This window comes from Urocitellus parryii, chromosome 3, assembly GCF_045843805.1.
Source record: "Urocitellus parryii isolate mUroPar1 chromosome 3, mUroPar1.hap1, whole genome shotgun sequence".
Classification (NCBI taxonomy): domain Eukaryota; kingdom Metazoa; phylum Chordata; class Mammalia; order Rodentia; family Sciuridae; genus Urocitellus; species Urocitellus parryii.
This window is the reverse complement of record NC_135533.1, coordinates 208,508,787-208,571,755: the sequence shown is the minus strand read 5'-3', so window position 1 is coordinate 208,571,755 and position 62,969 is coordinate 208,508,787. Positions and strand designations below refer to the sequence as shown.

At 39.7% G+C, this 62,969-nt stretch overlaps 4 protein-coding genes and 2 pseudogenes across 4 annotated transcripts; all 6 read right to left on the bottom strand.

The window, feature by feature from the left end:
* Positions 1 to 2,811: 2,811 nt before the first annotated feature.
* LOC144253873 (olfactory receptor 7A10-like) lies at positions 2,812 to 3,738 on the bottom strand. Its single transcript, XM_077796530.1, has one exon. The coding sequence runs from the start codon at positions 3,736 to 3,738 to the stop codon at positions 2,812 to 2,814; it is 927 nt and encodes a 308-aa protein (XP_077652656.1).
* A 10,859-nt stretch (positions 3,739 to 14,597) lies between these two features.
* Positions 14,598 to 15,524, bottom strand: LOC144253872 (olfactory receptor 7A17-like). The gene has a single exon (XM_077796529.1). It carries the CDS (start codon positions 15,522 to 15,524, stop codon positions 14,598 to 14,600), a length of 927 nt encoding a protein of 308 aa, XP_077652655.1.
* Positions 15,525 to 26,002: 10,478 nt separating this feature from the next.
* Positions 26,003 to 26,932, bottom strand: LOC113178425 (olfactory receptor 7A17-like). The gene has a single exon (XM_026382747.2). It carries the CDS (start codon positions 26,930 to 26,932, stop codon positions 26,003 to 26,005), a length of 930 nt encoding a protein of 309 aa, XP_026238532.2.
* A 7,582-nt stretch (positions 26,933 to 34,514) lies between these two features.
* LOC144253871 (olfactory receptor 7A10-like) lies at positions 34,515 to 35,440 on the bottom strand (annotated as a pseudogene).
* Positions 35,441 to 47,771: 12,331 nt separating this feature from the next.
* LOC144253870 (olfactory receptor 7A10-like) lies at positions 47,772 to 48,701 on the bottom strand. The gene has a single exon (XM_077796528.1). The coding sequence runs from the start codon at positions 48,699 to 48,701 to the stop codon at positions 47,772 to 47,774; it is 930 nt and encodes a 309-aa protein (XP_077652654.1).
* Positions 48,702 to 56,318: 7,617 nt separating this feature from the next.
* On the bottom strand, positions 56,319 to 57,228 carry LOC144253869 (olfactory receptor 7A5-like; annotated as a pseudogene).
* Between the last annotated feature and the right edge of the window lie 5,741 nt (positions 57,229 to 62,969).

The window sequence follows — 62,969 nt, the reverse complement described above, 5'->3', positions numbered from 1 at the left end:
GCCCCAGGGTGTGCACTCAGGGAGACAGGAGCAATCACAGCCTACAGCTTCCTCTATCTGCTCATTAGGCACATGTCCTTCTTTTTATGTCAACCTCTGAGCACCTGATTTCCCTGCAGGACTCTGGTCTATAATAAGGAAATGGAGAGTTTTCATAGATTCCCCTGAGATCAGAGTGGAGTGCTGTTAATCTGTCCCTTTTTACCACCATTGCAAGAGCCTCACATCCCAATGTCCCACCATCCATCACCACATCCACCCTTTGTGTTCCACTTTTCTTCCCATGTCTAAAACTAAGAAATCTACATTGGTTAGGTATCTTTTGTCCTCCAAACACTGACTCACATTGGGGACACAGACTCTGGTATCTCCAGAAGTTTTCTATTCCATCTTTAACCAGAGGAGTGAGCTATTTTTGTTTGTTTGTTTGCTTGTTTGTGAAATGTGAAAACATAAGACAGCACCTCCTGCTCAAATCCCACTTTTCTGGTGATACCAGAAATTTCATGCTGGTATTGAACTTATATTTCTATAATGAGGGACCAAATAGTGGTTCTTGATTTCAGATGTGAGAATGAGTTTGAAGAGATAAAAACTTAGAATGATAGAAACTAAATACCCTGCTATGTTATTAATGAGGTTGCCTGAAGGGAGGAACTCAGGAGTCTGGCAAGATCTCAGAAGAGTGTGGACTTCCCATGTGTGTGCAGTAGGAGAGGTTCTTAAGTAGTAAAAGCCACAGTGTAAATCACACTTCCATCTGTACCGTCTCCCCTAGTCTCTACACAGCAGAGAGTGAGAGCAATGAAACGTCAGATGCCAACATTTCTTATTGTCCCAAATGTGTTTAGTTCAATATCCAACACTTTTACCCCAATCAAAAAGCAAACTTCACCACAGTCTTCTGTACATTTTATGTCTGGATTAACAGGAAGCCACAGCACATTATCAACAAGTCGGTGTTCTCTTCATTTACCTGCTCTTGTTTGAAGATTATACACAGAGTAATTTTAAGCACAGGATGCACCATGACAGCAATGACAGCTTACAGTCACATGGGAGAAAGTGAACAGCAATCACAGGTTCAAGGGGAAAGGGAAACACATCAAAATGTGAACAGTTTATAAACGGCTTCCTCAGATGTCCATCACTTTTTTAAATTTATAATTTTAATTGAACTTTTCATTGGAGAAAATTGTAGTTTAATGTGCAGTAGTAAATACTGACAGGAAAAGATCCAAGGCCCCTTTTGTGAGCTTCCACCATGGTAACATAAGCAAAATATCACAGCCAGGTATTTACACTGATAACAAGGAAATGAATTTACAGCAAGAAGAATCGTCCATGGCCATATTTATTGTAGCATCATTCACAATAGCTACAGTGTGAAGTCACCTAAGTGCCCATCACCTGATGAGAGGAGGAAAGAAACGTGGCATATATAAAACTTGAACATACTCAGCCACATGTAAGGATGAAATCCTGTTAATTGGGGCCATGTGGATGGACCTGGAGGATATTGTGCTAAGTGAAGAAGGCAGATACCAAAAGACAAGTACTTCATGGTGTCTCAAGAGGTGGTTAGAAAAAAAAGTAAAATGTCACCCTGAACAAAGGATAGACATTACTAGATTTTGGGAAGGGGTTGGAGAGGGTGGATAAGGGAGGCTGGATTTGATCAGTGCACACTGTGGGCAGATGTGGAAATGTCATGCTGAACCTCACATTTACAATAATTTCTGATCATCAAAAAAATACACAATAGCTCCCATCAGTCAAGGGGTCGCGAGATTTGCCCTGTTAAAACCCATCTACTCCCCTCCCTTCTCAGTGCCTGGACCTTAAAACCATTAAACTATTGACCACTTATATATTGCTAGCATTTCCAAAGTGTTGTCTAGCACATAGAAATATATGCCTGGGAAAATGGTGAAATAGTTACCTCTGGGGACCAGTTTGCCCATGACTATGTTAGGCACTGTGGACACCATGCTGAAAAAGAAACAGGATTCAAAAAGTAGAGAATAAAACCTAATGACCAGCTAACACCATGGTATGTTAAAGGCTACCTTATGAAGACTGGAAATTCTGGAAGTCTTACAGGAAATAAATCATGAACACACAATTGAAGATCCATTCTCTGTTGGGCATGGTGGTGCATGCTTGTAATCCCAGTGACTCAGGAGGCTGAGGCAGGAGGAATAAAGATGAAGGTCAGCCTCAGCAATTTATTGAGGACCTAAGTACTTAGCAAGACACTATATCAAACAAAACCCAAAAATGTCCATGGATATAGCTCAGTAGTTAAGCAACCTTTGGTCCAATCCATAGTACTACAAATATTTTTTTTCTCATACTTGCTTCCACACATAGTCATGAAAATAGCCTCAGTTGATAAATATTATTTTCACATGTGAATACAAATTAGTACTCTTTTTAGCAAAATATACAATGAAGTAACATGGTGTATGTCATTTGAGATAAAAATTATTCCTAAAATTTTATCTTATAGAACTAATGAGAATTTTCAAGTGTTTCTCATCCAAAGATGGGAATGATTTAGGGAAAGTTCAGAAATGACAAATGAAAAGGATTGAATTTCATAGAGATCACAACGCGCAATATAAATAATGACTCAGTGAAATTGTATGAGGAACTCGAAATCAAAGAAATGGAAATGCAGGAATAAAGGAGAAGGAGCAAGTTCTGTTTCCAGGTTCTGATCCAGAAAATCAATTCTGAGCTCTGAGGCTCTGTGGCACTGAGCCCTGCAATCACAGGCACTTATTCAGTTTTAGTAGAATTGACACTTTAATCTTTCTCACAGAGTCTTCTCAGAGCACTCTTGATGTCCTTGTTCCTCAGACTGTAGATGAAGGGGTTCAGCATGGGGGTGACCACAGTGTACATCACAGAAGCAGTTGCAATGGAGTGTGAGTTTTGGGTCACAGCAGAACTGAGGTAAATACCTAGGCTTGTGCCATAAAATAAGGATACCACAGAGAGGTGAGATGCACAGGTGGAGAAGGCTTTGTACTTGCCCTGAGCTGATGAGATTGCACAGATGGAGGACACTATCTTGCAGTAAGAGTAAAGGATGCCAGTGAGAGGGCCACCTCCCAGGAAGACAGCCGTAATATATATCACCAGGTCATTAAGGAAGGTGTCAGAGCAGGCAAGCTGAATTACCTGGTTAAGTTCACAGAAAAAATGTGGGATTTCCAAGTCTTTGCAGAAGGACAGCTGCAACACCATTAAGCTTTGCAAAATTGCATGTAAAAAACTCCCAACCCAGGACACCAGAACTAGCATTACACAGAGCTGGCGATTCATGATGACCATGTAGTGCAGGGGTTGGCAGATGGCCACATACCGGTCATAGGCCATCACAGTCAACAGAAACATGTCTAACTCAGCAAAGATAACAAAAAAGTGAATCTGGGTGATGCAGCCTGCATAGGAAATGGCCTTGCTCTGTGTCTGGATGTTCACCAGCATCTTAGGGATGGTGGTGGAGGTGAAGCAGATGTCCACAAAAGACAGGTTGGAGAGGAAGAAGTACATGGGCGTGTGCAGGTGGGAGTCTGAGATGACAGCCAGGATGATGAGCAGGTTCCCCAGCACAGTGACCAGGTACATGAACAGAAAAAGCCCAAAGAGGAGGGGCTGCAGTTCTGGGTCCTCTTCCAGTCCCAGAAGAAGGAATTCTAAACGTAGAGTATCATTCCCTGGTTCCATATGAATGTGACTACCAGAAATGAGAAAAAGAGCATAACTAATTTTCCCATGGACAGGTATTACATCATTGAGGTGAGACAATAAATATTTTACTGAAAAGAAAGTAAATTTTACATATGGGTATGTAGCTCAGTGGAGGAGTGCTTACCTAACATGATCAAGATCCAGGATTCCATCATTATCCCCACAAACAGGAAAAAAAAAAACACAATGGAATGGAAAGTAATTAACTTCTATAGAACGTGCATGTGTCTGTCATGTCCCCCTAAAGGATGCTGTGCCATCTCTGTTGATGAGTTCCTCTTTCACTCCCAGTGTTTCACTCAGAAGTCATGTATTTCAAAATTCTAAAGGGAAAATTAATAGTGCATTTGAGAAGTATAAAAAGAGCACTCCTGATGTGCACTCTGGTTGTTCCTGTAACTTGGATACAGTGAACCGTGCATCAGTAAACATGGAAGGACAGATATCTCCTACTACACACATTTCATTTCCTCTGACTATATTCCCAATATTGTGATTCCTACATCATGCGATAACAGCATTTTAATTTTTATAGAACCTACGTTCAAAATGGTTTCATTAATTTACATTCCAAGAACTCTGGATAAGGAGTTTTTTTTTCCTCTACATACTCACTGGCCCTTATTATCTTTGAATATTTAATAATAGACCTTCTAACTGGAATAACTTGTCTTATTTCTGCCATGGCTCTCAGCACCGGTCACCCTGACAAGGCTCTGAGTGTCGACACCACAGCTGAGATGATCTTTTCACTACAGAATGTGACTGGGCACCTGCAGAGCCCACTGGAACACTTTCCATGAACAAATGAGCAGACCCACTTAAGAATGCTGCTCCTATTCCCTGTGTTTAAAAAGGAGCATGAAAATCAGTGCAGTCAACACAAGGAGAAAGAGAAATAGAGAAGAATGGGCACTGAGAGAGAAGGAGAGAGAAGGCAAAGAGGTGGATGGAACATGAAGAGGTGAGATCAAAGAGCGAGCTGACGTGGACCCAGGGGATCAGGACCTTGCAAGCCCAGGTGTCTCTTTTCCAGGAGGAAAAGAATTCCTTGGTCCTGGCAGCGTTCCAAACTCTGTGACCCTCGCTGGGTGCCCAGCACAAAACATAACAATAAAACTATGTTTTCTAAAAGACCAAAGTTGTGACTCTTTTTTTGACCTAGTTTTTAGATGTTTTATTAATGCTTTGCAGTGATACATAAGTTGGGGACTATTTTTGAAAGTATTTTTATCTATAGGTGGACACAATACCTGTATTCTATTTACTTATTTTTTGTTGTTGTTGTGCTGAGGATCCAATACCTTTCCCCACACATGCTAGGAAAGCGCTCTGCCCCTGAGCCCCAGCCCCAGCCCTATTGGGGTCATTCTGACACAATCTCACGTGCAGGGAATCTGTTTTGATCCCCTTCAGTCCCCAGTACTTTCCCTCCTTCCCCTCCTCCTTCCCACTCTTCCTCTTCCTCATGTCAAGGTGTCTGACAGTCCATACACATTAGAAAAAAATGACCAAATTCAAAAATCAACAATTGACAACAGGAGATATCCAAAGTACCTACAGCAAAGTGGGGAACTTTTAATAGGAAACAGCAGATCTGTCTTCCTGGTGGTTGTTCCTTTCACCTGACCTATTGACTTTTCCCTAGATTCTCAGCAGATACAGCAGGGCTCTTTCTCCCTGTTTTAAAATTCTCATAGCATCATTGTGCCTGTTCACTGAGTCTATAGGTGTGAGTGCTGTGCCATGATCAAATCAGATAAGGAGCTTTCAATCTCCTTTATCAATGACCAGTGCATTGATTCCATTTTTTTGTATGTAACATCAATTCCTGGTTGATCTTGTTTTTTTTTTAATTTTCTTTAAGTGTTATTTTATTAGACACCTAATAACTGTATAACTTTATTGGGTATACTGTGATGTTTTGATACATGAATATATTTTATAGTGATCAGATCAGGGTACTAGGAATAAAATGTAAAAATAAGTTGCTAGACTCTTAGAAATAAAAGATTGGGAAGTCAGTTATAATGTTATGATTTATCTAAAGAAAAATAAATTCAAATTTACTTGTGGACGATGGACATGATCTTTAGTGAAATGATGAAGAGGAACACCTTACAACAGCTGGCCAAATGTGACAAGGCTTCGGGAGATACACCTGTTTCAAAGTGGGGAAAAGCAAGAGGCACAGAGACATAAGAGAGATATGAAAATAATTTGGAAATATGTAGAAAAGTTGACTTATCAGTGCAGAAGAACTTTCACTGGCATTTTCAATAAAGTGGGGATTCACAAGAAAAGAAATATCACATTGTTGAGTCAGATCCTTCAGAATGAAGTGCCCTGGTAGGAGCCCAATAACAAACACTCATCTGTTGGATGATATTAAAGTCTGTAGACTTTCAGACACTCCCCCCAGATACATCTCCACATGGGTGCTGTGCTCATGTTAAAGAACAAGTACAACATCAAAATCAGTGGAAAACATTCTGTTTGAAAGAATAAAATGCCAAAATAAAAGAGAAAGAAAAAAATGGGAAGGAATACCCTCCAACTGAAAGCAAAGAGTTTAAAAATCTGAAATAGAGAAGTCTAAATCACTCCAATGCATTTACTTGACAGGCTATGAAATAATTATAATATAAAACTCTTTAGCATTCCTATTTTTCACCAATTAAGTAAATTTACTTTTCATGTGGATAATACCAAGAGAGGAAGAAGATTCTGTGATATATCTATATGAAGAATTTCTGATGCAGAGTTTTTTTTTACAAAAAAAATGCTAAAACTGGATCTTTCTCACAAATATTAAAACTGTGCTGAAATATGCTCCACTGTAATTTTTTTAAAAGGATCTCCCCCGAGTGTACATCCCTCTGCTGTTCATTCTGGATTGATCCATTCCCTTTCCTTGCAAAGGTACTCAGGCTTACATTTACTTTGATTTGAACCTTCACACCACTCATCCATCTTCTAAATGAGATTCTGTAACCATAAGTTCATGGTCAACAATGACCCAGTGTTGCTGATTTATGGACACTTTTAGTATCTTATAAATCCATCAATAAATTAATTAAGCTAGCAAAGGACACCACCATGTCTGGGCTGCAGGAAAGGCTAGTTGGGCTCTCAGGGAACCTCAGGTAAAAGCTCTGGCTTCCATTCTCTTCAGTCCTCTCCTGCAGTGTTTGCTGTGTTCCAAGACTCACCTTGGTGGCATCTCTGGTGGGAAGGTCGTCATGAACATGCCCCAGTTCTTCCCTGGATGTTGAAGGTGCAGTGCGAGGCTCTGACCCCTGACAAGAGAACAGATATGGGTCCAGCTTTGGTCCTCAAGTCAGATTTGAAGACCTTGAAGAATGAATTATGTCCCATGGGCATGTGCTCAGAGCAGGAGCAATCACAGCCTACAGCTTTCTCTATCTTCTCACTAAGCACGTGTCCTTCTTTATTCTGCAACCACTAAGCACCTGAATTCCCTGCAGGACTCTGGTCTATAATCAGGAAAGGAAGAGTTTGCATAGATTCCCCTGAGAGCAGAGTAAAGTCAGGTGCATATTACCATGAATCTACAGGCCCCATCTTATCAAAGTACAGACCTCCTACCACCATATCCCTCCTGTGAGTTATAGTTTTCTTCTACATGTGAAACTAAGCAACCTGCCCGGGTTAGTTATCTTGTATCCTCAAAACACTGACTCATGTTGGGGACAAAGTCACTAGTGTCTCCAGAAATTTTCTGTATCCTTCTTTAACAGACAAGTGAGCTGTTTGCATAAAATGTGAATCCATAAGGTAACACCTCCTGTATTCATCACACTTTGCCAACAATACATGCAATGTCATGCATCTGAAAAAAACACGTTTCTAATGAGGCTCTTACTTTAGGATGTGAGTATGAGTTTGAAGAGATAAGAATCTCTTCAGGCTCCATGACTTGAACTCCCTTCTCATTTCATGCTCATTCAAAGTAGGCTCTTTTCAGATCTCTTCTCTCAAATTTCAAAATGAAACATGATTTTGTATGTACATGTAGATTTGTGTGAGTGGATGACTCAACTCTTAAGAAAATCACAAATCCACAGGCACACATGTCGTATTCGTATTCACACCTGGTACCTTGACCACTTTCTGTGAACCCACAATGTATTTCCACAAACTTCATTTATTCCTCACAACATTGTTCTGAGGTTATGCTTATTTACCGGGATTAACTCCAGATAAAGGGCACCGGGGATGTGTTAAGTTTCTGATATTAAATTTTTAATGGTGCCATTTTAGTGTCACAAATTTTAGGGCACCATGTGATGTTTACATACTTTTATACACTGGGTAATGACCAGATCAAGGTGACCATATTTAGCTCCTTAAGATTCATCATTTCTTTGTGGTGAACACATTCCAGACTGGTCAAAAAAAGGAAAGTGAAATAGGGGAAGGAGAGGGAAGGGAAAGGAGAGGTACTGGGGACTAAGTTCTATCAAATTATATTCCATGCTTTATGATTATGGCAAAATGAATCCCAAAATTATGTATAATTATGAAGCATTAATTGCAAAGAATATTGGATTCCATCATTTTTGAAATATGCAGGACCTTATCATGACTGTACTGTGTGACAGAACATCAGAACCCATTCCTCCTACCTGACTACAACTTAGTACCCTGGGGCCAACCTTCTTCTGTCCCTCCTGCTCCCTTACCCTTTCCAGCCTCTGGGAACCAGCATTCTGCTCTGCGCTCCTGTGAGAGCAACTTCTGTACCTTCTACATGTGAGTGAGGTCCTGCCGTACTTGTCTCTCTGTGCTTGGCTTGTTGCCCTTCACATGGTGACCTCCAGTTCTCTCCATAGGATCAAGGATGCCGATTTTATAACAATTATACATAAAAACAGTTAACGCTTATTGAACACGTACTTCAATTGAGCTCATGAGGGGAACTGTTCATAGTAAAGTTTTATATCTTTTTTTTTTTTAAGAGAGAGTGAGAGAGGAGAGAGAGAGAGAATTTTTAATATTTATTTTTTAGTTATTGGCGGACACAACATCTTTGTTTGTATGTGGTGCTGAGGATCGAACCCGGGCCGCACGCATGCCAGGCGAGCGCGCTACCGCTTGAGCCACATCTCCAGCCCAAGTTTTATATCTTTTTTATGAATAACTAGGAAAGAGGAGGTCAAAGTCTCCAGGGCAGAGGTCATTAGGAGGAGATGGAAGCATTAATTATCTTCATTTTATCAGTATTTAATACACAGAAGAATTAAAGTATTACACTGCACCCATACCTACATGAAATTATTACATCTTAATTACACGTGTTTCTGACATTGTTTAAGAAAATAGAATTGTTGACAATCCTGACAAAATCATTACACACTGAAAACATGAATTGAATGAATATGCAATACTCTATTTGTACAATTGAGATAATAATTATTGAATAAAATATTTTAAATTATCCATGTCAAAAATGATAATAGAATAAATCAGACATTATTACCCTATATGCATACATGATTATATGACCTAAGTTACTATCTACATCATATAAACCCAATGAATGATAAGTCATACTCCATTTATGTATAATGAATCAAAATGCAACTGCTGTCTTGTATAATGAATTGACACAAATTTTTTTAGAAATATATTTTAAAAATTGATAAGAAAATTTAAAAACTAGGTGAAAATTTTTTGTATATTGTGTATATTTGCCTCATTATTGTAATGATTTACTACCTATATTTACCCTATAACATCAGGTTTCAAACCTCAAATATGAACAATAAGATTCACCCTAAAATAAATTAAATTTAAATTAAATAAAATTTAAAAAATCAAAATGGACATATACAGATTATTTCAAAACAACTATATATTTTGAAATGTAAGAAAAATTGGTCAATGTGTCTGAGGCAGTGACTAAAAGAATAGATAAAAATGGTTTAGGAACATGAAAATGTGCTACATTTCATGAGTACACAGAGAAAATCACATTGAAATCATCAAGGGGACTTTGAGTACCTTGCCTTGGTGTTTGCTGTAATCTTAAATCTGCAACACCCAGAGACAGAGTGATTCTTTTCTGGGGAGAATCCCAGAAGCAGGAATCTGTATCAGAAGCTCTTGTTTCTTCTGAGTTTTTTTATACTTTAGTAAAGCTTCTCTAGAGCCATCTTAACATGAGGTCTGGGACCATGGCCTACCCTCTGTGGCCTCAAGCTCATTGCCTGGTGACCATAAGGTCCTGTTACCTGGTGGAGGAGTGACCAGGAATGTCCAGAGACAGTGTGTATCAGATGGTCCAACAAACTGGCAATCTCTGAGTGGAGTTCTAAAATCTCAATTTCATATTTATGGAGAAGTGATTGTACATATCCATAGGGTGAACATGATGTTTTTAGCACATGCACACAATGTATGCTGAAAAAAAATAGCTTAAGGGAACTTTCCCTCCCCATATCATTACCTTATGATTCGAGGTCTGTCCTCCTCACTTCAGTTCTTCATAATACACATGACAAGGTCTGGGCACTGCAGCCCCCACCCACCCCACTCACTGTGGCACACCAGGACTGGGTCTTCCTATTCACCTGTATTCCTGTACCTGTTATCCAGCCTCCCTCCTCCTCCTCCTCCTCCTCCTCCTCCTCCTCCTCCTCCTCCTCCTCCCTCCTTCCCAGCCTCCAGGGCCACTATTTTGTATGTAGATTGAAGCTCCCTTGGCCTCCACATAGGAGCACATACAGTCTTTGCTTCTGTCTGGCTTCTTTCATGAAACACAATGGCCTGTCCCCTTTATTCTATTGTAAATAACAGGATTTCATTCTTCTTGAAGGCTGAAGTGCCCTCAGTTATAAATATACCATATTTAACTACTGTGAAGACTGCCCCAGGAACTTTGGATAATGCAGGTACGTCTTTGGAAGCTAATTTCATACCATCTATTTTGCATTATCAAGATCTACCTCCATGAGTCTGGATTTTTATGTTTTTCCGCCTCAAAACCTCTTAGTTAATCTGCCCATGTGTAGTTTTGTGGCTCAGACTCTTTCATCTTTCTCTTCATCCATCTCCTAATTTTCATTCTATTCAACTAAAATTCACAGAGGTCAAACTCCTTATCAGGAATTGTACTAGACATCATGGTTGCAGGCACAGACGAGATAGGGTTCAGAATTTCTAGGAATTTATACTGTGATAGGAAAACTTCAGTAAGCTGAGGATGATGGAAAGGAAAGAGGATCCAACAAAAAGGCAGGAAATCTTCAGAGTTGGTCTCATTTACATCACCTCAGAACACATCTCTGCAAGTGAGTTTCCAGGGCAAAAATGCACCCCAAGCATCACTTGTGAGGTTACGTGTTAAAGGTATAAGATTTGGTTTGTTAAAATTAAAGACAATCCCTTATTGTAGGTAACTGGGAAAGTGCCCTGTTATATTCACGCAACTGAGATTTCCTGGTGAAGGTTAAAAGGCTGATCCAATGTGGAACCTCAGGAACAGTCCTGGGGACAGGGAGGTCCTGTAGGGAGACCCCAGGGAGGAGTGGCTTTAAAACCTGTGAAAGCTGAAGTCGTCAAAGGGCTGGATGGAGGAGGCCAGGCTCTCAGGCCCTTGATGTGGTGCCCACTGCTGCTCAGGAGAGTCCTGCCAGGGCCTTCACTGGGACACCATCCACCTGACACCTCCAACTCCCTGCTCCTCAGACTGTAGACAAAGGGGCTCATCATGTGGCTGACACCAAGGCCACATCAAGGTCATGTAGACAACAAAGTGCCTGCAGAACTGAGGAAGACCTCAAGGCCAGTGCTAGAGTTTCAATCTTAAGTGTCATCCAAATGCCCTGTGTTAAAGCTTCATCCCCAGCATAGTGCTACTGAAAGGTGGTAGAAATACTAATAGGAAGGTTTAGTGGGAAATCTTAGTTCACTTGGGTATTTCCCTCAAAAGGGATTGTAGGACCTTCATCTCGTCCTTTTTCTTTTCTACTTTCAGGCCATGAGGTCAGCACCTTTCCTCTGCCACATTCTTTCCACACCTCGTCATGTGCTCATTGCAATAGGGCCAAGCCATGGGGCCAATCCAAAACAGATTGGAATCTTGAAAACTGTGAGCCAAAATAAATGTCCTCATCTTATAAATCAATTATCTCAGCTGTTGTGTTATAGTAACAGAATGCTGACTCATGTAGCCAGTGCATAATGCAAGGACATTACCAATAGTTTAGACACACATGCAACAAAGGCTTTGAACTGGTTCCTGACTGTCAAAAACCTAGAATGATAGAAACTAAATACCCTGCTATGCTATTGATGAGGTTGCCTGAACAGAGGAACTCAGGAGTCTGCCAAGATCTCAGAGGAGTGTGGACTTCCCATGTGTGTGCAGAAGGGAGGCAATAGGAGAGGTTCTTAAGTAGTAAAAGCCTCAGTGTAAATAACACGTCCATCTATATTGTCTCCCTTTGTATCTATAGAAAAGAGAGTGAGGGCAATAAAATGTCAGATACCAGCATTTCTTATTGTTTATTTCAATATCTAACATTTTGACCCCAATCAGAAAGCAAACTTCACCACAGTCTTCTGTACATCTTATGTATGGATTGACAGAAAGCCACAGCCCATTGTCAACAAGTTGGTGTTCTCTTTCATTTACCTGGTCTTGATTGAAGAAAGTGCACAGGGTAATTTTCAGCCCAGGATGCACCATGACACCAATGACAGCTTACAGTCACATGGGTCAAAGTGAACCGCAGTCACGGGTTCAAGAGGAAAGGGAAACACATCAAAATGTGAACAGTTTATTTTGATGAACATAAATTATAGTGATATTTTTAGCACATCCACACAATGTATGCTGAACAAAAAAAAAAATGTTAGGTTCAGCATGATATTTCCACACCTGCCCACAGTGTTCACTGTTCAAATCTAGCCTCCCTTAACCACCCTCTCCAACCCCTTCCCAATGTCTAGTAATCTCTATCCTATGTTCAGGGGGACATTTTACTTTATTTTAAACCTCCTCTTGAGATACCATGATGTACTTGTCTTTCAGTATCTGTCTTCTTCACGTAGCACAATATCCTCCAGGTCTATCCACATTGCTGGGAGGCTGGAGAAAGTCACCTACATTCTGATCCCCTTTGTCCACAGTCTGAACTCAACAGCTCACTCAGATGTCCATCACTTTTTATTTATAATTTTAATTGAACTTTTAATTGGAGAGAATTGTAGATTAATGGGCAGTAGTAAAAATCACAGAGAGATCCAAGGCCCCTTTCATGAGCTTCCACCATGGTAACATAAGCAAAATATCACAGCCAGGTATTTACACTGATAACAAGGAAATGAATTTACAGCAAGAAGAATCGTCCATGGCCATGTTTATTGTAGCCTCATTCACAATAGCTACGCTGTGAAGTCACCTAAGTGCCCATCCCCTGGTGAGAGGAGGAAAGAAACGTGGCATATATACAACCTAAACATACTCAGCCATATGTAAGGATGAAATACTGTTATTTGGGGCAATGTGGATAGAACTAGAGCATATTGTGCTAAGTGAAGAAGGCAGACAACAAAGACAAGTACTTCATGGTGTCTAAAGAAGAGGTTAGAAAAAAAAATGTAAAACGTCACCCTGAACATAGGATAGAGATTACTAGATATTGGGAAGGGGTTCATGAGGGTGGATAAAGGAGGCTGGATTTGATCAGTGCACACTGTGGGCAGGTATGGAAATGCCATGCTGAACCTAACATTTACAACAATTGATGATATTCAAAATAAAATACAGAATAGCTCCCATCAGTCACATGCCCTGAGTTTTGCCCTGTTACAACCCCATCTACTCCACTCCCTGCCCAGAGGCTGGACCTTCAAACCACTAATCTATTCACCATTAGTATATTGCTAGCATTTCAAAAATGTTGTCTAGCACATAGAAATATGTACCTGGGAAATAGCGAAGTGGGTACCTCTGGGGACCTCTTTTGCCCATGACTATGTTAGGCACTGTGGACACCATGATGAAAAAGAAACAGGATCCAAAAAGTTGAGAATAAAACTTAATGACCAGCTAACACCATGGTATGTTAAAGGCTACCTTAGGAAGATTGGAAGTTCCGGAAGTCATACAGGAAATAAATCATGAACATACCATTGAAGATCTATTTTCTGTCGGACATGGTGGTGCATGCTTCTAATTCCAGTGACTCAGGAGGCTGAGTCAGGAGGATCAAAGATGAAAGCCAGCCTCAAAATTTAGTGAGGCCCAAAATAATTTAGCAAGTTACTATCTCAAACAAAACCCAAAAATGTCCATAGATATGGCTCAGTGGCTAAGCACCCTTGGTTTCAATCCATAGTACTAAAAATATTTTTTTCTCAGATTTCCCTCTATAATAAAATTATGAAAACAGCCTTAGTTGATAAATATTTTCACATTTGAATATAAATTATGACTATTTTTAGCAAAATAAATAATTAAACATTATGACATATGTCATTTGAGATTAACTTATTTCTAAAATTATATCTCATGGAACAAATGAGTATTCACAAGAATTTCTCATCCAAAGATGGGAAAATTTTGAGAAAGTTCAAAAATGACAAATGAACAGGAATGAAGTTCATAGAGATCAGAATGTGCAAAAAAATAATGATTCAGGGGAATTGTATGCAGAAGTCAAAATCAAAGAAATGGAAATGCAGGAAAAAAGGAGAAGAAGAAAGTTCTGCTTCCAGCAACTGATAAAGAATCCCAGATTCTGACTCGCAGGCTCTGAGCCTTGCAATCAGGGGCACTTATTCAGAATCAAAAAAATTGAAATTTAATCTTTCTTACAGAGTCTTCTCAGAGCCCTCTTGATGTCCTTGTTCCTCAGACTGTAGATGAAGGGGTTCAGCATGGGGGTGACCACAGTGTACATCACTGAGGCTGTTGCAGTGGAGTGTGAGTTTTGGGTCACAGCAGAACTGAGGTACACACCTAGGCTTGTACAATAGAATAAGGAGACCACAGAGAGGTGAGATGCACAGGTGGAGAAGGCTTTGTACTTGCCCTGAGCTGATGAGATTGCACGGATGGAGGATACTATCTTGCAGTAAGAATAAATGATGCCAGCGATGGGGCCACCTCCCAGCAAGAAAGAAGCAATATATATCACCACCTCATTAAGAAAGGTGTCAGAGCAGGCACGCTGAATTACCTGGTTAAGTTCACAGAAAAAATGGGGGATTTCCAAGTCTGTGCAGTAGGACAGCCTAAAGATCATTAAGCTTTGCAAAATTGCATGTAAAAAACACACAACCCAGGACACCAGAAGTAGCAATCCACAGAGCCTGTGGTTCATGATGACCATGTAGTGCAACGGGTGACAGATAGCCACATACCGATCATAGGCCATCACAGTCAAAAGGAAGTCATCCAACCCACCAAAGAGTACAAAAAAGTGAATCTGGGTGATGCATCCTGCATAGGAAATGGCCTTGCTCTGTGTCTGGATATTTACCAGCATCTTGGGGATGGTGGTGGAGGTGAAGCAGATGTCCACAAAGGACAGGTTGGAGAGGAAGAAGTACATGGGCGTGTGCAGGTGGGAGTCTGAGATGGTGGCCAGGATGATGAGCAGGTTCCCCAGCACAGTGATCAGGTACATGGACAGGAAAAATCCAAAGATGAGGGGCTGAAGTTCTGGGTCCTCTGCAATTCCCAGAATAAGAAATTCTAAACGTTGACTATCATTCCCTGGTTCCATATGCATGTGACTACCAGAAATGAAAAAAAATAGCATAAAGAATTTTCCCATAGACAGGTATTACATCATTATAGAGAGACAAAACATATTTTGCTCTAAAAAAATTAATTTTAGGAATGGGTGTGTAGTTCAGTGGAGGAGTGCTTGTCTAACATGTGCAAGGCCCAGGATTCCATCATTAGCCCCACAATAAACAAAAAGAAAAAAAACAATGGAATGGAAATTAATTAACTTCTATAGAACGTGCATGTATTGTGTTTCCCTAAGGGATGCTGTGCCATCTCTAATGATGAATTCCTCTTTCACTCTCAGGGTTTTACTAGGAAGTCATGTATTTCAGAATTCTAAAGGGAAAATTAAAAGAGCCTTTAGAAGCATAAAAGGAGCACCCTTGATGTGCACTCTGGTGGTTCCTGTAATTTGGCTACAGTTAATAGTGCATCAGTAAACATGGAAGGACAGATATATCCAACTACACGCATTTCATTTCCTCTGACTATATTCCCAATACTGTGATTGCTGCATCATGTGATAACTGCATTTTAATTTTTATAGAACCTCCAAATTGTTTTTCATAATGGCTTCATTAATTTGTATTCCAAATAACTCTGGATAAGTAGTTTATTTTCCTGTACATACTCACTGGCCCTTATTATCTTTGAAATTTTTACAGTAGACCTTCTAACTGAAATAAGATATTATTCTATGACAACTTGATTAGCATTTTCCTGATAATTGACAATTGAGTATTTCTCATATGGCTATTGGCCATTTGTATGTATCTAGTACACAGTGGAATAATACTCAGGTGTTGATAAAAGATTGAATCCTGTCACTGGGGACAACCTGGATGAACCTGGGGGACATTATATGAACTGAAAATAGCCAGGTACAGGAACACTACAGCTGCAGGACATCATCCATAGGCAGATTCTGTAAAACCTGATGTCACAGAAGTGCAGCAGAGCAAGATGGTCACCAGAAGCTGAGGAGCGTGGTGGAGACAAAGGGATTTTGAGAAGCTTCTCAAGGCGAGCAAACACACAATTAGAGAAGAGGAATGACTTCTAGAGTTGTACTGCACTGTAGGGAATTATAATTAACAATAATATATTACATATTTTAAAATAGCTAGAGCAGAGGATTCAGAATGTTCCACCACAGAGAAATGATAAATGTTTCAGGTGATTAACTAATTACCCTTGTGCAATAATCACACAATTTATAAATGCATGGAAATATAAAGTTATACTAATAAAGTTGTATAATTACATGTTATTAAATACAAAGCAATAACTAAATATTAAGTACCAACCACATTCCAGGAATTGTATCAGTAATCTGTATGAGTTTTTAAAAAAAGTCTCCATTATCCAAAGAGAGGGAAAGAACATAAGCAAAAATGGTGAAAATCACTTAATATGTCCCATGGTGATGGGTACTAAGAGGAAAAAGAAAGAGTAGAGAGGTAGCTGTACTTTTACTGCAATGCAGGGAAAACCAGAAGGAAGAGAGGCATCCAAACAGAGACCACAAGGAAGGCAGGGCAGGAGCCACAAGTCATCCTCAGTGCTGTGGTCTTCACTGGGGGACAGTCATTCCTGAGGAACATGTTTGTTTTGGAAAACCAAGGCTTTATAGAAAGCCCTTGGCCAGAGAAGGATCAAGTAGAAGAGTGATGAGAAATGGTGTCAGAGAATGTTGAGGAATGAGCTGGCCTCATTGCTTTCTGAGGCTACAAGGTACAGAGAGCCCTTCATCGACATCCTAAACCTCTTATCCTCTTAAATTTCCTGCAAACACATTCTGTGAATTCAAAAGGATTTCCTCCTTATTACCACTTGAGGGTTAAGTTCTGACCTCTAGCTGCTAAGAGTCACCCTGCAATATATAAGCTCAGGTACGACTTCTCTGAGACTTCCATGAGGCACATAAACACACACACACACACACACACACACACACACACACACACACACATTCAAAAAAAAGAAGGAACACACTTCTTCCCTGTGTTTAAAAAGGAGCATGAAAATCTGTGCAGTCAACACAAGGAGAAAGAGAAATAGAGAAGGATGGGTAGTGAGAGAAAAGGACACAGAAGGCAAAGGGGTGGACAGAACATGAAGAGGTGAGGGCAGAGAGAGAGCTGACATGGACCCAGGGGAACAGGACCCTGCAAGCCCAGGTGTCTCCTCTGCAGGAGGGAAAGGCTGCCTTGGTCCTGGCAGCGTTCCAAACCCAGTGACCCTCGCTGGGTGCTCAGCTAAAACATAAACAATAAAAGTATGTTTTCTAAAAGACCAAAGCAGGGACATTGTTTTTTTTAACCTAGTTTTTAAATGTTTTCATTATTACATTGCAGTGATACATAAGGTTGGGGCTATTTTTTGAAAGTATTTTTATCTGTAGGTGAACACAATACCTGTTTTCTATTTACTTATTTTTTTGTGGTGCTGAGGATCCAACCCAGTGCCTCACACCTGCCAGGCAAGCGCTCTGCCCCTGAGCCCCAGCCCCAGCCCTGTTGGGGTCATTCTGACACAATCTCACATGCAGGGAATCTGTTTTGCTCCCCTTCAGTCCCTAGTACTTTCCCTCCTTCCCCTCCTCCCTCCCACTCTTCCTCTTCCTCATGTCAAGGTGTCTGACAGTCCATACACATTAGAAAAAATGACCAAAGGTGAAAAATCAACAATTGACAACAGGAGATATCCAAAGTACCTACAGCAAAGTGGGGAACTTTTAATAGAAAACAGCAGATCTGTCGTCCTGTGGCTGTTCCTTTCACCTGATGATTGACTTTTCTCTAGATTCACAGCAGATACGGCAGGCCTCTTTCTCCCTGTCTTAAAATTCACACAGCACGATTGTGCCTGTTCACTGAGTCTATAGGTCACAATCCAATATATGTGTGTGCTGGGCGATGATCAAATCAGGATAAGGAGCTTTGAATCTCTTTATCACTGAAGATTTCATTGATTCCATTATTTTTTTGTATGTGACATCAATTCCTGGTTGATATTGTTTTTTTCTATTTTCTGATAAGTAATATTTTGTTAGATACATAATAACTGTATAGATTTATTGTGTATTTTGTAATGTTTTGATACCCACCAGTGTACATCTCTCTGCTGTTCACTCTGGATTTTCCATTCCCCTTCCTTGCAAGGTACTCAGACTTACATTTACTGTCATTCCAACCTTCATACCTACCATCAGTCTTCTAAATGAGCTTATGCTACTGTAAGTTGATGGTCAACAATGATCTGTGTTGCTGATTTCTGGGACATTTTTAGTATCTTATAAATTCATTAATAAACTAATAAAGCTAGCAACAGACACCACCATCTCTGGGCTGCAGGCCAGGCTAGTTGGGCTCTCAGGGAAACTCAGGTGAAAGCTCTGATTCCTTCTTTTCCGCTCTCTCCTGAAGTGTCTGCTGGGTTCTCAGACTCACCTGGGTCGTGTCTCTGGTTCGAGGGTCTTCATTAACATGCATCAGTTCTTCCCTGGATGTTGAAGGTGCAGAGTGAGGCTCTGACCCCAGACAAGAAAACAGAAATGGGTCCAGCTTTGGTCCTCAGGTCAGATTTGAAGATCCTGAATAAGGAATTAAGTCCCAAGGGCATGCACTCAGGGAGAGCAGGAGCAATCACAGCCTACACCTTTCTCTATCTTCTCACTAGGCACAAGGCCTTCTTTATACTGCAACCTCTAAGCACCTGGTTTCCCTGCAGGACTCTGATCTAGACAGGAAAGGAGCAGTTCCCATGGATTCCTCAGGGAGCAGAGTGGAGTCAGGTGCATCAGCCCATATTACCATCAATCTACAGAACCCATCTTCCCAAAGTCCAAACCTCCTGTCATCATATCCCTCCTGGGCATTATAGTTTTCGTCCACGTATGAAACTAATAAACCTGCCCCAGGTAGTTATCTTATGTTCTCAAAAGACTGACTCATGTTGGAGACACAGTCTCTGGTGTCTACAGAAATTTTTTCTATCCCTATTTAACAGAGGAGTGAGCTCTTTTTTGTATAAAATGTAAATCCATAAGACAACATCTCCTGTATTCATTACACTTTGCCAATAATACACACAGTGTCATGCATCTGATAAACTCACTTGTTTCTAATGAGGGACCAAATGATGGCTCTTACCTTAGGATGTGAGTATGAGTTTGAAGAGATAAGAATCTTCAGGCGCCAAGACTTGAGCTCCCTTCTCATTTCTTGCTCATTCAAAGCTGGCTCTTGTCAGATCTCTTCTCTCAAATTTCAAAATAAAACGTGATTTTGTATGTACTTGCAGATTTCTGTGTGTGGATAACTCAACTGTTAAGAAAATCACAAATCCACAGGCACACATGTCGTATTCACACCTGGCACCATGACCACTTTCTGTGGACCCACAAAGTATTTCCACACACTTCATTTATTCCTCACAACATTGTTCTAATGTTACGCTTGTTTCCCCAGATTAACTTCAGAATAAAAGGCACTGGGGGATGTTAAATTTCTTGATATTAAATTTTTAATGGTGCCATTTTAGTGTCACATATTTTTAGGGCACCATGTGATGTTTCCATACTGGTATACACTGGGTAATGAGCAGATCAAAGTGAGCATATTTACCTAATCAAGATTTATCATTTCTTTGTGGTGAACACTCCAGACTCGTAGAGAAAAGGAAAATGAAATAGGGCAAGGAGAGCGAAGGGAAAGAAGTGGTACTGGGGTTAAGTTGGAGCAAATTGTATTCCATGCTTTATTATTATGGCAAAATGAATCCCAACATTATGTATAATTATGAAGCATGAATTGCAAAGAATATTGGATTCCATCATTTTTGAATATGCAGGACCTTATCATGACCCTACTGTGCAATAGAACAGCAGAACCCCTTCCTTTTACCTGACTACAACTTAGGACCCTGGGGCCAAACTTCTTCTGTCCCTCCTGCTCCCTTACCCTTTCCAGCCTCTGGGAAACAGAATTCTGCTCTGTGCTCCTGTGAGAGCAACTTCTTTCCCTTCTACATGTGAGTGAAGTCCTGCCATACTTGTCTCTCTGTGCCTGGCTTCACACAGTGACCTCTAGTTCTCTCCATAGGACTGAGGATGCCAATTTTATAACAATTATATATAAAGCAGTTAAACTTTATTGAACACTTTCTTCAATTGAGCACATGAGGGGAACTGTTCATAGTAATGTTTTATATCTTTTCATGAATAACTAGGAAAGAGGAGTTCAAAGCCTCCAGAGCAGAGGTCGTTAGGAGCATTAATTATCTTCATTTTATCAATACTTACTGTGCACAAATATTAAAGTATTACACTGTATTCACATCTACATGCAATTATTACATATTACTTATGTCTTTCTGAAAATGCTTAAGAAAATAGAATTTACTATCCTTACAAAAATCAGTATAGACTATATACATGAATTGAATTAATGCCATGCCCTATTTTTTAAATTAAGAAAATAATTATTGAATAAAATATTTTAAATTATGCATGTCTAAAATGATAAAATAATAGAATAAATCAGATATTATTACCATATGTTACTATGATACCTATGTTACTACTCTACATCATGTAAACCCAATGAATGAGAAGTCATACTCCATTTATATATAATGTGTCAAAATGCAGTCTACTGACATGTATAACAAATTGGACCAAATTTTTGAAAATAAATTTAAAGAATTGATAAGAAATGTTTTAAAACTAGGAAAAAACTTATTTGTATACTATGGATATTTTCCTCACTATATTTACCCTATAATATCAGGTTGCAAATCTCAAATATGAACAATAAGATGTACCCTAAAAATAAATTAAATTTAAACTAAACAAAATCCAAAAAGTCAAAGTAAACTTATACACATTAATTCAAAACAATTACAATTTTTAAAATGTAAGACAAAATGGTTAATGTGCCTGAGTCAGTGATCTAAAAGAATAAACACAAATGGCTTAGTAACATGAAAATGTGCTCAATTTCATGAGTACACAGAGAAAATCACATTAAAATCATCAAGGGGACATTAAATACTTTGCCTTGGTGTTTCCTGTAGTCCTAAATCTGCAACACCCAGAGACAGAGCAATTCTTTGTTGGGAAGAATCTCAGAAGCAGGAGTCTGTATCAGAAGATCTTATTTCCTCTGACCTTAATTTATACTTTAGTAAAGCTTCTCTAGAGCCAACTTAACATGAGGTCTGGGATGATGGCCTGCCCTCTGTGACCTCAAGCTCATTGCCTGGTTACGGTAAGATCCTGCTACCTCGTGAAGGTAGTGACCAGGAACCTCCAGGGACCATGTGTATCAGATGGTCCAACAAAGTGGCAAATGCTGAGTGAAGTTTTAAAATCTTAATTTAATATTTATGGACAAGTGATTGTACACATCCATAGGGTGAACATGATATTTTTAGCACATTCACATAATGTGTACGAACAAAATAGCTTAAAAAGACTTTCTCACCCCACATCAGTACCTTATGATTAGAGGTTTGTGCTCCTCACTTCAGATCTTCATAAAACTCATGACAAGATCTGGGCACTGCAGCCCCCACCCACCCCCACTCACAGTGGCACACCAGGACTGGGTCTTTCTATTCACCTGTGTTCCTGTACCTGTTATCCAGCCTCCCTTCTCCTCCTCCTCCTCCTGCCTCCTTCCAGCCTCCAGGGCTACTATTCTGTATGTAGATTGAGGCTCCTTTGGCCTCCACATAGGAGCACATACAGTGTTTGCTTCTGCCTGCCTTCTTTCATGGGACACAAGGGACTGTCCCCTTTATTCTTTTGTAAATGACAGGATTTCATTCTTCTTGAAGGCTGAAGGGCACTCAGTTATAAATATACCACATTTGACTACTGTGAATAGTGCCCCAGGAACATTGGGAAGTGCAGGTACGTCTTTAGAAGCTAATTTCACTGCCTCTATTTTGTTATTATCAAGATCTACCTCCATGAGTCTGGATTTTTTTTTTCTGCCTCAAAGCTAATCTGCCCATGTGTAGTTTTGTGGCTCAGACACTCTCTTTTTTCTCTTCAACCATTTCCTAATTTTCATTCTATTCAACTAAAACAGGACAAACTCCTTATCAGGAACTGTTCTAGACCTCACTGTTGCAGGCACAGATGAGATAGGGTTCAGAATTTGTAGCAATTCATAGTGAGTAAGTGGAAAACTTCAGTAAGTTGAGGATGATGGGAAGGAAAGAGGATCCAACAAAAAGGCAGGAAATCTCCAGAGTTGGTCTCATTTGCATCACCTCAGAACACGTCTCTGCAAGTGAGTTTCCAGGGCAACAAGGCCCCCTGAGCATCACTTGTGAGGTTAAGTGTTAAAGGTATAAGATTTGGGTTGTTAAAATTGAAGACAATCCCTTATTGTAGATAACCGTGAAAGTGCCCTGTTATGTTCACACAACTGAGATTTCCTGGTGAATGTTAAAAGGCTGATCCAATGTGGAACCTCAGGAACAGTCAAGAGAACAGTGAGCTCCTGAAGGGAGACCCCAGGGAGGAGTGGCTTTAAAACCTGTGAAAGCTGAAGTCATCAAAGGGCTGGATGGAGGAGGCCAGGCTCTGGGGCTCTTGATGTCTTGCCTACTGCTGCTCAGGAGAGTCCTGCCATGGCCTTCACTGGGGCACCATCCACCTGACCCCTTCAATTCCCTGCTCCTAAGAGTGTAGACAAAGGGGCTCAACATGTGGGTGACACCAAGGCCACATCAAGGTCATCTAGACCACAAAGTGCCTGCAGAACTGAGGAAGACCTCAAGGCCAGTGCTACATTTTCAATCCTAAGTGTCACCCAAAGGCCCTGTGTTAAAGCTTGGTTCCCAGCTTGGTGCTATTGGAAGGTGGAGGAAATGATAAGAGCAAGGTCTAGTAAGAAGCCTTAGTTCATTTGGAAATTACACTTGAAAGGGATTGTAGAACTTTTATCTCGTCCTTTTTTTTTTTTTTTTTTTTACTTGGAGACCATAAGGTCAGCGGCTTAGCTCTGGCACATTCTTGCCACCCCTCGACATGTTCTCATTGCAATAGGGCCAAGCCATGAGGCCAATCCAAAACACATTGGAATCTTGAAAACTGTGAGCCAAAATAAATGTTCTCTCCTTATAAATCAATTATCTCAGGTGTTGTGTTATAGTAACAGAATGCTGACTCGCATAGCCAGTGGATAATGCTAGGACATTACCCATAGTTTAGACCCACATACAGAAAAGGCTTTGAACTGGTTCCTGACTGTCAAAATTCTAGAATGATTAGAAGCTAAGCAAACTGCTATGTTATGGAAGAGGTTGCCAGAATAGGGGAATTCAGGATTCTTGCAAGTCCAGAACAGTGTGTGGTTCCTATGTTTGTTCAGAAGGGGGGCAGTAGAAGAGGTTTACTTAAGTAAAAACCATATTTTAAATGAAATATTCATCAGTACTGTCTTCTCTCATCTCTATGTAGCAGAGATCAAGATCAATGAATTGTTATATGCCAACATTTCTTTTTGTTCCAAATCTGTTTATTTCAATATCCAACATTTTTATACCAACCTGAAAAACAGACTTCACCACAGTCTTTGTACGTTTTGTGTGTGGGTTGACATTTTCATCGAGATGGTGTTCTCTTTCATTTACCAGCTCTTATTAGAAGAAAGCACATGAGGGTAATTTGAACCCTAGTATGCACCAGGACAGCAATGACAGCTTGCGATTCCATGGGAGAAAGTGAACAGCAATCATGAGTTCAGGAGAAAAGGAGAACGTATCAACTTATAAACTATTTACAAATGTCTTTCTCTGCTTTCCCTTTTTATTTATAAATCTTAATGGAACTTTTCATTTGGAGAAAGTTGTGGATTAACATGTGGTTGTAAAAAAAGAGAGAGAAATCCAAAGGCCTTTTAATCATTTTCCACCATGGTAACACTGATCAATATATCACAGGCATCTTATCAGTGATGATATTAAAGAAATGAACACACAGAGCAAGGAGAAGCACCCTCCTGGTGTCTTACTACATCATTCACACAGGCTCAGATTTGGAGTCCATCTAAGTGCCCATCACCAGAGGAGTAAAGGGAAAAAACGTGGAATATATACAACATGGAACACCATTTATCCTTGTGTAGGGATGAAATCCTGTCATTTAGGCCAATGTGGATGAAACCAGAGCACATTGTGCTAAGTGAATAAGGCAGATATCAGAAGAAAAGTACTTCATGGTCTCTGTCATATGAGAAAAATAAAAATAAAATAAAATAAATTCTAACTTGAATATACAATAGAGATTACTCTACATCAGGTTGGAGAAGGTGGATAATGGATGGCTATGTCTGATGAGTGTTCACCGTGGGCATGTGTGGAAATATCACACTGAACCTCCTTAATAGTTACAATTATTTATGCTCATCAAAATCACATACAGAACAGTTCCCAGTTGTCAAGTATCCCAAGTTTGTCCTGTTACAGCCCCATCCACCTTTCTCCCTGCCCAGTGCCTGACCCCACAGAACCATAAATTTACTCACCATTTATATATTGCTAGTATTTCAAAAGTGTTGTCTAGCACATAAAAATATGCACCTGGAAAAAATGGTGGAGTAGATACCTCTGGGAACATGACCTGTTTTGCCTATGACTATGTTAGGCACCGTGGACACCATGCTCAAAAAGAAACGCAATCCAAAAGTGAGAATAAAACCTCATGACCAGCTAATAATTTGGTAAGTTAAAGGCTACCTTATCAAAAATGGAAGTTTTGGAAATAATATAAGAAAATAATTAAAAATACAAAATTCAATATCTGTTGTCATCCATTCATGGTGCACAATTGCAATCCCAGTGATTCAGGAGTCTGAGGCAGGAGGATCACATATCAAAGCCATCCTCAGCAATATAATAAGACCCTAAGCAATGTAGTAAGACACTGTCTCAAACAAGAAACAGAAAAGGCTGTGTCTATGGCTCAGTGGTTAAACAGTCTTGGGTTCAATCCACAGTATCAAAATTTGTTTTTCTAAGATATACTTCCACAATAAATTTATGAAAATTACCTTTAGTTGTTATATGCAGTTTTTCACATGTGAATAGTAATTATGCATATTTTAAGCAAAATGAAGAATTACTTAGCATGACATTTGAGATTATTTCTAAAAATATATCTTATGGATAAGTGTGAATTTTCAAGTATTTCTCATCCAAAGTGGGAATAATTTGGGGCAAGCTGGATATGACAAGGGAAAAGGTTGGATTTCATATTGATCATGTATGCAACAGAGTGAAAGATGTAGTGGGATTCTATGTCAAAGTTGAAATCAAAAAATGGAAACTCTGTGTTAACATAGAAGGACCATGTCCTGCTTCCACATTCTGGTAAAGAGTCCCGGATTCTGGTTCTGAGGTTCTGAGCCCTGCAATCATGGACACTTATGCAGTCTCACACAATTAAAACTTTTATCTTCCTGAGTCACAGAGTCTTCTCAGAGTACTCTTGATGTCCTTGTTCCTCAGACTGTAGATGAAGGGGTTCAGCATGGGGGTGACCACAGTGTACATCATTGAAGCAGTTGCAATTGAGCGTGAGTTTGGGGTCATAGAAGAACTGAGGTACACACCTATGCTTGTGCCATAAAATAAGGAGACCACAGAGAGATGAGACACACAGGTGGAGAAGGCTTTGTACTTGCCCTGAGCTGATGAGATTGCACGGATTGAGGACACTATCTTGCAGTATGAGTAAAGGATACCAATGAGGGGGCCACCTCCCAGCAAGACAGCAGCAAAATATAACATCACCTCATTGAGAAAATTGTCAGAGCAGGCACGCTGAACCACCTGGTTAATTTCACAGAAAAAGTGTGGGATTTCCAAGTCTGTGCAGAAGGATAGCAGCAACATCATTAAGCTTTGTACCAATGCATGTAGGAAACTCACAACCCAAGACACCAGAACCAGCAATCCACAGAGCCTGCAGTTCATGATGACCATGTAGTGCAGGGGGTGACAGATGGCCACAAACCGGTCATAGGCCATCACACTCAAAAGGAAGTCATCCAACCCACCAAAGAGTACAAAAAAGTGAATCTGGGTGATGCATCCTGCATAGGTTATGGCCTTGCTCTGTGTCTGGATGTTCACCAGCATCTTGGGGATGGTGGTGGAGGTGAAGCAGATGTCCACAAAGGACAGGTTGGAGAGGAAGAAGTACATGGGCGTGTGCAGGTGGGAGTCTGAGATGGTGGCCAGGATGATGAGCAGGTTTCCCAGCACAGTAACCAGGTACATGGACAGGAAAAGGCCAAAGAGGAGGGGCTGCAGTTCTGGGTCCTCAGCAAGTCCCAGAAGCAGGAATTCTAAATGTTGAGTATCATTCCCTGGTTCCATATGCATGTGACTACCAGAAATGAGAAAAAGAGCATAACTAATTTTCCCATAGATAGATATTACTTACATCATTGTAATGAAACACTACATATTTTGCTGTAAATAAAAATTTCAGTGATGAGTGTGTAGCTCATGTTGGATCAGTTACCTAACATATGCAAGGCCCTGGTTACCATCCCTATACCTCAGAAAAGAAAGCAAGAAAAGGCAAGAGAAAGGGAAAAACATAAATTCTATAGAACATGTTTTGCTCTTGTCCCCTAAGGGATCTTGTGCCACCTCTGTTGAGGAATTTCTCTTTCATTCTAAAGGTTTCACTATCAAGTTATGCATTTTAGAATTCTAATGAGAACGTTAATCAGGCCTTTGAGCAGTATAAATTGAGCACTCCTCATGAACACTTTGGTTGTTTCTGTTTCTTGGCTACAGTGAATTGTGCATCAGTCAACGTGAAAGGGCAGATCTCTTCAAAATACCCATTTCATTTTCTTTGGCCACATACCAGTAACTGGATTGCTGCATCAAGTGATAACTGTATTTCATATTTTTGTGTATTCTCCATAATGTTTTCCATAATGGCTATAATAACTTGCATTCCTGCCAACTCTAGGTCAGGATTCATTTTTTTTCTCCACATACTCACTATCTCTTGATATCCTTGCTCTTTTTGATAATAGACTTTCCAACTGGAATTAGGCTTTGATTAGCATTTACCAGATAGTTATCAATTTTGAGCATATTTCTTAAGGCTATTGGCCATACAGATACACAGTGGAATAATATTCAGCTATTAATAAATGATGAATCTTATCATTGGAGACAACATCGATGAACCTGGGGGACACTTATGAGGTGAAATCAGCCAGGTACAGAAACACTAAAGCTATATGATATCATTACTGTGTGGATTCTGAGAAATTTTATCTCATAGAATGTCAGCATAGCATATGGTCACCAGAAGCTGAGGTGCATTCTGGGCCCAAAGGGATGAGGAGAAGCTCCTCAAGGGGAAAAAATTACAAGAGAAGAGGAATAGCTTATGTTGACATATTGCACAGTAGAGTAATTATAGTTAAAATAATATGTACCCTATTTTAAAATAGATATAGGGGAGGACTTTGAATGTTTGTCACAGAGAAATGATAAATGTTTCAGAAAATTAAGCCAATCATATTATTTTTATTTTGAGAAAATTAAGCCAATAATATACCATTTATATATATGTAAGTATAAAGCTATTTTGTGAACTTGAATAATTATATGTCAATTAAAATAAAGCAATAACTAATTACTGAGTACCAACTACATTCTACGCATTGGATGAGTAATCTGTATGAGTCAAAACAAAGAAGTCCACATTATCCAAAGAGAGGGAAAAAACATAAGCAAAAATGTTTAAAATCACTTAATATGTCCCATGGTGATAGGTACTAAGAGGAAAAAGAAAGAGTAGAGACTAAGTTGTAATTTTATAGCAATGCAAGGAAAACCAGCAGGAAGAGGTACATCCAAACAGAGACCACAAGGAAAAGAGGGCAGGTGCCACAAGTCCCTCAGCAGCATGGTCTTCACTGTGGGGACAGTCAATGCACAGGTCCTAAGGAACATGCTTGTTTAAAAAAACTGAGGCTTAAAAGAAATCTGTTGGCAAGGGGTAGGGAAAAGAGTGAGAGTGATGAGAGATGGTGTCAGAGAATATTAAAGAATGATCTGGTCGCATTGCTCTCTGAGGCTACAAGGTACAGGGAGTCCTTCATCCACACCCTGAACCTCTGGCCCTTAGATTTGCTGCAAACACATTCTGTGGATTGCAAAAGCATTTCCTCCTTGCTACCACCTGAGGGTTAAGTTCTGGCCTCTAGCTGATAAGAATCACCCTGGAATATATCAGATCAGGTCGCCTTTTCTGAGCCCTCCATGAGGCAAACACACACACTCACACACTCTCATAGCCTGATTTCTGCCATGGCCTCTCAGCACCAATCACCCTTACAAGGCTGTGAGCTTCACCAAAACAAGCCGAGTTTGTCTTTTTTTCTGAAGAATGTTGACAGGGTACCTGGAGATTCCACTCAACAATCTTTACATAAACAAATGAGTGAACCCACCTTATATACAAACAGAGATATGATAAATTGTGGTATAAAAGTGTATTAAGAATTGTAATGCAAAAAAAATCAATGAGAGAGCTCATGTATAATGGCATAATTTGGCGTGAACATACTTTATATACAGAGTTATGAAAAATTGTGCTGTGAATGGATACTTATGAATGTAATGCATTCCAATATTGTCATGTATGAAAGAAATTTAAAAAAAGACTGCTGCTCTTCTTCCCCATGTTTGAAAAGGAGCATGAAAAGCTGTGCAGTCACTAGAGGGTATGAAGAGAAATAGAGAAGGACCAGGAGTGACAGAAAAGGAGAGAGAAGGGAAAGCAATGAACAGACATGAAGAGTTGAGGACAGAGACAGAGCGAGCTGATGTGGACCCAAGGAACAGGACCTTGCAAGCCCAGAAGTCTCTTCTCCAGGAGGAAAAATCTTTGTTGGTCCTGGCAGCATTCCAAATCCAGTGACCCTCACTGAGTTCCCAGCAAAAAATCATAAGCAGCAAAATAAATTTACACAAAAACTCCAAAGTGGTGACATCATGTTTTTCATCTACATTTTAAATGTTTTCATTGCATTGCAGTGACGCATAATGGGGGTCATTAAATATGTTTAGTTGTAGATGGTCAAAATACCTGTATTTTACTTATTTATTCTTTTGTAGTACTGAGAATTGAACCCAGTGCCCACACCTGCTATGCAAGCTCTCTGCCACGGGACCACAGCCATAGCTCTGTCGGGGTCACTTTGAAACAATCTCACATGCAGGGAATCTATTTTGCTCTGCTTAAGTCCCCAGTACCTCCCTTTTCCCTCCTCTCCTCCCTCCCACTCTTCCTCTTCCTTGTGTCAAGGAACCTGACAGACCATACACTTCAAAAGAAAAAAAATGACCAAAGGTGAAAAATCAGCAATTCACAAGAGGAGATATTTACCTACAGCAAAGTGATGAACTTTGAATAAGAAGGAGCAGATCTGTCTTGCCCCTTTCTCTATTGGCTTGTCCCTAGTTATGTTGCAGATAAGGCATGCCTTCTCTCACCATTTTAAAATTCATACAGAATCATTGTGCCTGTTCACTGAGTATATATGTGATCATTCCATATATCTATGTGCTGTGTGACAATCACATCAGGGTAATTAGCCTTTCAATCTCATTCAGTCCTTACTCTACTTCCTTATCTTTTTACTTTGCTTGTTTTGTGTGTGTCATTTCGTAATTGTTCTTGGGTTTGGGGCTTTTTAAATTTTTTGTGCATGTTAGACATAATAATTATATGTTTATGGGGCATATTGTGATGTTTTGATACATGAAAATGTTGCATAATGATCAAAAAAGTGTACTAGCAAGAAAATGTAAAAATAAATTGCTAAAGCCTTGGAAATAAAAGATAAGGAAGTAGAGTAAAAAGTTATGATTGAATCTTTCTTATCTATAGAGAAATAAACTCCAATATACTTGTGGATTGTGGATATAATCTCCAGTAAAATGATGATGAGCAATGCCTACATTGAATCATGGAAAATCAAGAGGCACAGAGACCTAAGAGAGACATGAAAATTAATTGGAAATATGTTGAAAAGTTGACTTATTAGTGCAAGGAGTGCAGAAGAACTTTCACCAGCATTTTCGCTTAAAGCAAGGATTCACAAGTCAAGAAATATGCAATTGTTGAGTCACATCTTTCAGAATGAAAAACCCTGCCAGGAGCCCAATAACAAACACTGGTCTATTGGAAAACATTAGAATCTGTAGACTTTCAGACTCCCCACAGATACATCTCCACTTATGTTCTGTGCATATGTAAATGAAACTAGGGGCAACATGCAAAATAAGTAAAAAAAAAAAAAAACAAAAAACAAAAAAACTAAAGAATCAAAAAAAAAAATAGAATGAGAGGGAATACACTCCAACCCTAAGCAAGGGTCTCAACGAATTGAAATAGGTCGACAGCCATGCCGTTGACTTCATCTCGACAGGTTGTGAAACACTTGCAATGGAAAACTCTTTGGCATACTCATCTTCAAATATTAAGTTAGTTCATTTTCCATGTGGATACCCAGAGAGGAAGAGGATTCAATGAAATATCTATATCATGATTTTCTCCTGCAGGAATTTATTTATAGAAACTCCTAAATCTAGATCTTTCTCACCAATATGAAAATGGGTTGAAATATGTTTCATTATAATTTTTATAAATGAGCTCCCTCCAGTGCATATCTCTCCATACTTAATACTGGATTTATCCATTCCCCTTCATTGCAAAGGTATGCAGACTTACATTTTACTTTATTTGAACCACTCTGTGCCTCCCATCCCTCTTCTAATTGAGATTCCATTACCATAAGTTAATGGTCAACAGTGACCCCGTGTTGCTGATTTCTTGGTCACTTCTCTTTTTAGTATCTTATGAATCCATTAATAAATTACTTAAACTAGCAAAGGACACCACCATCTCTGGGCTGCAGGCCAGGCTGGTTGGGCTCTCAGGGAACCTCAGGTGAAAGCTCCTGCAGTGTCTGCTGGGTCCTCAGGCTCACCTGGGCAGCATCTCTGATGGGAGGGTCTTCATGCACAGGCTTCAGTTCTTCCCTGGATGTTGAAGGTGCAGAGTGAGGCTCTGACCCCAGACAAGAGAAGAGAAATGGGTCCAGCTTTGGTCCTCAAGTCAGATTTCAAGATCCTGAAGAATCAATGTGCCCCAGGGTGTCCACTCAGGGAGACTGGAGCAATCACAGCCCACAGCTTTCTCTATCTGCTCATTAGGCACATGTCCTTCTTTTTTACTCCAAACTCTAAGCACCTGAATTCCCTGCAGGGCACTGGTCTATAATCAGGAAAGGAAGAGTTTGAATAGAGTCCCCTGAGATCAGAGTGGAGTGCTATTAATCTGCCCCTTTTTACCACCAATCCATGAGCCTCACCTTCCCAATGTCCCACCACCCATCACCACATCCACCCTTTGTGTTCCACTTTTCTTCCCATGTCTAAAACTAAGGAACCTGCCCTTGTTAGGTATCTTGTGCCCTCCAAACACTGACTCACATTGAGGACACAGTCTTTGGCATCTCCAGAAGTTTTCTATGTCCCTCTTTAACAGAGGAGTGAGCTGTGTTTTTTGTAATGCAAAACCATAAGACAGCACCTCCTGCACTCATCACACTTTGTTGACAGTACCAGAAATTTCATGCTGGTAATGAACATACATTTTTTATGATGAGGGACCAAATGATGGTTCTTGATTTCGGATGTGAGTATGAGTTTGATAGAAACTAAATACCCGGCTATGTTATTATTGATGAGGTTTCCAGAATGGAGGAACTCAGGACTCTGGCAAGAACAGAAGAGTATGGGGTTCTCATGAGTGTGCAGAAGGGAGGCAGTAGGAGAGGTTCTTAAATAGTAAAAGCCACAGTATAAATCACACGTCCATCTGTACCGTATCCCCTGGTCTCTACACAGCAGAGAATAGAACAATGAAACGTCAGATGCCAATATTTCTTATTGACCCAAATGTGTTTATTTCAATATCCAACATTTTTACCCCAATCAGAAAGCAAACTTCACCACAGTCTTCTGTACATTTTATGTCTGGATTGACAGGAAGCCACAGCTCATTATCAACAAGTCGGTCTTCTCTTTCATTTACCTGTTCTTGTTTGAAGAACATACAAAGGATAATTTTAAGCACAGATGTACCCTAACAGCAATGACAGCTTACAGTTACAAGTGAGAAAGTGAACAGTGGTCATGGGTTCAAGAGGAAAGGGAAACACATCAAAATGGGAACAGTTTATAAACGTCTTCCTCAGATGTCCATCACTTTTTTATTTATATTTTTTAATTGAACTTAATTGCAGAAAATCGTAGATTAATGGGCAGTAGTGAAAACTGACAGGGAGAGATTCAAGGCCCCTTTCGTAAGCTTCCACCATAGTCACACTGAGCAAAATATCACAGCCAGGTGTTTACACTGATAACAAGGAAATGAAAATCACAGCAAAGAGAATCGTCCATGGCCATGTTTACTGTAGCATCATTCAGAATAGCTACGCTATGAAGTCACTTATGTGCCCATCACCTGATGAGAGGAGGAAAGAAACGTGGCATATATACAAGTTGAACATACTTAGCCATATGTAAGGAAGAAATCCTATTATTTGGGGCAATGTGGATGGACCAGGAGGATATTGTGCTAAGTGAAGAAGGCAGATACCAAAAGACAAGTACTTCATGATGTCTCAAGAGGTGGTTAGAAAAAAAAAAAGTAAAATGTCATCCTGAACAAAGGATAGACATTACTAGATGTTGGGAAGTGGTTGGAGAGGGTGGATAAGGGAAGCTGGATTTGATCAGTGCTCACTGTGGGCAGGTGTGGAAATGTCATGCTGAACCTCACATTTACAATAATTTAAGATCAGCAAAAAAAATACAGAATAGCTCCCATCAGTCACATGTCCCGAGTTTGCCTTGTTATAGCCCCATCTACACCCCTCCTTGCCCAGATCCTGGACCTACAAACCATTAATCTATCAACCATTTATATATTGTTAGCATTTTAAATGTATTGTCTAGCACATAGAAATATGTGCCTAGGAAAATGTCGAAGTAGCTACCTCTGGGACCTGTTTTGCCCATGACTGTGTTAGGCACTGTGGAAACCATACTGAAAAAGAAACAGGATCAAATTTGAGAATAAAACATAATGACAAGCTAATACCATGGTATGTTAAAGGCTACCTTATGAAGATTGGAAGTTCTGGAAGTCTTACAGGATATAAATCATGAACACACAATTGAAGGTCTATTCCTCTGTCAGGCATGGTGGTGCATGCTTCTAATCTCTTCGACTAAGGAGGATGAGGCAGGAGGATCAAGGATGAAGGTCAGCCTCAGCAATTTAGTGAGTCTCTAAGTACTTAGAAAGTCACTACATCAAACAAAAACCAGAAATGTCCATGAATATGGCTCAGTGGTTATGCACCCTTGGGTCCAATCCATAGTACTAAAAATATTTTTTTCTCAGAGTTGCTTCCACAATAAAGTTATGAAAATATCCTTAGTTGATGAATACTATTTTCACATGTTAATACAAATTAGGACTCTTTTTAGCAAAATATACAATTTATTGGCATGACATGTCATTTGAGATTAAATTATTTTGAAAATCATATCTTATTGGACAAATGAGAACATTCAAGTATTTCTCATCCAAAGATGGGAATGATTTTGGGAAAGTTCAGAAATGTCAAATTAAAAGAATTGTATTTCATAGAGATCACAATGTGCAATAAAAATAATGACTCAGTGGAATTGTATTAGGAACTCGAAATCAAAGAAATGGAAATGCAAGAATAAAGGAGAAGGACCAAGTTCTGTGCCAGGTTCTGATACTAAAAATCAGTTCTGAGTTCTGAGGCTTTGAGCCTGCAATCATGGGCACTTATTCAGTTTCAGTAGAATTGACATTTTAAACTTTCTCACAGAGTCTTCTCAGAGCACTCTTGATGTCCTTGTTCCTCAGACTGTAGATGAAGGGGTTCAGCATGGGGGTGACCACACTGTACATAACAGAAGCTGTAGCAATGGAGTGTGAGTTTGGGTCACAGCAGAACTGAGGTACACACCTAGGCCTGTGCCATAAAATAAGGAGACCACAGAGAGGTGAGATGCACAGGTGGAGAAGGCTTTGTACTTGCCCTGAGTTGATGAGATTGCACGGATGGAGGACACTATCTTGCAGTAAGTGTAAAGGATGCCAGTGAGGGGTCCAACAGCCAGCAAGAGAGCAGCAAAATATATCACCACCTCATTGAGAAAGGTGTCAGAACAGGCACGCTGAATCACCTGGTTAAGTTCACAGAAAAAGTGTGGGATTTCCAAGTCTGTGCAAAAGGACAGCCGCAATATCATTAAGCTTTGTAACGATGCATGGGAGACACTCACAATCCAGGACACCAGAACTAGCAATCCACAGAGCCTTTGGTTCATGATGACCATGTAGTGCAGGGGGTGACAGATGGCCACAAACTGGTCATAGGCCATCACAGTCAAAAGGAAGTTATCCAATGCAGCAAAGAGTACAAAAAAGTGAATCTGGGTGATGCAACCTGAATAGGTAATGGCCTTGCTCTGTGTCTGGATGTTCACCAGCATCTTGGGGATGGTGGTGGAGGTGAAACTGATGTCCACAAAGGACAGGTTGGAGAGGAAGTAGTACATGGGTGTGTGCAGGTGGGAGTCTGAGATAGTGGCCAGGATGATGAGCAGGTTCCCCAGCATAGCGACCAGGTACATGGATAGGAAAAGGCCAAAGATGAGGGGCTGCAGTTCTGGGTCCTCTGCAAGTCCCAGAAGAAGGAATTCTAAACGTTGAGTACCATTCCCTGGTTCCATATGAATGTGACTTCCAGAAATGAGAAAAAGAGCATAACTAATTTTTACAGACAGGTAATACAACAATGAAATGAAACAATACATATTTTGCTGTAAAAACATTAATTTTAGTTATGGGTGTATAGGTCAGTGTTGGAGTGGCTGCCTAATATATGCAAGGTCCAGGTTACCATCCATATACCTCAAAAAAGAAAAAGAAAAGCCAAGGGAAAGGAATGAAATCATTTTCTATAGAACATGTGTGGCTCTTGTCCCTTAAGGGATCCTGTGCCACCTCTGATGAGGAATTCCTGTTTCATTCTCAAGTTTTCACTAGGAAGTCGTGTATTTCAGAATTCTAAAGAGAAAGTTACTCAGGCCTTTGAGAAGTATGAATTAGCCCCCCCTCATGAAGACTTTGGTTGTTTCTGTGTCTTGGCTACAGTGATTTGTGCATCAGTCAATGTGGAAGGGCAGATCTCTTCAAAATACCCATTTCATTTTCTTTGGCCACATACCCAGTAGTAGGATTGCTGCATCAAGTGATAACTGTATTTTTAATTTTGTGGATTCTCCCCTTGTTTTCCATAATGACTCCAATAACTTGCATTCCTGCCAACTCTAGGTCAGGATTTCTTTTTTTCTCCACATACTCACTGGCCCTTCATATCCTTGGTCTTTTTGATAATAGCCTTTCCAACTGGAGTTAGGCTTGGATGAGCATTTCCCAGATAATTAGCAATTTTGAGCATATTTCAGATGATTATTGGCCATTTGTAAGTGGTACAGATACACAGCAGAATAATATTCTGCTATTAATAAAATGATGAATCTTATCATTGGAGACAACATAGATGAACCTGGGGACATTTAGGAAGTTAAAAAAAGCCAGGAACAGGATCACTAAAGCTGCATGATATCATTCCTGTGTGGATTCTGAGAAATTTGATCTCACAGAATGTCAGCATAGCATGATGGTCACCAGAAGCTGAGGTACAGTTTGGGCCCAAAGGAATGAGGAGAAGCCCCTCAAGGGGAAAAAATTACAGTAAGAGAAGCGGAAAGCTTCTTTTGATGTATTGCACAGTAGGGTAATTATAGTTAAAAATAATATGTTACCTATTTTAAAATAGATAGAGGTGAGGAATTTGAATATTTGTCACAGAGAAATGATAAATGTCTCAGAAAATTAAGCCAATCATACTTGCTCAATTATTAAACAATTTATAAGTGTATGTAAATATAAAGTTATTTTTGTGAACTTGTATAATTATATGTCAATTAAAAATAAAGCAATAACTAATTACTGAGTACCAAGTATGTTCCACGCATTGGATCAATAATCTGTATGAGTTAAAACACAGAAGTCCCCATTATCCAAAGAGAGGGAAAGAACATAAGCAAAAATGTTTAAAATCACCTAATAAGTACCATGGTGATGGGAAAAAGAAAGAGCAGAGGGGTAGTCGTTCTTTTACAGCAATGCAGGGAAAACCAGCAGAAAGAGGGCATCCAAAGAGAGACCGCAAGGAAGTCAGGACAGAAGCCACAAGTCATCCTCAGTGGAGTGGTCTTCACTGGGAGGACAGTCAGTGCACAGGTCCTAAGGAACATGCTTGTTTCAAAAAACTGAGGCATAAAAGAAAGCTGTTGGCAAGGAGGAGGAAAAAGACCAAGAGTGATGAGAGATGGTGGCAGAGAATATTAAAGAATGATCTGGTCGCGTTGCTCTCTGAGGCTACAAGGGACAGGGACTCCTTCATCCACACCCTGAACCTCTTGCCCTTAGATTTGCTGCAAACACATTCTGTGGATTGCAAAAGCATTCCCTCCTTGCTACCACCCAAGGGTTAAATTCTGGCCTCTAGCTGCTAAGAATCACCCTGGGATATATCAGATCAGGTAATCTTTTCTGAGCCCTCCATGAGGCACACACACACACTCACACACTCTCATAGCCTGATTTCTGCCATGGCCTCTCAGCACCAGTCATCCTGAGCTTCAACAAAACAAGCTGAGTTTGTCTTTTCTCTGAAGAATGTGGACAGGGTACCTGGAAATTCCACTTGACACTCTTTCCATGAACAGATGAGTGAAGCCACCTTATATACAAGCAGAGATATGAGAAATTGTGGTATAAAAGTGTATTAAGAATTGTAATGCAAAAAAAAATAAGAGAGCTCATGTATAATGGCATAATTTGGCATGAACTTTCTTTATATACAGAGATATGAAAAATTGTGCAGGTGAATGGAAAGTGATGAATGTAATGCATTGCACTATTATCATGTATGAAAGAAATATAACAAAAAGAACGCTGCTCTTCTTCCCTGTGTCTGAAAAGGAGCATGAATACCTATGCAGTCAACAGAGGGAGGGAGAGAACTAGAGAAGGATGTGGAGTGAGAGAAAAGGAGAGAAGGCAAAGGGGTGGACGGAACATGAAGAGGAGAGGGCAGAGATAGTACGAGCTTTACCTTGCAAGCCCAGGTGTCTTTTCTCCAGGAGGAAAAGGCTTTCTTGGTCCTGGCAGTGTTCCAAACCCAGTGACCCCTCTGAGTGCCCAGCAAAAACCATAAGCAGCAAAATAAATTTGCCAAAAAACACCAAAGTAGTAACATCATGTCATTAAACTACATTTTAAATGTTTTTATTATTGCATTGCAGTGATGCTTAATGTGGGGGTGATTTTATATGCTTTTAGTTGTAGATGGTCACAATACCTGTATTTTATTTATTTATTCTTACATGGTACTAAGAATTGAACCTAGTGCCCACAGGTGCTAGGCAAGTGCTCTGCCCCTGAGCCAAGCCCTTTCGGGGTCATTTTAACACAATCTCACATGCAGGGGATTTATTTTGCTCCACTTTAGTCTCCAGTACCTCTATTTTCCCTCCTCTCCTCCCTCCCACTGTTCCTCTTCCTTGTGTAAAGGCACCTGACAGAACATACACTTCAAAAGGAAAAAAAAATGACCAAAGATCAAAAATCAGCAACTCACAAAAGGAGATATTCAAAGTACCTACAGCAAAGTGGGGAACTTTGAATATGAAATAGCAGATCTGTCTTCCCCAGTTCTGCCCCTTTCACCTGACCTATTGGCTTGTCCCTCATTATGTAGCAGATAAGACAGGCCTTTTCTCACTATTTTAAAATTCATACAGAATCATTGTGCGTGTTCACTGAGTATATGTGTGATCATTCCATATATGTATATGCTGTGTGACAATCACATCAATGTAATTAGCTTTTCAATCTTTTTTAGGTCCTTACTCTACTTCCTTATCTTTTTACTTTGCTTGTTTTGTATTTGTGGGAACATTTCATGAATGTTCATGGGTTTGGGGCTTTTTAAAATGTTTTGTACATGTTATTATGTTAGACATAATAATTATATATGTTTATTGGGCATACTATGATATTTTGATGCATGAAAATATTGCATGATAATCAAAAAAGTGTACTATTAATAAAATGTAAAAATAAATTGCTAAAGCCTTGGAAATAAAAGACAAGGAAGTAGAGTAAAAAGTTATGATTGAATCTTTCTTATCTAAAGATAAACAAAGTCCAATATACTTGTGGATGGTGGATATGATCTCCAGTAAAATGATTAGGAGCAATGCCTACATTGTATGGTGGAAAATCAAGAGGCACAGAGACCTAAGAGAGACATGAAATAAGTTGGAAATATGTTGAAAAGTTGACTTATTAGTGCAAAGAGTGCAGAAGAACTTTCACCAGCATTTTCGCTTAAAGCAAGGATTCACAAGTCAAGAAATATGCAATTGTTGAGTCACATCTTTCAGAATGAAAAACCCTGCCAGGAGCCCAATAACAAACACTGGCCTATTGGAAAACATTAGAATCTGTAGACTTTCAGACTCCCCACAGATACATCTCCACTTATGTGCTGTGCTTATGTAAATGAAACTAGGGACAACATGCAAAATCAGTGGGAAAAAAAAGCTTTGAAACAATTTTTAAAAAATAGAATGAGAGGGAATACACTACAACTCTAAGCAAAGGGTCATAACAATTTGAAATAGAGAGATCGACAGCCATCCCGTTGACTTCATCTTACAGGTTGTGAAATACGTGCAACGTAAAAGTCTTTGGCATACCCATCTTCACTTATTAAGTTAGTTCATTTTCCATGTGGATACCCAGAGAGGAAGAGGATTCAATGAAATATCTATATCATGATTTTCTCCTGCAGGAAATATTTACAGAAATTCCTAAATCTGTATCTTTCTCACCAATATGAAAATGGTCTGAAATATGTTCTATTATAACTATTTTTTTTTAAAATGAGCTCCCTCCAGTGCATATCACTCCATACTTAATACTGGACTTACCTATTCCCCTTCATTGCAAAGGTAAGCAGACTTACATTTTACTTTATTTGAACTACTTTGCGCCTCCTACCCCTCTTCTGTTACCATAAGTTAATGGTCAACAGTGACCCCGTGTTGCTGATTTCTTGGTCACTTCTCCTTTTTAGTATCTTATAAATCCATTAATAAATTAATTAAGCTAGCAAAGGACACCACCATCTCTGGGTTGTAGGCCAGGCTAGTTGGGCTCTCAGGGAACCTCAGGTGAAAGATCTGGTAGTTTCTGCTGGGTCCTCTGGCTCACCTGGGTGGCATCTCTGATAGGAGGGTCTTCATGCACAGGCTTCAGTTCTTCCCTGGATGTTGAAGGTGCAGAGTGAGGCTCTGACCCCAGACAAGAGAAGAGAAATGGGTCCAGCTTTGATCCTCAGTCATATTTCAAGATCCGGAAGAATCAAGTGTGCCCCAGGGTATGCAGTAGTGGAGGGGAGGAGCAATCACAGCCCACAGCTTCCTCTATCTGCTCATTAGGCACATGACCTTCTTTTTTACTCCAAACTCTAAGCACCTGATTTCCCTGCAGGTCTCTGGTCTATAATCAGGAAAGGAAGACTTTGAATAAATTCCCCTGAGATCAGAGTGGAGTGCTATTAATCTGTCCCTTTTTTACCACCAATCCATGAGCCTCAACTTCCCAATATCCCACCACCCATCACCACATCCACCCTTTGTGTTCCACTTTTCTTCCCATGTCTAAAACTAAGAAACCTGCCCTGGTTACATATCTTGTGCCCTCAAAACACTGACTCACATTGGGGACACAGTCTCTGGCATCTTCTGAAGTTTTCTCTGTCCCTCTTTAACAGAGGAGTGAGCTGTGTTTTTTGAAATGTGAAACCAAAAGAAGGCACCTCGTACACTTAACACCCTTTGCTGAAGATGCCAGAATTTTCATGCTGGTAATGAACATACATTTGTATAATGAGGGACCAAATGATGGTTCTTGATTTCGGATGTGAGTATGAGTTTGATAGAAACTAAATACCCGGCTATGTTATTGATGAGGTTGCCTGAACAGAGGAACTCAGGACTCTGGCAAGAACCGAAGAGTGTGGGGTTCTCATGTGTGTGCAGAAGGGAGGCAGTCAGAGAGGTTCTTAAGTAGTAAAAGCCACAGTGTAAAACACACGTCCATCTGTATCGTCTGCCCTACTCTCTATACACCAGGGAGTGAGGGAAATAAAATGTCAGATGCCAGCATTTCTTGTTTTACCAAATGTGTTTATTTCAATATCCAACATTTTTACCCCAATCAGAAAGCAATCTTCACCACAGTCTTCTGTACATTTTATGTCTGGATTGACAGAAAGCCACAGCACATTATCAACAAGTCGGTGTTCTCTTCATTTACCTGCTCTTGTTTGAAGAAAGTACACAGGGTAATTTTAAGCACAGGATACACCATGACAGGAATGACAGCTTACAGTCACATGGGAGAAAGTGAACAGCAATCACAGGTTCAAGAGGAGAGGGAAACACTTTCAAAATGGGAACAGTTTATAAACGGCTTTCTCAGATGTCCATCACTTTTTTATTTATAATTTTAATTGGAGAAAATTGTAGATTAATGGGCAGTATTAAAAACTATCAGGGACATATCCAAGAACCCTTTCGTGAACTTCCACCATGGTAACACTGAGCAAAATATCACAGCCAAGTGTTTACACTGATAACAAGGAAATGAAATCACAGCAAAGAGAATCGTCATTCAAAGTTGGCTCTTTTCAGATCTCTTCTCTGAAATTTTGAAATGAAGCTTGACTTTGTATGTACATGTAGATTTCTGTGGGTGGATGACTCAACTCTCAAAAAATATCAAAAATCCACAGGCACACATGTCATATTCACACCTGCTACCATGACCAGTTTCTGTGGACCCACAAAGAATTTCCACACATGTCATTTATTCCTCACAACATTGTTCCGAAGTCATGCTTATTTACCCAGATTAACTTCAGATAAAGGGCACTGGGGGTGTTAAATTTATTGATATTAAACTTTTAATGGTGCAATTTTAGTGTCACATATTTTTAGAGCACCATTTGATGTATACACTGGGTAATGACCAGATCAAGGTAAGCATAATTACCTCCTCAAGATTTATCATTTCTTTGTGGTGAACACATTCCAGACTGGTAGAAAAAAAGAAAGTGAAATAGGGCAAGGAATGGGAAGGGGAAGGAGAGGTACTGGGGCTAAGTTGGAGCCAATTGTATTCCATGTTTTATGATTATGGCAAGATGAATCCCAATTTTATGTATAATTATAAAGCACTAATTGCAAAGGATATTGGATTCCATCATTTTTGAAATATGCAGGACCTTATCATGACCTACATTGCAACAGAACAGCAGAACCAATTTCTCCTACCTGACTACAACTTAGTACCCTGGGGCCAACCTTCTTCTGTCCCTCCTGCTCCCTTACCCTTTCCAGCCTCTGGGAACCAGCATTCTGTTCTGTGCTCCTGTGAGAGCAACTTCTGTACCTTCTACATGTGAGTGAGGTCCTGCCGTACTTGTCTCTCTGTGCCTGGCTTGTTGCCCTTCACATGGTGACCTCCAGTTCTCTCCATAGGATCAAGGATGACAATTTTATAACAATTATATATAAAAGAGTTAAACCTTATTGAACACGTTCTTCAATTGAGCACGTGAGGGGAATTGTTCATAGTAACGTTTTATACCTTTTTATGAATAACTAGGAAAGAGGAGCTCAAAATCTCCAGAGCAGAGGTAGTTAGGAGCATTAATTATCTTCATTTTATCAATACTTACTGTGCACAAGTATTAAAGTATTACACTGTACTCACACCTACATGCAATTATTACATGTTAATTATATGTTTTTCTGAAATTGTTTAAGAAAATAGAATTGAGTATCCTGACACGATCATTACACACTGTATACATTAATTGAAATAGTGCCATACCCTATTTTTAAAATTAAGAAAGTAATTATTGAATAAAATATTTTAAATAATGCATGTCAAAAATGATGAGATAATAGAATAAATCAGACATTATTACCCTATGCTACTATGTTACCTATGTTACTACTCTACATCATGTAAATCCAAAGAATGAGAAGTCATACTCTATATATGTATAATGTATCAAAATGCAGTCTACTGTCATGTATAACAAAATGGAACAAATTTTTAAAAAATAAATTTAAAGAATTGATAAGAAATGTTTTAAAAATAGGAAGAAATTTTATTTGAATACTGTGGATATTTGCCTCACTATATTTACCCTATAACATCAGGTTGCAAACCTCAAATACGAACAATAAGATGTACCCTAAAAATAAATTAAATTTAAATTAAATAAAATAAAAAAAACAAAATAGACATATACAATTATTCTAAAACAATTACAGTTTTTAAAATGCAAGAAAAAGTTGTGAATGTGCCTGAGTCATTGACCTAAAAGAATAGATACAAATGGCTTAGGAACATTGAAATGTGCTCAATTTCATGACATTTAATGAAATTCACATTAAAATCATCAAGGGAACTTTGAATACCTTACCTTGGTGTTTGCTATAGTCCTAAATCTGCAACACCCAGAGACAGAGTGATTCTTTGTTGGGGAGAAGCCCCTAAGTAGGAGTCTGTATCTGAAGCTCTTGTTTCCTCTGAGCTTAATTTATACTTTAGTAAAGCTTCTCTAGAGCCATCTTAACATGAGGTCTGGGACCATGGCCTGCCCTCTGTGACCTTAAGTTCATTGCCTGGTGACCATAAGGTCCTGCTCCCTGGTGATAAGTGACCAGGAACCTCCAGAGACGATGTGTATCAGATGATCCAACAAAGTGGCAAATGCTGAGTGGAGTTATAAAATCTTAACTTAATATTTATGGACATGTGATTGTACATATCCATAGGGAGAACATGATGTTTTTAGCATAGGCACCTAATGTATGCTGAACAAAAAAGCTTAAGGAGACTTTCCCTCCCCATATCATTACCTTATGATTCCAGGTCTGCGTTCCTCTCTTCAGATCTTCATAAAACACATGATAAGATCTGGGCACTGCAGCCCCCAGCCACCCCCACTCACTGTGGAACACTAGAACTGGGTCTTTCTATTGACCTGTGTTCCTGTACCTGTTATCAAGCCTCCCCTCTTCCTCTTCCTCCTGCCTCCTTCCCAGCCTCCAGTGTCACTATTCTGTATATAGATTGAGGCTCCTTTGGCCTCAACATAGGAGCACATGCAGTGTTTGCTTGTGTCTGGCTTCTTTCGTGGAACACAAGGGCCTGTCCCCTTTATTCTGTTGTAAATGGCAGGATTTCATTCTTCTTGAAGGCTGAAGAGCACTCAGTTATAAATATACCACATTTGACTACTGTGAAGACTGCCCAAGGAACATTGGGAAGTGCAGCTATGTCTTTGAAGGCTAATTTCATTCCCTCTATTTTTTTTATTATCAAGATCTACCTCCATGAGTCTGTATTTTTGTTTACTTCTGCCTCAAAGCCTCTTAGTTAACCTATCCATGTGTAGTTTTGAGGCTCAAACTCTCTCTTCTTTCTCAACCATCTCCTAATTTTCATTCTATTAATCTAAAATTCACAGAAAAAACTGCTTACCAGGAACTGTACTAGACATCATGGTTGCAGGCACAGATGAGATAGGGTTCAGAATTTCTAGGATTTCAAAGGGTGTGAGTATAAAACTTGAGTAAGTTGAGGATGACGGGAAGGAAAGAGGATCCAACAAAAAGGCAGTAAATCTTCAGAGTTGGTCTCATCTGAATCACCTCAGAAAACATCTCTGCAAGTGAGTTTCCAGGGCAACAAGGCCCCCCTGAGCATCACTTGTGAGGTTACGTGTTAAAGGTATAAGATTTGGGTTGTTAAAATTAAAGACAATCCCTTATTGTAGATAACTGGGAAAGTGCCCTGTTATGTTCACACAACTGAGATTTCCTGGTGAACGTTAAAAGGCTGATACAATGTGGAACCTCAGGAACAGTCCTGGGGACAGGGAGCCCCTGAAGACAGACCCCAGGGAAGAGTGGCTTTAAAACCTGTGAAATCTGAAGTCATCAAAGGGCTGGATGGAGGAGGCCAGGCTCTAGGGCCCTTGATGTGGTGCCCACTGCTGCTCAGGAGAGTCCTGCCATGGTCTTCACTGGGGCACCATCCTCCTGACCCCTCCAACTCCCTGCTCCTCAGACTATAGACAAAGGGGCTCAACATGTGGCTGACACCAAGGCCACATCAAGGTCATCTAGACAACAAAGTGACTACATAACTGAGTAAGACCTCAAGACCAGTGCTACAGTTTCCATCTTAAGTGTCACCCAAAGGCCCTGTGTTAAAGCTTGGTCCCCAGCTTGGTGCTATTGGAAGGTGGTAGAAATACTAAGAGGAAGGTCTAGTGGGAAATCTTAGTTCAGTTGGGAATTGCCCTTGAGAGGGATTATAGGACTCCCGTCTTTTCCTCTATCTCTTCCACTTCCAGGCCATGAGGTCAGCAGCTTTCCTCTGCCACATTCTTGCCACCCCTCATCATGTGCTCATTGCAATATGGCAAGCCTTGGGGCCAATCCAAAACAAATTGGAATCTTGAAAATTGTGAGCCAAAATAAATGTTCTCTCCTTATGAATCAATTATCTCAGGTGTTGTGTTATAGTAACAGAATGCTGACTTGCATAACCAGTGCATAATGCAAGGGCATTACTAATAGTTTAGACCCACATGCAGAAAAGGCTTTGAACTGGTTCTTGACTGTCAAAATTCTAGAATGATAGAAGATAAGTAGCCTGTTATGTTATTGATGAGATTGCCTGAATAGGGGAACTCAGGATTCTGGCAAGTCCAGAACAGTGTGGGATTCCTATGTTTGTACAGAAGTGGGGCAGTAGAAGAGGTTTACTTAAGTAAAAACCATATTCTAAATGAAATATTTATCAGTAATGTCATCTCTCATCTTTATGTAGCAGAGATCAAGATCAATGAAATGTTATATGCCATCATTTCTTTTTGTCCCAAATCTGTTTATTTCAATATCCAATACTTTTACACCAAATGAAAAGCAGACTTCACCACAGTCTTTGTACATTTTGTGTGTTGGTTGACATTGTCATCAAGATGGTGTTCTCTTTCACTTATCAGCTCTCATTAGAAGAAAACACATGAGGGTAATTTGAAGCCTAGGATGCACCAGGACAGCAATGACAGCTTGCAATTCCATGGGAGAAAGTGAACAGCAATCATGAGTTCAGGAGGAAAGGAGAACGCATCAACATTTAAACTATTTGCAAATGGCTTGCTTTGCTTTCACTTTGATTTATAATTCTTAATGTAACTTTTCATTTGCAGAAAGTTGTGGATTAACATGTGGTATTAAAAAAAAGACAGGGAGAAATACAAAGACTCTTTAGTCACTTTCCACCATGGTAACACTGAGTAAAATATCACAGGCAGATTATCAATGCTGATAACAAGGAAATGAACACACAGAGCAAGGAGAAGCACCCTGCTCATATCTTACAGCATCATTCACACATGCTCAGATAGGGAGTTAATCCTGCCCATAACCAGAGGAGTGAAGGGAAAAACGTGGCATATATACAACATGGAACACCATTTATTCTTATGTGAGGATGAAGTCCTATGATTTAGGCCAATGTGGATGGAACCGGAGCACATTGTGCTAAGTGAATAAGGCAGATACCAAAAGAAAAGTACTTCATGGTCTCTCTCAAATGAGAAAGGTAAAATAAAATAAAATAAAATAAATGCTAACTTGAATATAGAATAGAGATTACCATACATTGGGTTGGAAAGGTGGAAAATGGATGGTTATATTTGATGAGTGTACACCCTGGGCATGTGTGGAAATATCACATTGAAACTCCTTAATATTTTCTATATATTTACGTTCATCAAAATAACATACAGTATAGTTCCCAGCAGTCAAAGATCCCAAGTTTTGCCCTGTTACATCCCCATCCACCTTTCTCACTGCCACATGCCTGGCCCCCAGATCCATCAATCTGCTCACCATTTACATATTCCTAGCATTTCAAAAATGCTGTCTAGCACATAAAATATGTGCCTGGGAAAAATGTTGCAGTAGATACCTCTGGTGAAATGACCTGTTTTGCCCATGACTATTTTAGGCACTGTGGACACCATGCTGAAATAGAAACACAATTCAAAAGTGTGAACAAAACTTAAGGACCTGCTAATACCTTGAGAAGTTAAAGGCTACCTTAACTAAAATGGTAGTTTTGGAAATAATATAGGAAAAAAATAAAAAATACAAAATTGAATATCTATTCTCATCTGGGCCAGGTGCACACTTGCAATCCCAGTGACTCAGGAGTCTGAGGCAGGGGGATCACATATCAAAGCCATCTTCAGCAATGTAGTAAGGCCCTAAGCAACATAGCAAGACACTGTCTCAAAGAAAAAACAGAAAGGCCAGTGCCTATATCTCAGTGGTTAAACAGCCATGAGTTCAAGCGACGGTATCGAAGTTTGTTTTTTCTTGGATTAACTTCCACAATAAAATTATGAAAATTTGTTTTAGTTGTTCTATGAAATTTTTCACGTGTGAATACTAATTATGCATATTTTAAGCTAAATGAACAATTCTTTAGCTTGACATTTGCAATTGAGATTATTTCTAAAAACATATATTATGGGATAAATGAGAATTTTCAAGTATTTCTCATCCAAAGTGGGAATTATTTGGGGAAAGCCGGAAAATGAGAAGGGAAAGGGTTGAATTCATAGTGATCACAGTGTGCAATAAAGTGAATGGTGTAGTGGGATTGAATGTCAAAGTTGAAATCAAAGAAATGGAAACTCTGCTTTAACGTACAAGGATCAAGTCCTGCTTCCACCTTCCAGTGAAGAATCCTGGATTCTGCTTCTGAGGCTCTAAGCCCTGCAATCATGGGCACTTATTCAGTCTCAGCACAATTAAACTTTTATCTTCCTGTGCCACAGAGTGTTCTCAGAACACTCTTGATATCCTTGTTCCTCAGACTGTAGATGAAGGGGTTCAGCATGGGGGTGACCACAGTGTACATCACTGAAGCTGTTGCAATGGAGTGTGAGTTCTGAGTCACAGCAGAACTGAGGTACACACCTAGGCTTGTGCCATAAAATAAGGAGACCACAGAGAGGTGAGATGCACAGGTGGAGAAGGCTTTGTACTTGCCCTGAGTTGATGAGATTGCACGGATGGAGGACACTATCTTCCAGTAAGAGTAAAGGATGCCAGTGAGGGGTCCAACAGCCAGCAAGAGAGCAGCACAATATATCACCAGCTCATTGAGAAAGGTGTCAGAGCATGCATGCTGAATCACCTGGTTAAGTTCACAGAGAAAGTGTGGGATTTCCAAATCTGTGCAGAAGGACAGCCGCAATACCATTAAGCTTTGTAACAGTGCATATGAGACACTCACAACCCAGGACACCAGAAGTAGCAATCCACAGAGCCTGCCGTTCATAATGACCATGTAGTGCAGGGGATGACAGATGGCCACAAACCGGTCATAGGCCATCACACTCAAAAGGAAGTCATCCAACACAACAAAGAGTACAAAAAAGTGAATCTGGGTGATGCATCCTGCATAGGAAATGGCCTTGCTCTGTGTCTGGATGTTCACCAGCATCTTGGGGATGGTGGTGGAGGTGAAGCAGATGTCCACAAAGGACAAGTTGGAAAGGAAGAAGTACATGGGCGTGTGCAGGTGGGAGTCAAAGATTGTGGCCAGGATAATGAGCAGGTTCCCCAGCACAGTGACCAGGTACATGGACAGGAAAAGGCTAAAGAGGAGGGGCTGCAGTTCTTGGTTCTCTGCAAGTCCCAAAAGAAGGAATTCTAAACGTTGAGTACCATTCCCTGGTTCCATATGCATGTCACTACCAGAAATGAGAAAAAGAGCATAACTAATTTTTACAGACAGGCAATACTTACAACATTGAAATGAAAAAATACATATTTGGTATAAAAAATTAATTTTAGTGATGGTGTGTAGCTCATGTTGGAGTGGCTGCTTAACATAGGCAATGCCCTGGATACCATCCATATACATCAAAAAAGAAAAAAGCCAAGGGAAATAAAGAAATTATCTTCTATAGAACATGTGTGGCTCTTGTCCCCTAAGGGATCCTGTGCCACCTCTGATGAGGTATTCCTATTTCATTCTCAAGTTTTCACTAGGAAGACATGATTTTCATATTTCTAAAGAGAAAGATATTCATGCCTTTGATAAGTATAAATTAGCAACCCTCATGAACACTTTGGTTTCAGTGTGTTTTGGCTGTCTTGGCTTCAGTGAATTTTGCATCATTCAATGTGGAAGGGCAGATCTCTTCAAAATACCTATTTCATTTTCTTTGGCCCCATACCCAGTAGTAGGATTGCTGCATCAAGTGATAACTGTGTTTTAAATTTTTGGATTCTCCATATTGTTTTCCATAATAGCTTCATTAACTTGCATTCCCACCAACTCTAAGTCAGGATTCCGTTTCTTCTCCACATACTCACTGGCCCTTGATATCCTTGGTCTTTTTTGATAAAAGCTCTTTCCACTGGAGTTAGGCCATAGTCTAACATTTTTTGATTAGCATCTCCCAGATAATTAGCAATTTTGAGCACATTTCAGATGGCTATTGGCAATTTATAAGTGGTACAGATGTGCAGTGGAATTATTCAGCTATTAATAAAATGATGAATCTTATCATTGGAGACATCATAGATGAACCTGGGGACACTTATGAAGTGGAATCAGACAGGTACAGGAACACTACAGCTGCATGATATCATTCCTGTGTGGATTCTGAGAAATTTGATCTCATAGAATGTCAGCATAGCATGATGGTCACAGAAGCTGAGGTGCATTCTGGGCCCAAAGGGATGAGGAGAAGCTCCTCAAGGGGAAAAAATTACAGTAAGAGAAGAGGAATAGCTTCTGGTGATGACTGTACAGTAGGGTAATTATAGTTAAAAATAATATGTTACCTACTTTAAAATAGTTAGAGGGGAGGACTTTGAATATTTGTCACAGAGAAATGATAAATGTTTCAGAAAATTAAGCCAAACATACTTGTTCAATTATTATAAAATTTATACGTGTATAGAAATATAATTTTTTGTGAACTTGATAATTATATGTCAATTAAAAATAAAGCAATACTAATTAGAGAGTACAAACTAGGATTCATGTATTGGATCAGTAATCTGTATGAATTAAAACAAAGAAGTCCGCATTATCCCAAGAGAGGGAAAGAACATAAGCAAAAATGTTTAAAATCACCTAATATGTCTCATAGTGATGAGTACTAAGAGGAAAAAGAAAGAGTAGAGAGGTTGTTGTTTTTTTATAGCAATGAAGGGAAAACCAGCAGGAAGAGGGGAATCCATACAGAAACCACAAGGAAGGCAGGGCAGGAGCCACAAGTCATCCTCAGTGGTGTGGTCTTCACTGGGGGGACAGTCAGTGCACAGGTCCTAAGGAACATGCTTGTATCAAAAACTGAGGCAAAAAAGAAAGCTGTTGGCAAGAAGGAGGTAAAAATGGAGAGTGATGAGAAATTGTGTCAGAGAATATTAAAGGATGAGCTGGCCTCACTGCTCTCTGAGGCTACAAGGTACAGGAAGTCCTTCATCCACACCCGGAACCTTTGCTCTTAGATTTGCTACAAACATATTCTGTGGATTGCAAAAGTATTCCCTCCTTGCTACCACCTGAGGGTTAAGTTCTAGCCTCTAGCTGCTAAGAATCACTGGGGAATATATAAGATCAGGACCCCTTTCCTGAGCCCTCCATGAGGCAAACACACACACTCACACACTCTCAGAGCCTGATTTCTGCCATGGCCTCTCAGCACCAATAACCTGACAAGGTTGTGAGCTTCAACAACACAAGCTGAGTTTTTCTTTTCTCTGAAGAATGTGGACAGGGTACCTGGAGATTCCACTCGACACTCTTTCCATGAACAAATTAGTGAACCCACCTAATATATAAACAGAGATATGATAAATTGTGGTATAAAGATGTATTAAGAATTGTAATAAAAAAGAGAGCTCATGTATAATGGCATAATTTGGCATGAACACACTTTATCTACAGAGTTATGAAAAATTGGGCTGTGAGGCATAATTATGTGTGTAATGCATTCCACTCTTGTCATGTAAGAAAGAAATAAAAAAAAAATGATCCTCTTCTTCCCTGTGTTTAAAAAGGAGCATGAAAATCTGTGCAGACAACAGAGGGAGAAAGAGGAAATAGAGAAAGATGGAGACTGAGAGAAAATGAGAGAGAAGGCAAAGGTGTGGACAGAACATGAAGAGGTGAGGGCAGAGAGCAAGCTGAGGTGGACCCAGGGGAACAGGACCTTGCAAGCCCAGGTGTCTCTTCTCCAGGAGGAAAAAGCTTTCTTGGTCCTGGCAGTGTTCCAAACCCAGTGACACTCCCTGGGTACCCAGCACAGTCCATAAGCAGCAAAATAAATTTGCAAAAAAACCAAAGTAGTGACATCATTTTCTCAGTCTACATTTTAAATGTTTTCATTATTGCATTGCAGTGATACATATTGTGGGGGTCATTAGATATTTTTAGTTGTGGATGGTCACAATACTTGTATTTTATTTATTTATTCTTATGTGGTACTGAGAATTGAATCTGGTCCTCACACATGCTAGGCAAGTGCTCTGCTCCTGAGTCCCAGCCCTGTCAGGGTCATTTTGACACAGTCTCACATACAGGGAATCTATTTTGTTCCACTTCAGTCCCCAGTGCCTTCCTTTTCCCTCCTCTCCTCCCTCCCACTGTTCCTCTTCCTTGTGTCAAGGCACCTGACAGACCATACACTTCAAAAGTAAAAAAATGACCAAAATTCAAAAATCAGCAATTCACAAGAGGAGATATCCAACGTACCTACAGCAAAGTGGGGAACTTTGAATATGAAATAGCAGATCTGTCTTCCCTAGTTCTGCCCCTTTCACCTGACCTACTGGTGTATCCCTAGTTATGTAGCAGATAAGGAAGGCCTTTCTCACTATTTTAAAATTCATACAGAATCATTGTGCCTGTCCACTCAGTATATATGTGATCATTCCATATATATATGTGCTGTGTGACGATCACATCAGGGTAATTAGCCTTTCAATCCCCTTAGGTCCTTACTCTACTTCCTTATGTTTTTACTTTGCTTGTTTTGTGTGTGTGGCATCATTTCATGATTGTTCTTGGGTTTGGGGCTTTTTAAAATTTTTTGTACATGTTATTTTGTTAGACATAATAATTATATGTGTTTATGGGTCATATTGTGATGTTTTGATACATGAAAATATTGCATAATGATCAAAAATGGGTACCAGAAGAAAATGTGAAAATGAATTGCTAAGAGACTTGGAAATAAAAGATAAGGAAGAAGAGAAAAAAGTTACGATTGAATCTTTCTTATCTAAAGATAAACAAACTCCAATATACTTGTGGATGGTGGATGTGAACTCCAGTAAAATGATGAGGAGCAATGCCTACATTGTATCGTGGAAAATCAAAAGGCACAGACCTAAGAGAGACATGAAAATAAGTTGGAAATATGTTGAAAAGTTGACTTATTAGTGTAAGGAGTGCAGAAGAACTTTCATTAGGATTTTTATGTAGAGCAAGGATTCACAACTCAAAAAGTATGTGATTGTTGAGTCACATCTTTCAGAATGAAAAACCCTGCCTGGAGCCCAAAACAAACCTTGGTCTATTGGAAAACATTAGAATCTGTAGACTTTCAGAGACTCCCCACAGATACATGTCCACTTATGTGCTGTGCATATGTAAATGAAACAAGGGACAACATGCAAAATCCATGAAAAAAAACTATAAAGAATTAAAATAAATAAAATGAGAGGGAATACACACCAACCCTAAGCAAAGGGTCTTAACAATTTGAAATATAGAGGTCGACGGCCATCCCCTTGACTTCACCTTGACAGGTTGTGAAATACTTGCAACATAAAACTCTTTGGCATACTCATCTTCACTTATTAAGTTAGTTGATTATCCATGTAGATACCCAGAGAGTAAGAAGATTGCATGAAATATCTATATCGTGATTTCCTCCTACAGGTATTTATTTACAGAAATTCCTTAATCTGGATCTTTTTCACCAATATGAACATGTGCTGAAATTTATTCCATTATACATTTTTAAAAAACGAGCTCCCTCAATTGCATATCTCTCCATACTTCATACCGGATTTACCCATTCCCCTTCATTGCAAAGTACACAGACTTACATTTTACTTTATTTGAACCACTTCATGCCTCCCAATCCCTCTTCTAATTGAGATTCCATTACCATATGTTAATGGTCAACAGTGACACAGTGTGCTGATTTCTTGGTCACTTTTCCTTTTTGGTATCTTATAAATCCATTAATAAATTACTTAAGCTAGCAAGGGACACCACCATCTCTAGGCTGCAGGACAGGCTAGTTGGGCTCTCAGGGAACCTCAGGTTTAAGCTCCTGCCTTCATTCTCTTCAATCCTCTCCTGCAGTGTCTGCTGGGTTCTCAGGCTCACCTGGGTGGCATCTCTGGTGGGAAGGTCATCATGCACAAGCTTCAGTTCTTCCCTGGATATTGAAGGTGCAGAGTGAGGCTCTGACCCCAGAAAAGAGAACAGAAATGGGTCCAGCTTTGGTCCTCAATTAACCTGACGAATCAAGTGTGCCCTAAGGTGTGCACTCAGAATGGGCAGGAGCAATCGCAGCCTACAGCTTTCTCTATCTGCTCATTAGGCACATGTCCTTCTTTTTACTCCAAACTCCAAGCACCTGATTTCCCTGCAGGATTCTGGTCTATAATCAGGAAAGGAAGAGTTTGCATACAGTCCCCTGAGATCAGAGTGGAGTGCTATTAATCTGCCCCTTGTTACCACCAATCCATTAGCCTCACCTTCCCAATGTCCCACCACCCATCACCACATCCACCCTTTGTGTTCCACTTTTCTTCCCATGTCTAAAACTAAGAAACCTACCCTGGTTAGGTATCTTGTGCCCTCAAAAGACTGACTCACATTGGGGACACAGTCTCTGGCATCTCCAGACATTTTCTCTGTCCCTCTTTAACAGAGTAGTGAGTTGTGTTTTTCTGAAATGTGAAACTACAAGACGGCACCTCCTGCACTCATAACACTTTGCTAACAACACCAGAAATTTCATGCTGGTAATGAACATACATTTTTATAATGAGGGACCAAATGATGATTCTTGATTTTGGATGTGAGTATGAGTTTGAAGAAATAAAGACCTTGAATGATAGAAACTAAATACCCTACTATGTTATTGATGAGGTTGCCTGAACTGAGGAACTCAGGACCCTTGCAAGAACAGAAGAGTGTGGGCTTCCCATGTATGTACAGAAGGGAGGCACTAGGAGAGTTTTTAAAGTAGTAAAAGCCACAGTGTAAATCACACGTCCATCTGTACCATCTCCCCTCTTCTCTACACAGCAGAGAATGAGAGCAATGAAATGTCAGATGCCAACATTTCTTATTGTCCCAAATCTGTTTATTTCAATATCCAACATTTTTACCCCAATCAGAAAGCAAACTTCACCACACTCTTCTGTACATTTTATGTCTGGATTGACAGAAAGCCACAGCACATTTTCAACAAGTCAGTATTCTCTTTCTTTAACCTGCTCTTGTTTGAATAAAGCACACAGACTACTTTTAATCACAGGGTGCACCATGACAGCAATGACAGCTGACACTCACATGGGACAAAGTGAACAGCAATCACAGGTTCAAGAGGAAAGGGAAACACATCAAAATGTGAACAGTTTATAAACGGCTTCCTCAGATGTCCATCACTTTTTTATTTAAAATTTTAATTTAAATTTTAATTAGAGAAAATTGTATATTAATGGGCAGTAGTAAAAACTGACAGAGAGAGATCCAAGGCCCTTTTCATGAGCTTCCACCATGATAACACTGAGCAAAATATCACAGCCAGGTATTTACACTGATAACAAGAAAATGTAATTACAGCAAAGAGAATTGTCCTTGGCCATGTTTACTGTAGCCTCATTCACAATAGCTACGCTATGAAATAACCTATGTGCCCATCACCTGATGAGAGGAGGAAAGAAATGTGGCATTTATACAAGTTGAAGATACTCAGCCATATGTAAGGATGAAATCCTGTTATTTGGGGCAATGTGGATGGAACTGGAGGATATTGTGTTAAGTGAAGAAGGCAAATACCGAAAGACAAGTACTTCATGGTGTCTCAAAAGGAAGTTAAAAAAAAGGAAATTATCACCCTGAACAAAGGATAGAGATTACTCGATGTTGGGAAATTGTTGGAGAGGGTGGATAAAGGAGGCTGGATTTGATCAGTGCACACTGTGGGCAGGTGTGGAAATATCATGCTGAGCATAACATTTACAATAATTTATTATCATCTAAAAAAATACAGAATAGCTCCCATCAGTCAAGGGTCTGGAGATTTGCCCTGTTATAGCCCCATCTACTCCCCTCCCTGCCCAGAGCCTGGAACTTCAAACCATTAATCTATTCACCATTTTTATATATTGCTAGCATTTCAAATGTGTTATCTAGCACATAGAAATATGTGCATGGGAAAAATGGAAGAGTAGATACCTCTGGAAACCTGTTTTGACCATGACTGTGTTAGGCACTGTGGACACCATGCTAAAAAAGAAACAGGATCCAAAAAGTTGAGAATAAAACCTAATGATCAGCTAATGCCATGGTATGTTAAAGGCTACCTTATGAAGATTGGAAGTTCTGGTAGTAATATAGGAAATGAATCACGAAGACACAATTGAAAATGTATTCTCTGTCAGGCATGGTGGTGCATGCTTATAATCCCAGTGACTCAGAAGGCCTAGGCAGGTGGATCAAAGTTGAAGGTCAGCCTCAGAAATTTAGAGAGGCCCTAAGTAATTAGCAAGATACTATATCAAATAAGAACCAGAAATGTCCATGGATATGGCTCAGAGGGTCCCATCCATAGTACTAATAATATTTTTCTGAGATTTGCTTCCACAATAAATTTATGAAAATAGCCTAATTTGATAAATATTATTTTCACAGGTGAATACAAATTATGTCTATTTTTAGTAAAATAAATAATTCAATAACAAGACATACGTCATTTGAGATTAAATTATTTCTAAATTTATATCTTATGGGACTAATGAGAATTTTCAAATATTTCTCATCCTAAGATGGGAGTGATTTTGAAAAAATTTGGAATTGATAAATTAAAAGGATTGAATTTCATATAGATCAGAATGTGCAGTAAAAATAATGATTCAGTGATTTTGCAGAAGCCAAAATCTAAGAAATGGAAAAGCAGGAATAAAGGAGAAGGAGCAAATTCTGCTTACAGAATCTAATAAAGAAACCCAGATTCTGACTTCGAGGCTCTGAGCCCTGCAATCAGGGGCACTTATTGGATTTCACTAGAATTGACATTTTAATCTTTCTCTCTCAGAGTCTTCTCAGAGCACTCTTGATGTCCTTGTTCCTCAGACTGTAGATGAAGTGGTTCAGCATGGGGGTGACCAAGTGTACATCACTGAAGCAGTTGCAATGGAGTGTGAGTTTTGGGTCACAGCAGAACTGAGGTACACAACAAGGCCTGTGCCATAAAATAAGGAGACCACAGAGAGGTGAGATGCACAGGTGGAGAAGGCTTTGTACTTGCCCTGAGCTGATGAGATTGCATGGATGGAGGACACTATCTTCCAGTAAGAGTAAAGGATACCAGCGAGGGGGCCACCTCCCAGCAAGAGAACAGCACAATATATCACCACCTCATTGAGAAAGGTGTCAGAGCATGCATGCTGAACCACCTGGTTAAGTTCACAGAAAAAGTGGAGGATTTCCAAGTCTGTGCAGAAGGACAGCCGCGACATCATTAAGCTTTCTAACAATGCATGCAGGAAACTCACAACCCAGGACACCAGAACTAGCAATCCACAGAGCCGGTGGTTCATGATGACCATGTAGTGCAGCGGGTGACAGATGGCCACAGGTCATAGGCCATCATAGTCAAAAGAAAAATGTCCAATCCTGCAAAGAGTACAAAAAAGTTCATCTGAGTCATGCAGCCTGCATAGGAAATGGCCTTGCTCTGTGTCTGGATGTTCACCAGCATCTTGGGGATGGTGGTGGAGGTGAAGCAGGTGTCCACAAAGGACAGGTTGGAGAGGAAGAAGTACATGGGCGTGTGCAGGTGGGAGTCTGAGATGGTGGCCAGGATGATGAGCAGGTTTCCCAGCACAGTGACCAGGTACATGGAGAGGAAAAGGCCAAAGATGAGGGGCTGCAGTTCTGGGTCCTCTGCAAGTCCCAAAAGAAGGAATTCTAAACGTTGAGTATCATTCCCTGGTTCCATATGCATGTGACTACCAGAAATGAGAAAAAGAGCATAACTAATTTTCCCATAGACAAGTATTACATCATTGAAGTGAGACAATACATATTTCGCTGTAAAGAAACTAAATTTTACCAATGGGTGTGTAGCTCAGTGGATGAGTGCTTATCAAACATGATGAAGGCCCAGGATTCCATCATTAGCCCCACAATAAACAAAAAGAAAAACAAAACAAAACAATGGAATGGAAAGTAATTAACTTCTATAGAACGTGCATGTATCTGTCATGTCCCCATAAAGGATTCTGTGCCATCTCTGTTGATGAATTCCACTTTCACTCCCAGGGTTTCACTAGGAAGTCACGTATTTCAGAATTCTAAAGGAAAAATTAATAGTGTGTTTGAGAAGTATAAAAAGAGCACTCCTGATGTGCACTCTGGTGGTTCCTGTATCTTGGCTACAGTGAATATTGCATCAGAAAACATGGAAGGACAGATATCTCCTACTACACCCATTTCATTTTCTCTGACTATATTCCCAATATTGTAATTGCTGCATCATGTGATAACTGCATTTTAATTTTTATAGAACCTCCATTCAAGATGGGTTCATTAATTTACATTCCAAACAACTCGGCATAAGGAGTTTTTTTCCTCTATATACTCATTGGACCTTATTATCTTTAAACATTTTATAATAGACCTTCTAACTGTAATAACTTGTCTTATTTCTGCCATGGTTCTCAGCACCAATGACCCTGCCAAGGCTCTGAGTGTTGACACCACAGCTGAGATGACCTTTTCCCTACAGAATGTAGATAGGGAGAGTCCACTCGACACACTTTCCATGAACAAATGAGCAGACCCACTTAAGAAAGCTGCTCCTCTTCCCTGTGTTTAAAAAGGAGCATGAAAATCTGTGCAGTCAATAGAGGGAGGAAGAGAAATAGAGAAGGATGGGGAGTGAAAGAGAAGGAGAGAGAAGGCAAAGAAGAGGTGAGGGCAGAGACAGAGTGACCTGACGTGGACCCAGGGAACAGGACCTTGCAATCCCAGGTGTCTCTTCTCCAGGAGGGAAAGGCTGCCTTGGTTTTGGCAGCATTGCAAACCCAGTGACACTTCGCTGGGTGCTCAACTAAAACCATAAACAATAAAAGTATGTTTTCTAAAAAAACAAAGTAGTGACTGTTTTTTTGACCTAGTTTTTAAATGTTTATTATTGCTTTGCAGTGATACATAAGGTTGGGTTTATTTTTTGAAAGTATTTTTTTTGTAGCTGGACACAATACCTGTATTCTATTTACTATTTTTTTTGTAGTGCTGAGGATACAATACTGTGCCCCACACATGCTAGGCAAGTGCTCTGCCCCTGAGCCCCAGCCCCAGCCCTGTTGGGGTCATTCTGACACAATCTCACATGCAGGGAATCTGTTCTGCTCCCCTTCAGTCCCTAGTACTTTCCCTCCTTCCCCTCCTCCCTCCCACTCTTTCTCTTCCTCATGTCAAGGCGTCTGACTGTCCATACACATTAGAAAAAATGACCAAAGGTCAAAAATCAACAATTGACAACAGGAGATATCCAAAGTACCTACAGCAAAGTGGGGAACTTTTAATAGAAAACAGCAGATCTGTCTTCCTGTTGCTGTTCCTTTCACCTGACCTATTGAGTTTTCCCTAGATTCGCAGCAGATAAGGCAGGGCTCTTTCTCCCTGTTTTAGAATTCACACAGCATCATTGTGCCTGTTCACTGAGTCTATAGGTGATAATTCAGTATATGTGTGTGCTATGCTGTGATCAAACCTTGATAAGGAGCTTTTGATCTATTTATCAATGACCAGTTCATTGATTCCATATTTTTTTGTATGTGACATCAATTCCTGGCTGATCTTGTTTTTTTTTTTTTTTTAATTTTCTTTAAGTGTTATTTTGTTAGACACCTAATAACTGTGTAGGTTTATTGGGTATATTATGATGTTTTGATACATGAATATATTTTATAGTGATCAGATCAGGGTACTAGGAATAAAATGTAAAAATAAATTGCTAGACTGTTACAAATAAAAGATCGAGAAGTCAGATATAATGTTATGATTTATCTAAAGAAATATAAATACAAATTTACTTGTGGATGAAGGACATGTTCTTTAGTGAAATGATGAAGAAGAATACGTTCCAAGAGCTGGCCAAAAGTGACGTGGCTTTTGGAAATACAGGTGTTTCAAAGGGAAGAAAATCAAGAGGCACAGAGACATAAGAGAGATATGAAAATAATTTGGGAATATGTAGAAAAGTTGACTTATTAGTGCAGAAGAACTTTCACTGGCATTTTCGATAAAGTGGGGATTCACAAGAGAAGAAATATCACATTGTTGAGTCAGATCCTTCAGAATGAAGAGCCCTGGAAGGAGCCCAATAAGAAACACTCATCTGTTGGAAGACATTAAAGTTTGTAGACTTTCAGACACTCCCCACAGATACATCTCACCTAGGTGCTGTGCTCATGGAAAAGGAACAAGTACAACATCAAAATCAGTGAAAAACATTCTGTTTAAAAGAACAAAATGCCAAAATAAAAAAGGAAAAAAAATGGGAAGGAACACCTTCCAATTCAAAGCAAAGACTTTAAAAATCTGAAATAGAGAAGTCAACATCCCTCCAATGCACTTACTTGACAGGTTATGAAAAAATTGTAATATAAAACTCTTTAGCACACTTATTTTTCACATAAGTAAATTTATTTTTCATGTTGATAATACCAAGAGTGGAAGAAGGTTCTGTGATATATCTATATTAAGAGTTTCTGATGCAGAGATTTACTTACCAAAAAATCCTAAATCTGGATCTTTCTCACAAACATTAAAAATGTGCTGAAATATGCTCCATTGTAATTTTTAATATGATCTCCCATCAGGGTACATCCCTCTGTTGTTCATTCTGGGTTGATCCATTCCCCTTCCTTGCAAAGTTACTCAGACCTACATTCACTTTGATTTGACCCTTCATACCTCCCATCCATCTTCTAATTGAGCTTCTGTTACCATAAGTTCATGGTCAACAATGATCCAGTGTTGCTGATTTCTGGGACACTTTTATTATCTTATACATCCATTAATAAATTAATTAAACTAGCAAAGGACACCACTGTCTCTGGGCTAGTTGGGCTCTCAGGGAACCTCAGGTGAAAGCTCCTCACCTTCCTTCTCTTCAGTATTTTCCTGCAGTGTCTGCTGGGTCCTCAGGCTCACCTGGGTGGCATCTCTGATGGGAGGGTCTTTATGTACATGCATCAATTCTTCCCTGGATGTTGAAAGTACAGAGTGAGACTCTGAACCCAGGCAAGAGAACTGGAATGGGTCCAGCTTTGGTCCTCACGTCAGATTTGAAGATCCTGAAGAATAAAGTAAGTCCCAAAGGTGTGCACTCAGGGAGAGCAGGAGCAATCACAGCCTACAGCTTTCTGCTCACTAGGCACATGTCCTTCTTTATACTGCAACCTCTAAGCACCTGATTTCCCTGCAGGACTATGGTCTATAATCAGGAAAGGAAGAGTTTGCATAGATTCTCCTGAGAGCAGAGTGGAGTCAGGTGCATCAGCCCATATTACCACCAATCTACAGGCCCCATCTTCCCAAAGTGCAGACCTCCTACCACCATATCCCTCCTGTGAGTTACACTTTTCTTCAATGTGTGAAACTAAGAAAGCCCTGGTTAGTTATCTTGTATCCTCAAAACACTGACTCATTATTGGGGTTTAAGTGTGCAGAGTTTAGCTCCCTCAGCCTGACACTTTGCTCTTAAGAAGCTGTGACTGTGATTTAGGTCAGCTGAGGCATGCCTCGCTAGGAGGAGGAAAAGTCCTCTTCCCCTTATCACAAGACACAAGCTTCTGCATGGTTTGGCCTAGAGGAAGAAGCTCTCTGCATACTGGACCTGGGAACAGCACATTCGGGGATTAGATAATGTCTACAAAGAACTTTGGGAGGGTACTTATCAAATGAACAGGAACAACTTGAATTTAGCTCTGTGTACCCACTGAGGCATGATATTTGGGCTATGTGGGTGAAGTGTTACTGAAGAATTGCTTGCTTTGTTAGAAGAAGAATATAAAAGAAACATGCAAATAAAGCTCAGCATGCAGTTGCAATTGCTGCCTTGGCTCTGCATCCCCTGTGTCTCGGTGATTTCACGACCCTTATCCAGGGACCCGAACGCACTAGACGTTCACAACTCATGTTAGGCACATAGTATATGGTTTCTCCAAAAATTTTCTCTATCCGACTTTAACAGAAGAATGAGCTCTTTTTGTATAAAATGTGAATCCAGAAGACAACACCTCCTGTATTCATCAGACTTTGCCAATAATACACACAGCGTCATGCATCTGATAAACTCACATGTTTCTAATGAGGGACCAAATGATGGCTCTTACCTTTGGATGTGAGTATGAGTTTGAAGAGAAAAGAATCTTTTAGGCACCAAGACTTGAGCTCTCTTCTCATTCCATGCTCATTAAAATTTGGCTCTTTTCAGATTTCTTCTCTCAAATTTCGAAATGAAACATGATTTTGTATGTACATGTGGATTTGTGTGGGTTGGTGACTCAACTCTTAAGAAATTTGCAAATCCACAGGCACAAATGTCGTATTCACACCTGGTACCATGACCACTTTCTGTGGACCCACAAAGTATTTTGGCACACTTCATTTATTCCTCACAACATTGTTCTGGGGTTATGCTTATTTACCCAGTTTAACTTCAGAATAAAGGGCACTGGGTGGTTTAACTTTCTTGAGAGTAAATTTTTAATGATACCATTTTCGTGTCACATATAATTAGGGCACAATGTGAAGTTTCAATACTTTTATACACTGGGTAATGACCAGATCAAGGTGACCATATTTGCCACCTCAAGATTTTTCATTTTTTTATGGTGAACACACTCCAGACTGGTAGAAAAAAGGAAGGTGAAAAACAGCAAGGAGAGGGAAGGAAAAAGAGAGGTACTGTGGGTTAAGTTGGAGCCAATGTATTCCATGCTTCATGATCATAGCAAGATGAATCCCAATATTATGTATAATTATAAAGCACTAATTGCAAAGGATATTGGACTCCATCATTTTTGAAATATGCAGGACCTTATCATGACCTGTTTTGCGACAGAACAGCAGAACCAATTCCTCCTACCTGACTACAACTTAGTACCCTGGGGCCAACCTTCTCTGTCCCTCCTGCTCCCTTACCCTTTCCAGCCTCTGGGAACCAGCATTCTGCTCTGAGCTCCTGTGAGAGCAACTTCTGTTCCTTCTACATGTGAGTGAGGTCCTGCCATACTTGTCTCTCTGTGCCTGGCTTATTCCTCTTCACATGGTGACTTCCAGTTCTCTCCATAGGATCAAGGATGCCGATTTTATAAAAATTAAGTATAAAACACTTAAACCTCATTGAACACGTTCTTCAATTAAGCACTTGAGGGGAACTGTTCATAGTAATGCTTTATATCTTTTTATGAATAACTGGGAAAGAAGAGCTCAAATTCTCCAGAGCAGCTGTCATTAGGAAAGATATGGAAGCATTAATTATCTTAATATTATCATTATTTAATGCACACAAGTATTAAAGTATGATGGTGTACCTATACCTACATGTAATTATTACATGTTAATAACACATGTTTCTGAAATTGTTAAAGAAAATAGAATTGTTGACTATCCTGACATGATCATTACACACTGTATACATGAATTGAATTAATATGCCATACT

What these genes read in the sequence shown, in the direction of transcription:
- LOC144253873 (XM_077796530.1), bottom strand. Translation starts at nt 3,738, where the DNA reads ATGGAACCAGGGAATGATACTCTACGTTTAGAATTCCTTCTTCTGGGA.
- LOC144253872 (XM_077796529.1), bottom strand. Translation starts at nt 15,524, where the DNA reads ATGGAACCAGGGAATGATAGTCAACGTTTAGAATTTCTTATTCTGGGA.
- LOC113178425 (XM_026382747.2), bottom strand. Translation starts at nt 26,932, where the DNA reads ATGGAACCAGGGAATGATACTCAACATTTAGAATTCCTGCTTCTGGGA.
- LOC144253870 (XM_077796528.1), bottom strand. Translation starts at nt 48,701, where the DNA reads ATGGAACCAGGGAATGGTACTCAACGTTTAGAATTCCTTCTTTTGGGA.